The sequence below is a fragment of the Aegilops tauschii genome, chromosome 1 (assembly GCF_002575655.3).
Source record: "Aegilops tauschii subsp. strangulata cultivar AL8/78 chromosome 1, Aet v6.0, whole genome shotgun sequence".
NCBI classification, from domain to species: Eukaryota; Viridiplantae; Streptophyta; class Magnoliopsida; order Poales; family Poaceae; genus Aegilops; species Aegilops tauschii.
The window spans coordinates 339,873,846-339,945,700 of record NC_053035.3 but is presented as its reverse complement, the minus strand read 5'-3'; the positions used below and the strand labels follow the sequence as shown (position 1 = coordinate 339,945,700).

Genomic DNA, 71,855 nt, shown 5'->3' with positions numbered 1-71,855 from the left:
TTTTTTACTAAAATGTAGAAACACCATTTTTTATTAACTTTTTGAACTGCTCCGTTTTTTTTAACTTCTTGGTTTATTCTACGGTACCAGGGAAAGTTACAGGTTTTTAATAAACATTGAAGCAACCTATTTTTTAAATTTGAACGTCAAGGTGTGTTTTAGAAATTGTTAAACTTACAAAACAAAATTATGTTTTTCACCCATTCTACGAACTTACTATGTTATATCTTATGCAGTTTTTTTGTCTCGCAACATTTTTAGGCATTTTTTGCTGTCGATGAAAGGGCCTAAGCACTCCTTTTTTTCATTGATGAATTTCTTCAGTATGTGGTGCACGTGAACTTATGAATTTCTGAAACATGAACTTCACATGCTATTATAATTCAAGAAAATTACACACAACAATACACATACACTTCGTGTGCTACATGCATTTACACAAATACGAATGCACACATCTGAAAGAGCATAAAGTTCTCACGCAGAGTTCAAAAAATAGAGTGAAATTTTTTCCACAAGAAATGTTGGACATTTTGGAAGGCGAACCTGTACATTTTTTCAATTGGTTTGCACGTGAACCACGTCATCGTTAGAAACTGAACTTCTCTTTTCTTTTCTTCTAATAAAAACACAACACTATAAAGGAAATCGAAATTTCTTTTGCAGTCCTTTTGCACGGCGAACCATCCTCACATCAAAGAATGAACATACTGTTTTGCAATGAAGGTATGCATTTTTAAAAACACACATACACACACACACATATACAATACACACTTGATGTCGGGGGAAATCGACACCTATGGAATCACTGGGATCCCTTCTACGGTTGGCGGGCGCGGGGTCGTGCAAAGAGCGGGTCTGGCAGGAAGCACACAGATCGTTTACCCAGGTTCGGGCCGCGGAGATGCGTAATACCCTAGTCCTGCTTTGGTGGATGTATTTGAGTGTTCTTGTGTTCTTGAGCTAGCTACGGGCGTGACTTGCCCAAAAGATCTGAATCCTTCTCCTGGTCGCCTCGGGCCTCCTTTTACAGGAAAAGGGGCTGCCACAGTGGCATAGAGGAGGTGGAAAGGTGTACAGTAGATGAGTCTATCCTCTAGCACCGTCGGACAAATGCATTTAATGCGCTGCCGATGCACCCCTCTCGCTTTATCGGGGACGGCAACGAAGCACGTCCCAGCTGTCGCCGCTTCGTCTGGTTCCGACGCGCGTCCGAGCTGACGAGGTGCTGCTGTGCCACGTTGGCTGGCTGCTGGGCTGGCACGGTGGTGGAGCCTTCACGAAGATATGCATGCCACCACGCAGGTGCTTGCTAGGTCGGTGTACAGGCTGCCCGTCGCCACGCAGGTGCCTGCCCAGCTGGTTGAGCTAGTAGATGCATGGGGACGGCGGTGGCATCTTGGCAGACGTGGGCCTGGCTGCGGCCCCGCTGGTGTCCTCGGCAAGGGTCTTGCCGTGGCGTCGTGGTCGTCCCCGGCAAGGATCTTGCCGGGGGTCTTGTGGATTTCCTCGGCTAGGATCCCGCCGAGGGTTGTCGTCTTCTGGTCCTCATCTGATCTCGTGCGTTTATGATCTTGACAAAGATCTGCATGCCACCACAGAGGTGCCTCCCGAGCCTTGGTTCCAACGTAGTCATTGGCAGCGTTTGGAACTCTTGGGCTCGAGGGTGGCTCGCTCTGCTGGTACTGGGCAAGTTGCCCCGGCAAGGCTCTTGCCGGGGCCGCGGAGGCTGCCCCGGCAAGGGCCTTGCCGGGGGAGTCCACCTCGCCCTCTTGCTCTTTGGTGTTTCTGGTCTTGGCGTTGCCTTGACCGTCTTGTGCTCCGGCTTCCCTCCTGTGCCCTGTTAAGTGTGGTCGCGGGCGCGGCTCCGACTGCCCGTGCACAAGTAAAGGGGTTAAAAGGAGAGCCCCTACTTTTGTACACCGACAGGAGCCCCCGGGCCTGGGCCATACATAAGCGCGACGCGTTGTTGGGCTAGGCCCAGAACGGTGCGCGAGCAGGTGGGGCGGATTTTACCGTAGTAACTTTTTCGGCCACTGCGCTTCCCCATGACCCGCGCGACGTGGAGGGTCGTGTATGACGTGGGGGTCATGCGTGGGGCGGTTGCCGCACGCATGCATCACATCATGGTTAATGGGGAAAGAGGCGGCCCACGCCTTCCCCGTAAAAAGGAATAACCGCGGGCGCGCTGCTCATTTACCCCCTGCGCCTTCTCCAATCTTGGAAACGTCGTCCCCTTCTTCCTCCACCTCAAGCTTTTGCTCCCGCTCGCCGCCAACGCGCCTTCGTCTTCCTCAACCGCCATGGCGCCCAAAACCAGCAAAGGAAGGGGTGTCCAAGGACGCCGGGGAGAAGGAGCCGCCGGAGAGCGAGTTGGTGGTGCGGCGGACGTAGCACGCCTACTTTCCGTCGACGGTCGACGCGATCGAACTCCGGGACTACTTCAAGCACCCGTGGGGGTGCAAGACGGGGAGCGAGACGACGGGGCATCCGGCCACGCGCGTCATCCCCGCCGCCTTCGCCGAAGCCGGCCCGAATCGGTACCCATTTTTCGTCGATTACTTCTCCTACGGGCTCTGTCCCCCTTTCTTCGATTTCTTCAACGATGTCATGCATACCTATGGCTTCCGCCTTCTGGATTTTACTCCGAATGATGTGGCGTGCATGGCCCTTTTCGCTCATCTCTGTGAGGGCTTCGCCGGAGTGCATCCCAACACGGCGCTCTTCCGCCACTACTTCTTCCCTCGCATCCAAAAGGGGGGCACCATTTCCGGTTGTGTCGCCTGGATCCCAAGGACCCAGGAGAAAAAGACATATACGGAAGGTGCTCAGAAGGAGAGGTGGGAGGAGTGGCGGGGCCGGTGGTGCTGGATTGAAGAGAAGGATCCGCGGGACTTTTGCCGGGTCCGCCACGCGCCGCCGATCCGCAGAAACGACTAGAGTGATGTCGACGTCAATGACAAGAAGCTCACGGTCGCCACCACCAGGATCCTTCGTCTCACCGAGGCCGGGCTCACCCTTGAGATGATCGGGGCGGATTTCATCCGCCGCCGAATCGCTCCGCTGCACCACAAGGGGAGGCCGGTCTAGCTCTTCACGAATGCGGTCGACATCATGAGGCTTCACCCCGGCCTCGACCACAACCTCACAGTGATGGGGCATGCCCACTTCTGCCAGCGGCTCTTCCAGCTCGACGTGAACCGCGACGGCAAGGTCGAGCGGTCCGGCAAGGCCGCGAAGGCCGCCGCAAAGGCCGGCAAGGTCGCCAAGGGGCCCTTGTTTGGGTTGCTGGCGGGGGTGGTCCCGCTGAGCAACAACTCGCACCGAAACGACATCATCGCCATGATGCCGGAGTTCAACGCGCATGGCCTCGTCCCAACTTGGGCCGAGCCGCCGGCGGATCAGGTGCAGGAGTTTCTTGACACCTTGGAGGAGAAGTACGTCCGCGCCGAACCGCGGCTCGTCCAGGACACCACCCAGGTGGAGCTGGACTACATCGCCGCTAGGGCGGCGGAGGCGGAGCTCGCCAAGGAGGCCGGCAGCGCCGGCGGCGTGGAGGACAAGGCCGCGGCGGCTGCGGAGGAAAATGAGCTTGCCTAGTGGGCGGAGCCTACTGGGGAGGCCAGCAGCGCCAGCACCGGGGCTCCTCTCATCGAGGATGTGGTCGACGAGTCGTCGGAGGAGGACGCCGAGGCTGTCGATCCCCCAGCCACGGGGAGAGGGCGAGTCCTGCGGCGGGCCAGCTCCGGCGAGCCGGTCCGGCCCGGCAGGGCTGCGCAACCGCAGCAGACCCAGGAGGGGTGCGCACGCCAGACAAGGGCCGCGGCGGCGAGGAAGTTGGTGAAGGCCGCGGTGGCGAAGAAGAAAGCAACTGCCTCTTCTTCGTCCAAGCGTGTTCGGACTCCACCTTCTTCCCCTCCTCCGGCAGACATCGACGCGGAGGTCATTTTCGACTTTGGGTCCCCAGCCCGAGGAGGAAGAGGAAGGCAGCAGAATAGGAGGTGGAGGATGAGTAAGTATCCTGTTTCTTTTTGTCATCTTCGTCTCCTCAATCTGTGTCGCTTATCTTGATCTATTCTTCTTCTTTGCAGGGATGCGGAGACACTGGACCAGAGGGTGAAGAGGGCCAGGGCTTCGGCGAGCGGCCAGCCCCCGGCAGGTACTTCCGGTACACCGCTGGTGGTGTTGAGCAGCCCGGACAGCAGCCCCCGGCACAGCCCCCAGCGTAAGCTCATCACTCACCCCTCGTCGACGTGCGTTGGGGGTACGATCCCTTGGCGCTGACCTTGTCGTGGTTGCAGGAGGTGGACAGCAGCGGGAGGAGCCACTAAGGGCTTCCCCCAACACGCCGCCCCCGTCGACCACGCTGCCCCGAGGGGCGTCCCCGGCAAGGGCGCCAAGCACCGAGCCCATGCACATGAAGGAGGAGGAGGCAAACTCGGGCGCTCGTGACTTCGCCTCGGCGCCAGATGTTGGCGGGGAGGGGGCCTCTGCTTCCCAGCCCAGCACGGGTGAGTCACTCGCCTTCCGTCCTTGCTCTTTTTCTCTTTGAATCTTGGTCTTGGCTTCGTCTCATCCCCTTCTTGATATCCAGACCCTCCCTCGGCGGACCGGGAGGACATAGACACCATCATCGAGGATGTCGCCAAGGATGCTGCGGCGGAGGCCGAGAAGATCGCCACCGAGGAGGACGCCAAGGATGCTGCTGGGGACGCCGCCAAGGGGTCTGCCAGGGAGCCCGGCAAAGCTGCTGCCGAGGAGGCCAGCAAGGGGCCTGCCGGGGAGGCCCGCAAGGCCGCTGCCGAGGAGGAGGTGGTTGACGACCAACCTTCCTCCTCCGCTGCCTCTGGCTCGGGCAGGTACCTGAGGGTGAGCGACGACCTGTTTGTCCACCTCCCAGGGACGGCGAGCACCGGCGCGCCCGTCGAGGGGGGTGTTTGATGAAGAAGTGCTCGCCGCCGCCGGGCTTGAGGTTGTTGATGAGCCAAGCGCCGGTGGCGGCGGTTCCCAGGAAGAGCGTCTCCTCCAGGCCATGGGCGCCAACTTCCAGAAGCTCCGGGCGCTTCACCGCGCTCGCCTAGACAAGGCCAAGTCCAGGATGGCGGTGGTGGACAAGGCGGAGGCGGACCTCGAGGGGCGTGTTGCCGAGGCGCAGGCTTGGTTCCCCCAGGCCCACGAGGACCTGAAGGTCGCCCAGGACGCGATGGCCGAGCGCCAGTTGGAGCTTGTCATGAAGCAGGCCGACATCGAGAAGGCCCAAGAACTGGCGGAGCAGCAGGCCGCCCAGGCCGAGGCCGCTCGGCACCAGCAGCAGGCCACGCTAAACTCCCAGGAGGAGGACCTTGCCGCGTGTGAGGAGAGGCTCGCCGCAACGCTCCGCGGCAAGGACGAGGAGGTGGAGAAGCTCGTCGTGCAGCGGACCCAGGAGCTGGAGCAGAGGCACAAGGAGGCACTCAATGCCCAGGCTCTGGTTCACGCCGGCAAGGTGAAGGAGCTGGAGGTGGAGCGGGACGGGCTGAAGGATCAGGCCCTGAAGCTAGCCAAGGAGATGGATACGCTCAACGGTGCCCTGGTGAAGGCGCAGGGCGCAGTCCTCGGCAAGGCTGAGCAGCTCTCCAAGGCCAACGACTCCATCAAAGACCTGAAGCGGAAGCTGGAGGGTCTTGAGGAGACGCTTTCACAGGCCAAGGCCCGGGAGGAGACCCTGGCCAAGGATCTAGAGGCCGAGAAGCAGCAGCGGAAGAACGAAGCCGCCAACCACAAGGATTTTGTGGAGGACGAGACCCGCTGGATCGGCCGCCTCGAAGACGTCGCCGGCAGGATCACCACACAGCTGGCTACCATGGGGATGCCAAATGTGAGGTACACCCCGGAGCGCAACGTGACCCCCAACGCCAAGCTGACCCTATTCTTCGAGGGTTTTCTTGGAGCCCTGGAGCATCTTCACTCCAACCAGGCGGCCTCTCTGGCCGATGAGGCCCGGAGGCTTTGCCGGGGTGCCATGACCAAGGTCCTCACCAAGGTGGCGCACTGGAATCCCAACCTCGACTTCGACGCCGCGCTGGAGAGCTTGCCGGAGGATGCGAACCTCACGGTGCTCATGGAGCATATCGAGCCCATCATCAGCCGCATCGATGGAATTCAGAGGATAGAGGGCCAGCGTCGGGACTAGGCACCCCGTTTCTCACCGCCGCTGCAGGTTCATGACCAAGACAAAATTTTATCTTTAGTTAGAACCGCAGCAACAATTGATGTAATATAACTCTGCAGCACTTTTAATATTATGCATGTTACTATCCCGTTCAATCCCCCTTTGTATGTTCCCCCTACGTCAATCGGGTGGGCTTGCCGGTGCGTAAATCCAGGCCGTGGCGTCTTGAGGACGGATCCCCAGTGGCCTGCCGGGTGTGCTTGCTACCAGGCGAGCCACCTTACCGCTCTCAACGCGGCCGCTCGAACTGTCGAGCTTGACTCGAGTCAGAATCGAGAGTGTTGCCAATCGCGGAAGGCTATCCTGCCGTTCTCGACGCGGCCGCTTGCGCTGTTGAGCGGACTCGAAACAGAGCAAGGGCGTTGCCAATAGCGAAAGGGCCCCTTTGCGTGCAGGTTTTCCATACATAGGGCAGGACCTTAGAGGACGATAACCTTATATATAAGACGAAACTGTTTAAAGTTTCGCACGACTTAGCTTTCCTGTCGTTGCACGGGCATCCACCGCATCTGCAGATGGTGTCGTCAAGCTTGGTCGTCTTCTTCCTTGGAACGACGGCCATGATGAAGCCGCTGCTCCGACCATACCAGATTTCCACAACTGCGCACCCCTACCTGGCGCGCCAAAGATGTCGGGGGAAATCGACACCTATGGAATCACTGGGATCCCTTCTACGGTTGGCGGGCGCGGGGTCGTCCAAAGAGCGGGTCTGGCAGGAAGCACACAGATCGTTTACCCAGGTTCGGGCCGCGGAGATGTGTAACACCCTAGTCCTGCTTTGGTGGATGTATTTGAGTGTTCTTGTGTTCTTGAGCTAGCTACGGGCGTGACTTGCCCAAAAGATCCGAATCCTTCTCCTGGTCTCCTCGGACCTCCTTTTATAGGAAAGGTGTACAGTAGATGAGTCTATCCTCTGGCACTGTCGGAAAAACGCATTTAATGCGCTGCCGACGCGCCCCTCTCGCTTTATCGGGGATGGCAAGGAAGCACGTCCCAGCTGTCGCCGCTTCGTCTGGTTCCGACGCGCGTCCGAGCTGACGAGGCGCTGCTGCGCCACGTTGGCTGGCTGCTGGGCTGGCGTGGTGGTGGAGCCTTCACGAAGATCTGCATGCCACCACGCAGGTGCTTGCTGGGTCGGTGTAGAGGCTGCCCGTCGCCACGCATGTGCCTGCCCAGCTGGTTGAGCTAGCAGCTGCATGGGGACGGCGGTGCATCTTGGCAGACGTGGGCCTAGTTGCGGCCCGCTGGTGTCCTCGGCAAGGGTCTTGCCGGGGCCCCGGCAAGGGTCTTGCCGTGGCGTCGTGGTCGTCCCCGGCAAGGATCTTGCCGGGGGTCTTGTGGATTTCCTCGGCTAGGATCCCGCCAAGGGTCGTCGTCTTCTGGTCCTCATCTGATCTCGTGTGTTTATGATCTTGACAAAGATCTGCATGCCACCACAGAGGTGCCTCCCGAGCCTTGGTTCCAACGTAGTCGTTGGCGGCGTTTGGAACTCTTGAGCTCGAGGGTGGCTCGCTCTGCTGGTACTGGGCAAGTTGCCCCGGCAAGGGCCTTGCCGGGGGAGTCCACCTCGCCCTCTTGCTCTTTGGTGTTTCTGGTCTTGGCGTTGCCTTGACCGTCTTGTGCTCCGGCTTCTCTCCGGCTTCCCTCCTCTACCCTGTTAAGTGTGGTCGCGGGCGCGGCTCCGACTGCCCGTGCACAAGTAAAGGGGTTAAAAGGAGAGCCCCTACTTTTGTACACCGACACTTGACCTTCTGCAACACAACATCTTGACCTTCGCAAAAACAATTTTTTAAGCCAAATAAATCGCGCATTAGTACAAGCACAAACTGCAGGTCCCAGGGAAGCCGCCAAGCGTGGCTGCCGGAAAGGCTCGGCGGAAGGTCAGAGAGAGGAGCCTGGGAAGGTCGCACGTGGAGAAAGAATAGGGAAGCTTTGTTGTTTTCTAATTTTCCCATAGCCTTACGTTGTGTGCTTGTAGCACTAACAGGCGTAGCACCTCCGTGCGCTAGCGAGCATGACTGCCCGAGACGTTGCTAGATACAACCCCAGGTGTGCAGCAGGTCACGGCGGCGTCGCCTATGTAGCTGCAGAAATCATCACCAAACTAATTCAAAAAAGTAGAGGGACTGCAGCATGGGCACGAGAAGAGAACGACATGCTCGGTAACCTGCAAATGACCATTTGTACGAAAATTTAGTTGAACTTCTTTGTCTTTCTTAGAAAACAAAAAAAAATCTGTTTTTACTAAGCATCCAACTGCTCTGTCGTTTAGTTTGAACTTGTTAGCCTTTTTTCGTGAGCATGTTGGTAGATACCGAATTTTTTTATAGCACTGTCATGTTTTTGTCTAACCAACAGAAGATTAAAGTATGATGCTAGTAGGAAAATTTTCTCAAGCAACTTCAATGTACACAAATAATCAAGGACCTAATTTGATCTCTTCATCTACAAGCATTCAGTTCAACCAAAGAAACACGAGCAGCAGCTATTACTAGTAATTAGCAACTTCTCTAAAAATGTACTAAAACCCCCATCTGATATTTTAATCTTATCTGAACTTCCTGGAAAAAACTATTCAAACTTTCTGCAAAACTTTTGCAGAATCATCTTGGGGGGCAGAACATGCCCGCGAAGCAAGGAGTTTGGTAGCGGAACTCTCCGCTGTCCATTCGATCTTGTGGCGGCAGTTGGATGCCAGGTTGGTACCGGCAACGGAGGAAGTAGCATGGAGGGGATGGATCTGGTACGGCGGAGGAGGCCAACGCTCAGATCCGTGGCAACCCGACGGTGCCTCGATGTAGTAGGTGGCCGAGGGCGACGACATGGGGGCTGGTGGCGATGTGCAGGTGGCGGTGGGGGAAGCATCCGAGGGCATGGAGGAACCTGGCGGTGGGATGCAGCAGTGCGCTGCCGGCCGTACCTTTCGGTGGTGGAAGGAGGCCGCGGCGGCGAGATAAAACAACAGGGAGGGGTCGGATGGCACGACGGCGGGGGCGCACGTCGGTGCGTGGCGGTGACCGGAGGCAGCGGCCGTGGTCCGACGGTCGCCGTCGAAGAGGCGCGCGAAGTCTCATGCTCGACCAGCCATGGCTCCCGCCCGGTGAAGGGCGTGCAGCTCGCCAGGGCCCAGCCGGTTGGGGCCGAGGCGAGGGTGCCGGCAGCGCCGCCGGTTAGGGCGAGGCGGGGGCGGCGGATCGATCGGGGTGGGGGCGGCGGATCGGTCGGGGGAGATGGGTCGTGTGGGGTGTGTGGAGGCCGAGAGCCTCGGGGCTGTTTCAGGATCGGGCCTCTTTTTCTTTTTCAACGAGAGTTCGGGAGGACCCGTCAGCTCCTATATAAGCGAGCCATGATCCATGATCAGAGTAACTATTCTAATCCTCCGATTAGAATAGTGTTACTTTATATATATACACACACATTTATAAGGACATGCATTCATATTTTATTAGTTAAATCCTACTCCTCCGTTCCTAAATATAAGTCTTTTTACATATTCTAATATGGACTACATACGAAGCAAAATGAGTGAATCTACGCTCTAAAATGCGTCTACATTCATTCGTATGTAGTTTATATTCAGATCTTTAAAAAGACTTATATTTAGGAATGGAGGGAGTACTTATAAACCAGGACGGGTATAGGAGGTAATTAAATCGCAAACTTTTTTTGTATTAACCGTATGTGTATGTGTCTTTTTATCCTCCTCTCGCACGTCTTGTCACCCCGCTGCCGCAGACGGCGTACAGCGCAAGCTTGCGCAGCGTGCGGGGGCGTTCTTTTGGCCAAACGGTGGCGCCAATTAATCGTCAGTGAGCCCGTTCCCGCGCAGCCTTGCAAGTTCCCGCGCAAGCTTCCCGTCCGACTCGGTGAAATCCTCCAAAATCCCAATGCTTACTGGCCTGCTATAAAAACTCTCACGGCCGGCGAGTCTTGCGTCGCATTTTCCCCTTCCTCACTGTAGCTTATCTCGTCTGCTTCTCCCATAATTGCCAATGGCATCGGTCCGTCGTCGTCGCTCAGCCACTCCGCCGTCATCAAAGGACAGCTCCAGCTGGGAGGCTACACCGCCGCGGCGGCGTAGTCCCCGGCGTAGTGTAGTGCGCACCACACGCTCCGCCGCCGCTGCCCGTCGGCAGCTGTTGCCGGCCGCCGTTGCCGCCACACCACCGTCGAAAGCCAGGGCCATCTCCTGCTCCGCCGCCGCGGCCCGAAGGCGGGAGGTGGCCGTCGTGGCCGCCACCCCACTGCCTGCCATCGTGGCCATCACCCGCTCCGCCACCGCGGCCAGAAGGCGAGAGGTGGTGGTCGTGGCCGCCACCCCATCGATGGCCTCCGTGGCCGCCAGCCCACCATCGACCACCGGGAAGGGAGGCGGAGGTGGAGGCCCGCACGTGCATCAGCGACCTTGCGCACTACATCGAGTTCCTGCGGGAGAAGGAGGAGCACCTTGTCGAGCACGCAAAGAGCCTTACCACCGTCGTGGCCGCAGCACACGCCGACGCAGAGGCAAGGAATCAGGAGATCTACAAGCAATACGACCATTTCAAGAGGGATCGTCTGGAGCGGCAGTGGGCGTTCGAGCTGGCGAGCGTCGCTGAACGTGCAGCAGCGGCATGCACCGTATTGAATTTCTCCGGCTCGTCGGTAGGCTCCTCCTCCTCCTCTGCCTCTCACTAAGCGCGCTCGGCAGAGGAGAGGCTGCCGAAGTAGCACAAAGCCCCTCCGTGGTAGTAGTAGTACTTAGGGGCTATTTTGTTCAGTTCATCTCACTATAGATGTGTGGTCGAACTGTACAACATACTTAAAATTAACTAGTATATATAGTTGAACTAGCTATTTCAGTACGTGGTTGGCAACAATTGGGGAAAAGTTTGGTCGGTTCAGCTGTCGAGTTGAACTGTTTGTATAAATTAAGAATGACTGCTTAATCTATGAATGAAATATGTGCTTAATTACTGAATTTTAGTTGCAAAAATTAGATATAGTGATTTCTAGCTGCATATTTTGGCAAATCGCAGTGTTACAAGGATTGACAAATGGCAACGTTACTAGATCAAGAAATATAAATCTTTCCAGTTTGATAAATGGCAACATACCCAATATGACAGATGCAAATCTTATCAAATTGTTTCTACGTGGTTGCACACGGGTCATCCAAAACAATCGTTTGCGTTGAAGGGATGCACAAATCCTGCGCTGCTCTCACTTTGCATACGGGTGTTCTATCTAAAATGTTTGCGATCAAGAGCTGCACAAATCCTGCTCGGCACATTTTCCCTTGGCTTCCTGGGGAAGTTGTCGATTTGCATACGGGTGTTCTAACTAAAACGTTTGTGATGGGTGTTTTATATTTAAAAACTGAATTAAACTGCGGCTTGGGCACAATTAATGGAGAGGATGCGAGCAAGGCGGGCAGCCATGGAAGTCAAAGGGCTCGCTTCCCGGTGAGCCTGCGCGGCGTACAGCTCGCACGCTTCCCGTTGAGGCTCTGCATTGGAGTACAGCTCACACGCCTTCCGTTTAGTCAAGCACTCAAGCACCTGTCCGCACGGCACCTCCTAGCCATTAAAAGAGTGAGGCGTGGCGTCACGTGAATGGTTAACAGAACGCACACATTTAAATTATACAAAACATTTGAGATGTTACAGTGGCAGCTATTTGTTTCAAAATGCCTTTGTTGGCTGTTATTCGAGTGCGCCTTCTCTCAAAATGGACACGAAAAATACCACAGCATGTCGGGTGCCATTCCATTATAGCATGCCAAGTTTCATGAATTTCAGACGAGTTTTGGATTTACTAGAATTTAAAAACAAAGTATCTCAACGTTTTGCCGGCAATCAACAGTGCCCTGGTGTTTTAAATTCATTCCCATTTCTTGCATGGGACCTAAGCATGCCCCGAAGGACACAGATTTGATTTTTTAACCAATTTATATGCGTTGGAGCTTGTGCATGTAGTTCAAATTTGAATTATGCACATGAAATGCTTAGAAAACCCAGTTAATGTATAAAAATGTCCAAATGAACCCCGAAAAATTCCAAAAGTAAACACAACACTCCTGTTGTTCTATGTTGACACTAGAAATTTTTGAAAGCAATAAGAGGCAACGGATATCGTTTTGTCCCTCAAAGGTGGCAGGTTCCCTACCGAAACCATCACGCTTGTTGTGAGAAGCTAAGGTTTGTGAGAAGCTTATACCCAAACCTGCCCCAAATGGGACAAAAATTTTACCACGGCATGTTGATGCTACTCCATGATAGCATGCCAAGTTTCATGAATTTCAGACGAGTTTTGGATTTACTAGAATTTACAAGCCATGTATCTCAATGTTTGCGGCCGAGTGACGGTGGCAGGGTGTTTGAAATTCATTCCCATTTCTTGCATGGACCTAAGCATGCAACCAAGGACACATATTTGATTTTTCAACCAGTTTATATGCAATGGAGAATGTGCATGTAGTTCAAATTTGAATTATGCACATAAAATGCCTGGAAAAACCCAGTTAATGTATAAAACTGTCCAAACGAACCCCGAAAAATTCCAAAATTGAACACAACACTCCTGTTGTTCTATGTTGACACTCGATTTTTTTTAAAGCAATAAGAGGCAACGGATATCGTTTCGTCCCCAAAGGTGGCACGTTCCCTACCGAAACCATCATGCTTGTTGTGAGAAGCTCTGGTTTGTGAGAAGCTTATACCCAAACCTGCCCCAAAGGGGACAAAAAATTTACCACGGCATGTTGATGCCGCTCCACGATAGCATGCCAAGTTTCATGAATTTCAGACGAGTTTTGGATTTACTAGAATTTAAAAACCAGGTATCTCAATGTTTGCGGCCGAGTGACGGTGGCAAGGTGTTTGAAATTCATTCCCATTTCTTGCATGGGACCTAAGCATGCAACCAAGGACACATATTTGATTTTTTAACCAATTTATATGCACTGGAGAATCTGCATGTAGTTCAAATTAGAATTATGCGCATAAAATGCCTAGAAACCTAGTTAATGTATAAAAATGTCCAAACGAACCCCGAAAAAAAACCAAAATTTAACACAACACTCATGTTGTTCTATGTTGACACTCAAATTTTTTTGAAAGCAATCAGAGGCAATGGATATCGTTTCGTCCCCAAAGGGGCACGTTCCCTACCGAAACCATCACGCTTGTTGTGAGAAGCTCTGGTTTGTTAGAAGCTTATACCCAAACCTGCCCCAAATAGGACAAAAAATTTACCCTGGCATGTTGATGCCGCTCCATGATAGTGTTGGAAATATGCCCTAGAGGCAATAATAAAATGGTTATTATTATATTTCCTTGTTCATGATAATTGTCTATTGTTCATGCTATAATTGTGTTATCCGGAAATCATAATACATGTGTGAATACATAGACCACAACATGTCCCTAGTGAGCCTCTAGTTGACTAGCTCGTTGATCAACAAATAGTCATGGTTTCCTGACTATGGACATTGGATGTCATTGATAACGGGATCATATCATTAGGAGAATGATGTGATGGACAAGACCCAATCCTAAGCATAGCACAAGATCGTGTAGTTCATTTGCTAGAGCTTTTCCAAATGTCAAGTATCATTTCCTTAGACCATGAGATTGTGCAACTCCCGGATACCATAGGAGTGCTTTGGGTGTGCCAAACGTCACAACGTAACTGGGTGGCTATAAAGGTGCACTACGGGTATCTCCGAAAGTGTCTGTTGGGTTGGCACGAATCGAGACTGGGATTTGTCACTCCGTATGACGGAGAGGTATCTCTGGGCCCACTCGGTAATGCAACATCATAATGAGCTCAATGTGACCAAGTGTTTGGTCACGGGATCATGCATTACGGTACGAGTAAAGTGACTTGCCGATAACGAGATTGAACAAGGTATTGGGATACCGACGATCGAATCTCGGGCAAGTAACGTACCGATTGACAAGGGAATTGTATACGGGATTGATTGAATCCTCGACATCGTGGTTCATCCGATGAGATCATCGTGGAACATGTGGGAGCCAACATGGGTATCCAGATCCCTATTGGTTATTGACCGGAGAGTCGTCTCGGTCATGTCTGCATGTCTCCCGAACCCGTAGGGTCTACACACTTAAGGTTCGGTGACGCTAGGGTTGTAGAGATATTAGTATGCGGAAATCCGAAAGTTGTTCGGAGTCCCGGATGAGATCCCGGACGTCACGAGGAGTTCCGGAGGTGCAGAATTGTATATAGGAAGTCCAGTTTCGGCCACCGGGAAAGTTTCAGGAGTCACCGGTATTGCACCGGGACCACCGGGAGGGTCCCGGGGGTCCATCGGGTGGGGCCACCTATCCCGGAGGGCCCCATGGGCTGAAGTGGGAGGGAACCAGCCCCTGGTGGGCTGGTGCGCCCCCCTTGGGCCTCCCCCTGGGTGGGGGGCGCCCCACTTGGCTTGGGGGGCAAACCACCCCTTTGGCCGCCGCCCCCCTTGGAGATTGGATCTCCTTGGGCCGGTGCCCCCCCCAGGGGCCCTATATAAAGAGGGGGAGGGAGGGCAGCCGCACCCAAGCCCCTGGCGCCTCCCTCTCCCTCCCGTGACACCTCTCCCTCTCGCTGAGCTTGGCGAAGCCCTGCCGATATCCCCGCTGCTTCCACCACCACGCCGTCGTGCTGCTGGATCTCCATCAACCTCTCCCTCCCCTTGCTGGATCAAGAAGGAGGAGACGTCTTCCCAACCGTACGTGTGTTGAACGCGGAGGTGTCGTCCGTTCGACGCTCGGTCATCGGTGATTTGGATCACGACGAGTACGACTCCATCAACCCCATTCACTTGAACGCTTCCGCTCGCGATCTACAAGGGTATGTAGATGCACTCTTTTCCCTCTCGTTGCTAGAAGACTTCATAGATTGTTCTTGATGATGCGTAGAAAATTTTTAATTTCTGCAACGATCTCCAACAGTGGTATCAGAGCTAGGTCTATGCGTAGTTTCTATGCACGAGTAGAACACAAACTTGTTGTGGGCGTAGATGTTGTCAATTTTCTTGACACTACTAGTCTTATCTTGTTTCGGCGGCATCGTGGGATGAAGCGGCCCGGACCGACCTTACACGTACGCTTACGTGAGACAGGTTCCACCGACTGACATGCACTAGTTGCATAAGGTGGCTAGTGGGTGTCTGTCTCTCCCACTTTAGTCGGATCGGATTCGATGAAAAGGGTCCTTATGAAGGGTAAATAGAAATTGGCATATCACGTTGTGGTTTTACGTAGGTAAGAAACGTTCTTGCTAGAAACCTATAGAAGCCACGTAAAAACATGCAACAACAATTAGAGGACGTCTAACTTGTTTTTGCAGCATATGCCTTGTGATGTGATATGGCCAAAAGGATGTGATGAATGAAATATATGTGATGTATGAGATTGATCATGTTCTTGTAATAGGAATCACGACTTGCATGTCGATGAGTATGACAACCGGCAGGAGCCATAGGAGTTGTCTTTATTTTTGTATGACCTGCGTGTCATTGAATAACGCCATGTAAATTACTTTACTTTATTGCTAAACACGTTACCCATAGAAGTAGAAGTAATCATTGGCGTGACAACTTCATGAAGCCACGATGATGGAGATCATGGTGTCATGCCGGTGACGAAGATGATCATGGCGCCCCGAAGATGGAGATCAAAGGAGCAATATGATACTGACCATATCATGTCACTATTTGATTGCATGTGATGTTTATCATATTTTGCTTAGTACGACGGTAGTAAGTAAGATGATCCCTTATAATAATTTCAAGAAAGTGTTCCCCCTAACTGTGCGCCGTTGCGAAAGTCTGTTGTTTCGAAGCACCACGTGATGATCGGGTGTGATAGATTCTAACGTTCACATACAACGGGTGTAAGACAGATTTACACATGCAAAACACTTAGGTTGACTTGACGAGCCTAGCATGTACAGACATGGCCTCGGAACACAAGAGACCGAAAGGTCGAACATGAGTCGTATAGAAGATACGATCAACATGAAGATGTTCACCGATGTTGACTAGTCCGTCTCACGTGATGATCGGACACGGACTAGTTGACTCGGATCATGTTTCACTTAGATGACTAGAGGGATGTCTATCTGAGTGGGAGTTCATTGAATAATTTGATTAGATGAACTTAATTATCATGAACTTAGTCTAAAATCTTTACAATATGTCTTGTAGATCAAATGGCCCACGCTAATGTTGCCCTCAAATTCAACGTGTTCCTAGAGAAAACCAAACTGAAAGATGATGGCAGCAACTATACGGACTGGGTCCGGAACCTAAGGATCATCCTCATAGCTGCCAAGAAAGATTATGTCCTAGAAGCACCGCTAGGTGACGCACCCATCCCAGAGAACCAAGACGTTATGAGCGCTTGGCAGCAGCGTGCTGATGATTACTCCCTCGTTCAGTGCGGCATGCTTTACAGCTTAGAACCGGGGCTCCAAAAGCGTTTTGAGAAACACAGAGCATATGAGATGTTCGAAGAGCTGAAATTGGTTTTCCAAGCTCATGCCCGGGTCGAGAGATATGAAGTCTCCGACAAGTTCTTCAGTTGTAAGATGGAGGAAAATAGTTCTGTCAGTGAGCACATACTCAAAATGTCTAGGTAACACAACCGCTTGACTCGGCTGGGAGTTAATCTCCCGGATGACGCGGTCATTGACAGAATCCTTCAGTCGCTTCCACCGAGCTACAAGAGCTTTGTGATGAACTTCAATATGCAGGGGATGGAAAAGACCATTCCTGAGGTATATTCAATGCTGAAATTAGCGGAGGTGGAGATCAAAAAGGAACATCAAGTGTTGATGGTGAATAAAACCACTAAGTTCAAGAAAGGCAAGGGTAAGAAGAACTTCAAGAAGGAAGGCAAGGGAGTTGCCGCGCCCGGTAAGCCAGTTGCCGGGAAGAAGCCAAAGAATGGACCCAAGCCTGAGACTGAGTGCTTTTATTGCAAGGGAAGTGGTCACTGGAAGCGGAACTGCCCCAAGTACTTGGCGGACAAGAAGGCCGGCAACACCAAAGGTATATGTGATATACATGTTATTGATGTGTACCTTACCAGCACTCTTTAGCTCCTGGGTATTTGATACCGGTGCGGTTGCTCATATTTGTAACTCAAAGCAGGAGCTGCGGAATAAATGGAGACTGGCAAAGGACGAGGTGACGATGCGCGTCGGGAATGGTTCCAAGGTCGATGTGATCGCCGTCAACACGCTACCTCTACATTTACCTACGGGATTAGTTTTAAACCTCAATAATTGTTATTTAGTGCCAGCTTTGAGCATGAACATTGTATCAGGATCTCGTTTAATTCGAGATGGCTACTCATTTAAATCCGAGAATAATGGTTGTTCTATTTATATGAGAGATATGTTTTATGGTCATGCCCCGCTGGTTAATGTTTTATTCTTAATGAATCTCGAACGTAGTGTTACACATATTCATAGTGTGAATACCAAAAGATGTAAGGTTGATAATGATAGTCCCACATACTTGTGGCACTGCCGTCTTGGTCACATTGGTGTCAAACGCATGAAGAAGCTCCATGCAGATGGACTTTTGGAGTCTCTTGATTACGAATCATTTGACACGTGCGAACCATGCCTCATGGGTAAGATGACCAAGACTCCGTTCTTCGGAACAATGGAGCGAGCAACCAACTTATTGGAAATCATACATACTGATGTGTGCGGTCCAATGAGTGTTGAGGCTCGCGGTGGCTATCGTTATGTTCTCACTCTCACTGATGACTTGAGTAGATATGGGTATGTCTACCTAATGAAACACAAGTCTGAGACCTTTGAAAAGTTCAAGGAATTTCAGAGTGAGGTTGAGAATCAACGTGACAGAAAAATAAAGTTCTTACGATCAGATCGTGGAGGGGAATATTTGAGTCACGAATTTGGCACACACTTAAGGAAATGTGGAATAGTTTCACAACTCACGCCGCCTGGAACACCTCAGCGAAATGGTGTGTCCGAACGTCGTAATCGCACTCTATTGGATATGGTGCGATCTATAATGTCTCTTACCGATCTACCGCTCTCATTTTGGGGCCATGCTTTAGAGACTGCCGCATTCACTTTAAATAGGGCTCCGTCGAAATCCGTTGAGACGACACCGTATGAATTATGGTTTGGGAAGAAACCTAAGCTGTCGTTTCTGAAAGTTTGGGGATGCGATGCTTATGTCAAGAAACTTCAACCTGAAAAGCTCGAACCCAAGTCGGAGAAATGCGTCTTCATAGGATACCCTAAGGAAACCATTGGGTATACCTTCTACCTCGGATCCGAAGGCAAGATCTTTGTTGCTAAGACCGGATCCTTTCTGGAGAAAGAGTTTCTCTCGAAAGAAGTAAGTGGGAGGATGGTAGAGCTTGATGAAGTACTGCCTCTTGAAGCGGAAAGTAGCGCAGCTCAGGAAAATGTTCCTGTGGTGCATGCACCGACTAGAGAGGAAGTTAATGATGATGATGATCAAGGTACTTCGGATCAAGCTCCTACTGAACTTCGTAGGTCCACAAGGACACGTTCCGCGCCAGAGTGGTACGGCAACCCTGTCTTGGAAATCATGTTGTTAGACAACGGTGAACCTTCGAACTATGAAGAAGCAATGGCGGGCCCAGATTCCGACAAATGGCTAGAAGCCATGAAATCCGAGATAGGATCCATGTATGAAAACGAAGTATGGACTTTGACTGACTTGCCCGATGATCGGCGAGCCATAGAAAATAAATGGATCTTTAAGAAGAAGACAGACGCGGATGGTAATGTGACCATCTATAAGGCTCGACTTGTCGCTAAGGGTTATCGACAAGTTCAAGGGGTTGACTACGATGAGACTTTCTCACCCGTAGCGAAGCTGAAGTCCGTCCGAATCATGTTAGCAATTGCTGCATTCTATGATTATGAGATATGGCAAATGGACGTCAAAACGGCATTCCTTAACGGCTTTCTTAAGGAAGAGTTGTATATGATGCAGCCGGAAGGTTTTGTCGATCCTAAGAATGCTAACAAGGTATGCAAGCTCCAGCGCTCCATCTATGGGTTGGTGCAAGCATCTCGGAGTTGGAACATTCGATTTGATGAGATGATCAAAGCGTTTGGGTTTACACAGACTTATGGAGAAGCCTGTGTTTACAAGAAAGTGAGTGGGAGCTTTGTAGCATTTCTCATATTATATGTGGATGACATACTGTTAATGGGAAATGATATAGAATTCTTGGGAAGCATAAAGGCCTACTTGAACAAGTGTTTTTCAATGAAGGACCTTGGAGAAGCTGCTTATATATTAGGCATCAAGATCTATAGAGATAGATCAAGACGCCTCATTGGTCTTTCACAAAGTACGTACCTTGACAAGATATTGAAGAAGTTCAATATGGATCAGTCCAAGAAGGGGTTCTTGCCTGTATTGCAAGGTGTGCAATTGAGCACGGCTCAATGCCCGACCACGGCAGAAGATAGAGAAAAGATGAGTGTCGTCCCCTATGCCTCGGCCATAGGGTCTATTATGTATGCCATGCTGTGTACCAGACCTGATGTAAACCTTGCCGTAAGTTTGGTAGGAAGGTACCAAAGTAATCCCGGCATGGAACACTGGACAGCGGTCAAGAATATCCTGAAGTACCTGAAGAGGACTAAGGATATGTTTCTCGTTTATGGAGGTGACGAAGAGCTCGTCGTAAAGGGTTACGTCGATGCTAGTTTCGACACAGATCTGGATGACTCTAAGTCACAAACCTCAATAATTGTTATTTAGTGCCAGCTTTGAGCATGAACATTGTATCTGGATCTCGTTTAATGCGAGATGGCTACTCACTTAAATCCGAGAATAATGGTTGTTCTATTTATATGAGAGATATGTTTTATGGTCATGCCCCGCTGGTCAATGGTTTATTCTTAATGAATCTCGAACGTAGTGTTACACATATTCATAGTGTGAATACCAAAAGATGTAAGGTTGATAATGATAGTCCCACATACTTGTGGCACTGCCGTCTTGGTCACATTGGTGTCAAACGCATGAAGAAGCTCCATGCAGATGGACTTTTGGAGTCTCTTGATTACGAATCATTTGACACGTGCGAACCATGCCTCATGGGTAAGATGACCAAGACTCCGTTCTTCGGAACAATGGAGCGAGCAACCAACTTATTGGAAATCATACATACTGATGTGTGCGGTCCAATGAGTGTTGAGGCTCGCGGTGGCTATCGTTATGTTCTCACTCTCACTGATGACTTGAGTAGATATGGGTATGTCTACCTAATGAAACACAAGTCTGAGACCTTTGAAAAGTTCAAGGAATTTCAGAGTGAGGTTGAGAATCAACGTGACAGAAAAATAAAGTTCTTACGATCAGATCGTGGAGGGGAATATTTGAGTCACGAATTTGGCACACACTTAAGGAAATGTGGAATAGTTTCACAACTCACGCCGCCTGGAACACCCCCGCGAAATGGTGTGTCCGAACGTCGTAATCGCAATCTATTGGATGGTGCGATCTATGATGTCTCTTACCGATCTACCGCTCTCATTTTGGGGCTATGCTTTAGAGACTGCCGCATTCACTTTAAATAGGGCTCCGTCGAAATCCGTTGAGACGACACCGTATGAATTATGGTTTGGGAAGAAACCTAAGCTGTCGTTTCTAAAAGTTTGGGGATGCGATGCTTATGTCAAGAAACTTCAACCTGAAAAGCTCGAACCCAAGTCGGAAAAATGCGTCTTCATAGGATACCCTAAGGAAACCATTGGGTATACCTTCTACCTCAGATCCGAAGGCAAGATCTTCGTTGCCAAGAACGGGTCCTTTCTGGAGAAAGAGTTTCTCTCGAAAGAAGTAAGTGGGAGGAAAGTGGAACTTGATGAAGTACTACCTCTTGAACCGGAAAGTAGCGCAGCTCAGGAAGATGTTCCTGTGGTGCCTGCACTGACTAGAGAGAAGCTAATGATGATGATCAAGGTACTTCGGATCAAGTTACTACTGAACTTCGTAGGTCCACGAGGACACGTTCCACACCAGAGTGGTATGGCAACCCTGTCCTGGAAATCATGTTGTTAGACAACGGTGAACCTTCGAACTATGAAGAAGCAATGGCGGGCCCAGATTCCAACAAATGGCTTGAAGCCATGCAATCCGAGATAGGATCCATGTATGAAAACGAAGTATGGACTTTGACTGACTTGCCCGATGATCGGCGAGCCATAGAAAATAAATGGATCTTTAAGAAGAAGACAGACGCGGATGGTAATGTGACCGTCTATAAGGCTCGACTTGTCGCTAAGGGTTATCGACAAGTTCAAGGGGTTGACTACGATGAGACTTTCTCACTCGTAGCGAAGCTGAAGTCCGTCCGAATCATGTTAGCAATTGCCGTATTCTATGATTATGAGATATGGCAAATGGACGTCAAAACGGCATTCCTTAACGGCTTTCTTAAGGAAGAATTGTATATAATGCAGCCGGAAGGTTTTGTCGATCCTAAGAATGCTAACAAGGTATGCAAGCTCTAGCGCTCCATCTATGGGCTGGTGCAAGCATCTCGGAGTTGGAACATTCGATTTGATGAGAAGATCAAAGCGTTTGGGTTTACACAGACTTATGGAGAAGCCTGTGTTTACAAGAAAGTGAGTGGGAGCTCTGTAGCATTTCTCATATTATATGTGGATGACATACTGTTGATGGGAAATGATATAGAATTCTTGGGAAACATAAAGGCCTACTTGAACAAGTGTTTTTCAATGAAGGACCTTGGAGAAGCTGCTTATATATTAGGCATCAAGATCTATAGAGATAGATCAAGACGCCTCATTGGTCTTTCACAAAGTACGTACCTTGATAAGATATTGAAGAAGTTCAATATGGATCAGTCCAAGAAGGGGTTCTTGCCTGTATTGCAAGGTGTGCAATTGAGCACGGCTCAATGCCCGACCACGGCAGAAGATAGAGAAAAGATGAGTGTCGTCCCCTATGCCTCGGCCATAGGGTCTATCATGTATGCCATGCTGTGTACCAGACCTGATGTAAACCTTGCCGTAAGTTTGGTAGGAAGGTACCAAAGTAATCCCGGCATGGAACACTGGACAGCGGTCAAGAATATCCTGAAGTACCTGAAGAGGACTAAGGATATGTTTCTCGTTTATGGAGGTGACGAAGAGCTCGTCGTAAAGGGTTACGTCGATGCTAGCTTCGACACAGATCTGGATGACTCTAAGTCACAAACCGGATACGCACTAGTAGAAAAGGGGGCTTTTGTCCTGGTTGGTAAGGGCCTTTAGTCCCGGTTTTTGAACCGGGACTAAAGGGTCGTTACTAATGCCTCCCCCCTTTAGTCCCGGTTTTACACGAACCGGGACTAAAGGCCGTCCACGTGGACGCAGCCTGGAGCTCCACCTTTAGTCCCGGTTGGTGACTAAAGGAAATTTTATGATATTTTTTTTTGAAAAAAAATTTTGCGAATTTTTTTAATTGTTTTTTTATCTTCAAATTTCTGAATTATTTTAACCTCTAATCTCTAATCACCACCCCTCATCACTGCTCAATTTATCCTCTAATCTCTAATCACCCCTCATCATTCCAAATCATCTAACTTCTCGGACGGTCACCCATCCTCTCACTACTCCAGCCTGAGCACGCTTAACTTCCGGGTTCTATTCTCCCTCGTTTCCAAGTCTGCACTTGTTGTTTTCCTGACAATAGTAAGATGTCAATTCTATTAACCCTCAGGAATTTAGCTTGAGCATGAAGTGACACATTTCACTGTTTGAGTTTGAAACTATTGTTTTAAAAAACAATAATTATTTATTAACACTAATATTTCTGGAATAATTAGTTTGACCATTGTTTGACCACTGTTTGACCACTGTTTGACCACAGTTTGACCAGATTTGACCAAAATTCAAAAAAACTGAAATAATTATTTAGTAACACTAATATTCTAGAATAATTAGTTTGACCATTGTTTGACCACAGTTTGACCACAATTTGAAATGTTTTGAATTTTTTTGCCTCTCCAGATCTTAAAAGCCTCGTATCTTTTTTCTGTTCGGTTTTTGAGGATTTTGAAAATGTTTAACAGGGTTCCCCCGATTAAATTCGGATGTAACTTTTCAAATAGATGATTTTTCATATAAAAAACTTTTTCATCCGAGTTCGTATGCAAAAGTTATGCCCATTTTAAGAAATTCTAGAGAGATTTTGCAAATAAAGTCGAAATTCATATTTGTTAATTTTCCCAACAACTAGACCACATATCACATGGGAAACTTATTTTATTTTATTTTTTTGACATTTCCATCATTTTCTTTTGTTTTTTCTAAAACTGAAAAAGGCGGTCCACGGGGGGGGGGGGGGGGGGGAGTTTGATGGGCCCTTTAGTACCGGTTCCTGACATGAACCGGTACTAATGCCTCAAAGGTTCCAGCCCTTTAGTCCCGGTTCGTGGCACCAACCGGGACTAAAGGGCCCAGGTGAACCGAGACTAATGCCTTAGCCGCACGAACCGGGACTAATGCCACCAGTCATGAACCGGGACTAATGTGAATATTGCCCTGTGACGAAAGCCCTGCTTTGTACTAGTGACGTGTATATTTTGAATGGTGGGGCAGTAAGCTGGTGCAGTTGCAAGCAAAGCGTTGTGGCGGGATCTACATGTGAAGCGGAATACATGGCGGCCTCAGAGGCAGCACAAGAAGCAATCTGGGTGAAGGAGTTCATTACCGACCTATGAGTTATTCCCAATGCGTCGGGCCCGATGACTCTCTTCTATGACAACACTGGAGCTATTGCCCTTGCCAAGGAGCCCAGGTTTCACAGGAAGACCAGGCATATCAAGCGTCGCTTCAACTCCATTCGTGAAAGTGTTCAAAATGGAGACATAGATATTTGTAAAGTACATACGGACCTGAATGTAGCAGATCCATTGACTAAACCTCTCCCTAGAGCAAAACATGATCAACACCAGAACTCTATGGGCGTTCGATTCATCACAATGTAACTAGATTATTGACTCTAGTGCAAGTGGGAGACTGTTGGAAATAAGCCCTATAGGCAATAATAAAATGGTTATTATTATATTTCCTTGTTCATGATAATTGTCTATTGTTCATGCTATAATTGTGTTATCCGGAAATCGTAATACATGTGTGAATACATAGACCACAACATGTCCCTAGTGAGCCTCTAGTTGACTAGCTCGTTGATCAACAGATAGTCATGGTTTCCTGACTATGGACATTGGATGTCATTGATGACGGGATCACATCATTAGGAGAATGATGTGATGGACAAGACCCAATCCTAAGCATAGCACAAGATCATGTAGTTCGTTTGCTAGAGCTTTTCCAAATGTCAAGTATCATTTCCTTAGACCATGAGATTGTGCAACTCCCGGATACCATAGGAGTGCTTTGGGTGTGCCAAACGTCACAACGTAACTGGGTGGCTATAAAGGTGCACTACGGGTATCTCCGAAAGTGTCTGTTGGGTTGGCACGAATCGAGACTAGGATTTGTCACTCCATATGACGGAGAGGTATCTCTGGGCCCACTCGGTAATGCATCATCATAATGAGCTCAATGTGACCAAGTGTTTGGTCACGGGATCATGCATTACGGTACGAGTAAAGTGACTTGCCGGTAACGAGATTGAACAAGGTATTGGGATACCGACGATCGAATCTCGGGCAAGTAACGTACCGATTGACAAAGGGAATTGTATACGGGATTGATTGAATCCTCGACATCGTGGTTCATCCGATGAGATCATCGTGGAACATGTGGGAGCCAACATGGGTATCCAGATCCCGCTGTTGGTTATTGACCGGAGAGTCGTCTCGGTCATGTCTGCATGTCTCCCGAACCCGTAGGGTCTACACACTTAAGGTTCGGTGACGCTAGGGTTGTAGAGATACTAGTATGCGGTAACCCGAAAGTTGTTCAGGGTCCCGGATGAGATCCCGGACGTCACGAGGAGTTCCGAAATGGTCCGGAGGTGAAGAATTATATATAGGAAGTCCAGTTTCGGCCACCGGGAAAGTTTCGGGGGTCACCGGTATTGTACCGGGACCACCGGAAGGGTCCAGGGGGTCCACCGGGTGGGGCCACCTATCCCGGAGGGCCCCATGGGCTGAAGTGGGGAAGGGAACCAGCCCCTGGTGGGCTGGTGCGCCCCCCTTGGGCCTCCCCTGCGCCTAGGGTTGGAAACCCTAGGGGTGGGGCGCCCCACTTGACTTGGGGAGCAAGTCCCCCCCTTGGCCGCCGCCCCCCTTGGAGATGGGATCTCCTAGGGCCGGCGCCCCCCTGGACCCCTATATAAAGAGGGGGGAGGGAGGGCAGCCGCACCCAAGCCTCTGGCGCCTCCCTCTCCCTCCCGTGACACATTCCCTCCTCCCGCAGCGCTTGGCGAAGCCCTGTTGGAATCCCGCTACTTCCACCACCACGCCGTCGTGCTGCTGGATCTCCATCAACCTCCCCCCCCCCTTGCTGGATCAAGAAGGAGGAGACGTCTTCCCAACCGTACGTGTGTTGAACGCGGAGGTGCCGTCCGTTCAGCGCTCGGTCATCGGTGATTTGGATCACGACGAGTACGACTCCATCAACCCCGTTCACTTCAACGCTTCCGCTCGCGATCTACAAGGTTATGTAGATGCACTCTTTTCCCTCTCGTTGCTAGAAGACTCCATAGATTGTTCTTGGTGATGCGTAGAAATTTTTTAATTTCTGCAATGATCTCCAACAGATAGCATGCCAAGTTTCATGAATTTCAGACGAGTTTTGGATCTACTAGAATTTAAAAGACATGTATCTCAATGTTTGCGGCCGAGTGACGGTGGCAGGGCGTTTGAAATTCATTCCCATTTCTTGCATGGGACCTAAGCATGCATCGAAGGACACATATTTGATTTTTCAACCAATTTATATGCACTGGAGCATGTGCATGTACTTCAAATTTTAATTATGCACATAAATGCATTGAAAATTCACTTAATGCATAAAAATGTCCAAACGAACCCCAAAAAATCACAAAAAATAACACAACACTCCTGTTGTTCTATGTTGACACGAGAAATATTTTGGAAGCAATAAGAGGCAACATATATCGTTTCGTCCCCAAAGGTGGGGCGTTCCCTACCGAAACCATCATGCTTGTTGTGAGAAGCTCTCGTTTGTGAGAAGCTTATACCCAAACCTGCCCCAAATGGGACAAAAATTTTACCATGACATGTTGATGCCGCTCCTTGATAGCATGCCAAGTTTCATGAATTTCAGACGAGTTTTAGATTTACTAGAATTTAAAAACCAAGTATCTCAATGTTTGCGGCCAAGTGACGGTGGCTGGGTGTGTGACATTCATTCCCATTTCTTGCATGGGACCTAAGCATGCAACCAAGGACATAGATTTGATTTTTCAACCAGTTTATATGCACTAGAGCATGTGCATGTAGTTCAAATTTGAATTATGCACCTGAAATGCCTACAAAACCAAGTTAATGTATAAAAACGTTGAAACGAACCCTGAATAATTCCAATTTTTTTACGACACACATATAGTTGCATGTTCACTCCAGATAAAAGGTCTAGTAATTCAAACACCGTCCATTGCCGCTGTGACCCCATTATGTAATTCAAATCAAGATGAAAAATCAAGTAGATCGCACACAGTTTATTATCAGCAACCGTGTGAGATGCAGCACAAAATATCCTGGAGCACCGTCGGTGTATAGTACGCCTATGGCTTACGCGAGAAGGTGTGTCGGCTGCAGTCCACAGCCGGCGTCTCAAGCACACTAGCTCACTCCCCAAATATCATTTCACTGTTCAATCATCGCCAGTGAAAGATGGGGACGTGGACCCGCGTCATGAGGGAAACTTCGGCGGCCCACTCCGGTGAGAGCACGGCCGCAGCCGCCAGGCGCGTGCTAACAAGCTTCGTGAGGGCGACCACAATCTGCGTCCGGGCGGCCAAGGCAGCCCAAACGGCCGCGGTTGCTTCTCAGGCGGCGACAGCATCATCTACCTTGGGGATAGCAACTGGCGAGAGCGGCACAACAGCTGTCCGTTCCGCAGTGGCGGCCTTAGCCCTGATGGAGGCCGCCCGCCACCATGTCGAGGTTGTCCACGCCCAGCTCATGGTGCTCATCGCACAAATCAAAGGAAGCTTCTCCGACAACGGTCGGCAACCCACCGCCGAAGAGGTGGCAATCGCCGAGAGAGTTCGAGCAGCCATCCATTCCTGCGCGACATACCTTGCCACGAAGGAGCCCGCCAAAGGCCAGATCGCGGCCGCCCACACCCTGCTCGTGGCGGCCTATTCCAAAGATATGGCGGACACGGATGGCGAGATGCTTGCCGAGTATGGTGTGATGAATGCCATGGAGCCCCTTCCCCAGGAGACCGTCGGGCGCGAGCTAGACATGGAGGCGGCGGTGGAGATCGACGAGCACCAGCCGTAGTAGTACTCTTTGTTTTGTTTAATTAAGAGCGGCGGTCTTTAATTTGTTAGAGTAATGTTTAGGTCAGCTAGCTCCGTTTAATTGCTGAACTTGCTTGATTAAGAAGTGTGGGTGTGCTGTAGTCTCCTTTGTGTACCCAAATTATGCAATGACGTGGATGACCACTGTAACGATGGAAATTCGAACCAAAACTTTTGACGTTCAAACTCATCACACACGGGTTAAGCTATCTGAATCGTTTTTGATGTCCACATATCGTACACAGTTCTGAATAAGGGACCGTGTCTGATGACACTTTGCGCGCCAGTTTTTTGGCTGAAGCGATTCCAAATTTTCGGCTTCCGCGGAAATATCTACCTCCCCACCCCTCCCCCTTACCAAAAGCCACATTTCCCCCTCTTTCCGCCTTCCTTTCCAAGTTGAAACCTTCACTCCTTGCTTGCAGCGCCGCCTCCTTGTTGGCGACCCACCTTCACGCAGCTCGTCCTCGTCTATCTAGGCAGGTAATTCACACCCGACCCCCATCCTCCTCCTTCTTCCACATCCCACATGCCCCGACCGCCGGCGCGAGCGCGACACCTTCCACCCAAATCACCGACCCCTCCACCAAATAAGCGCCGGCCTAAGCCATGGTGCACGCAGTATAGCCAGGATCTCGAGGAGCATTTGGCAGCGGATCGCAATGGCTGCCATTCGTGCCGACCCCCAGATCTTGGAGGAGCACCTCGCCGTCGAGGCCACCGTTGACGCCGCGCGCGCTGACGCCGCGACGCGGTTGGCTGCTTTAAACGACAGTTCGTGGCGTTTTCTCGAGGCCATCGTTTGCTAGCTATTGCCTTTCCTTAACAAATTCTAGTGAATTGTGTTATCTACTTTACCATGCAATCTTCTGCTATAGTGTATATGTTCTATATGTCGTGCAATGTGGTGTTCAGTTAACTGCTTGGTTCAATTCTGCAAATGTGATGTTCAATTCTTCAGGGTGCAATATTTCCTAGTTGTTAAGCATGCTTGGTTTGGTTAACTGTCTGATCTTCTATACGAGTATGTTATATTGTGTAATGTGGTGCTCAGTTAACGTTTGGTTCATTTGTTGTGGTGTTTAGTTAACTGCTTGGTTCAATTCTGCAATGCGATGTTCAATTGTTGTGGCTGCATTCTGTTATTGTATACCATGTGAGAAATAAATCGAATTTGGCTATACTAAATACATGAGAAACAAATACAATTGCTATATTTCCAAGTTGTTAAGCATGCTTGGTTTGGTTAACTGTCTGATCTTCTATTAGGAGTATGTTATTTTGTGCAATGTGGTGCTCAGTTAATGTTTGGTTCATTTGTTGTGGTGTTTAGCTAACTGCTTGGTTCAATTCTACACTGCGATGTTCAATTGTCGTGGGTAGAATTTTGTATTGTTGTGCATGTGAGGAATAAATCAAATTTGGTTGCACTTAATACATGAGAAACATATACAAGTGCTATATTTCCTAGTTCTTAATCATGCTTGGTTTGGATAAATGGGTTTTCCATGTGGCTTGAATTAATCTGATGAATCTGCAATGTGCTTATTTTTTATCAACATATTTTACTGATAGCATGCGAACCCTTACTTAACCTAATGACTAACTACCTTATATGTGTTGCAAGGAAACAATGGGAAGCACCGAGGTTTACAATCGAGGTTAGCACGTGCATGGTCCGTTGTCTAATAGCACATTATTGTGCAATTGCAGGAACCATTCTAATATTTTTGTTTTTAACAATTTGGTCTTGCACATGTAGGTCCTGCTGTCAGAGGTTTTGACCCACTGTTCGACCCTTTTTGCATATGGGGAAATGAGTTGTCCATGAATATCAGTCAAGTCAAGAAACTCAGAAAGATTGTTAGGATAAAGAAATTAGCAACAAAAAACAACAAGATCTTTGTCTGCACAATGAAGAAGACATCAGTTCACTACAGGATGGTACTAACTATTATACCTTGCCTTTTTTTATTCCTTTGCCCCATTTCCAATATAGAGAAGATATTTATGCACATCCTTGTTTTTAGGCCTTTCCAAAGCAGTTCACTGATGATTACCTCTCAAACCACCTGTATGGTCAGAAGGCGAGGAAGTTATTCATACAACACCCACGGTTCGATATTGAAGTGTTCCTGAAGAGGACGAAGGATGGACGGTCAGTCATCCACAGGCACTGGCCTAAAGTTACAAAGACCTTCAACATCAATGAAGGCTCAATATTCGCCTTCTGCTTTAGCAGTTTTCCAGATGAAATACATCTGTCTATGTACCGTCTATGATGCTAATTTCGAAAGGTTATAGATGTTGCATGTGAAACTTGGTCCTGATGTAGTTGTGTAATGGGGTAGCTGAGTGCTGAAGCTATATGATGTTGTACTCTGATGTATTTCAATTATGAAAATGTAATATATTGTGTGCTTAATATGAAATGTTAATTAGATTAATAAATGAATTATGAATAATCGGATAATTAGCCTACTAATTGGGTTTTCTATTGCAAACGGTTATTGAGAAAACACCGTTTGCGATGCATTCAATAACGCACACAGTTTCTAGGAGTAAACCATGTTAGATTAACGAACAATCACACACGATATCCTCTTGAAAACTGTTTGTGTTAGGCCACCTGGCGCAAACGTTTACCACATAAAAACTGTGTGTGATGGACATCCCTTGACACACAGTTTCTTCTAGGCACCGTGTGTGATGAATTCAATAACGCAAAAGATAAAATTGTTAATACCGTGTGCAATGGAAACGCTATCACAAACGATTTAACTGGGAAAATTGTGTGTGATGTACCTATGAACGGAAACGTTTTCCTTGGAGCGGCTGTTTGGGATGTACATATGAACGAAAACGTTTAGCGGGGACTGACTGTGTGGGATGTACTTGCGACTGGAAACAATTTCGTCGTATAATTGTATTTTTTAGCTCTACTGTACGTATTTCCGTATTTAAACGCTCGCCGGTCGCACACGACCTCATTTTTCCTAGCGTGTGTGCCAGGAGGGCATATCCCCGACGGTTTCTGAGTCGTGTGAGAAGGACCCCCTATGGCCCACACTCACTTCGCGACGGTTCCAAAGGCCGTCGCGGAAAGGGGTTAAAAACCGTTTGTTTAGGATCTCGTTGTACTAGTGGTAGTAACTTAGCAGAAATAATATAAGATAAATTCATAAGCATTGGATCGGTAATTTGTTGGATGATATTCATCATGTGACAGTCATAACCTAGGGCGATACGGCACTAGCTCCAGTTCATAAATATAATGTAGGAATGTATTCTATAAATAGTCATACATGCTTATGGAAAGAACTTGCATGACATCTTTTGTCCTACCCTCCCGTGGCAGCGGGGTCCAATTGGAAACTAAGGGATATTAAGGCCTCCTTTTAATAGAGAACCGGAACAAAGCATTAACACACAGTGAATACATGAACTCCTCAAACTACTGTCATCACCGGGAGTGGTCCCGACTATTGTCACTCCGGGGTTGCCGGATCATAACATGTAGTAGGTGACTATAACTTGCAAGATCGGATCTAGAACATGGATATAATGGTGATAACATAAATGATTTAGATCTGAAATCATGGCACCCGGGCCCAAAGTGGCAAGCATTAAGCATAGCAAACTCATAGCAACATCAATCACAGAACATAGTGGATACTAGGGAACAAGCCTAACAAAACTAACTCGATTACATGATGAATCTCATCCAATTCCTCACTGACCAGCGAGCCTACGAAGGAATTACTCACTTCCGGTGGGGAGCATCATGGAATTGGCGATGGAGAAGGGTCGGTGATTACGAAGAGCGAATATCCCCCTCTCCGGAGCCCCAAACGGACTCCAGATCTGGCCTCCCGATGAAGAACAGGAGGTGACAGCAGCTCCATCTCGTGGAACGCGATAATTCTTTCTCCCTTTTTTTAAATAGGATTTTATAGCATCGGTTTTAGGGTCTGCGGGGTCACCAGGTGGGGACAACCCACCTGGGCGCGCCTGGGGGGCAGGTGCGCCCTGGTGGGTTGTGCCCACCCCAGGTGCCCCCTCAGGTGGCTCTTGGCTCCAGAAATTCTCTTTTATTGGGTAAAAATTCCTCGCAAAGTTTCGTTCCATTCCGAGAACTCTTATTTCTGCACAAAAACAACACCATGGTAGTTCTGCTGAAAACAGCGTCAGTCCGGGGTTAGTTTCATTCAAATCATGCAAATTAGAGTCCAAAACAAGAGGAGAAGCGTTAGGAAAAATAGATACGTTGGAACGTATCATGTACCTGCACATTTCTCAAGGATCAATCATAGTTGTTCTTGAACAAAGCATTCTTGGAATTTCATTTGCAGTTTCAAGTATTAAACAAAAGGCTGGATGTAAAGAAATAGGATTGTGCTTCTCAGGCATGCAATGTAAAGAAAATAGGTGATAATGTTGAATTGCTTCCTTCCATAGTTGGATCTACCAAGATTATTTATGTTCCATTGGGTTAAGCATGAGATTATCTGTTGATAGTTTTTTTCACTTGAGTAGTTGACAAAATGAGGTGAGATGACAGATAAATCAGAACTAGTGGAGAATAATGCATAGAAAAGGTAACTATGGAACAACGAAAGAATGGTGGAGATAAATCATCTTGGAATCTCAAAGACATTTCATAACAGTATTGGGTGAAAAGAATTATACCTCCAGGATGGGATAAAACCAGGACAACATCCATGTTGATTCTTTCTCTATTCGTTCTTTTTTGATACCACGCTTTTTTCTGAAAATTGTAGAATTGAGTAAATAACTTCCACTATATTTAAAAACTATATGTTTGGAAGAACTAAGACACAAGTAAAATAATGCAACAGGTTACTTTAAGCATTTCAAAATGCATAGGAAAACCACCTTTTGAAGACTTTTTTGTTTCATGAGCACATAGGCAACACATATTATTCACAGCAATCATATCATCGGCAGATAATCCGGCCAACCGGGAAAAAAACCCTTACTGAACTAGTTATGAAACAACAAATTAACAACTGACTGATTGAAGAATAGAAGCTACAAGCCTCTGTTCTGCATTCCCATTCTTACGAGTTCTTGCCTTCATCCTTGAGGTGAGGTGTCATTCCCGTATTTTCCTATTATTCGATGAAATGCCCATCTCATAACGAGCACCTTTTCTTCCGGTTCATCTTGTTGTTGCTGCTAGAAACTGGTCGGTTCGTTCTTGCTGCTGCTAGGAATTGGTGCTCTTGTTGATCTTGCCTGCTTTTCTTGTCAGTGTTACCTTTGAAGTTAAGGTAAGTGGCATTGCTTATAGCTACAGATATGTGTTTTTCTTGAATCCAATATAACTCGTGTCTGGACCAGTATTAATGGTTGTTTTCGGCACAAGGTTTTGTTAGAAAGGCTATAAAAGTAGTTAACTCACTCAATCTCTCGTTTAAAATTACAAACCGCTCGTCGGTCCAGTATTTTGTGAAAGGTGGATTTTGTGTAAGTGGTTGCTTGAATCCAATATCGCTCGTCCTGTCCAGTTTTAATTGTCCTTTTTGTCACAAAGTTCTGTAAAAAAAACTATACAAGTAGTTAGCACTGGAACCTACAGATCCATAGGTGAATTTTGTGAAGGTGGTCTCCAAATAATCCTAAAATGCTCATCCTATGGATTAAGGAGGCCACTCTGTCAGGCATCTACAAAGATGGACTTAATGCCTCATAAGAAACCAAACTCATGTTCTGACCATCAACTAGAGTGCTCAGTGCACGATAGATGGCTTTTGGTCATCATCATAATACTACGTTTTGAAGTCTTTAATAGACTAATATGCTAAATGCAAAGCATCTAAGTAGTTATCATGGTTCTTAGTCCTAATAAGTTCTTCTACTTTATTTTGCAGGGCGTATATCTTTGAGGTTGCTGCTTCTTTGTACCGGATCAAGGTTTCTTATTTGCCTTTCTAGCTGCCTCTCTTGTATTTGTTTTATATCCTATATAAATATGTGATTTGATGATCCTTGTTTCACTGGTCGTGTTGATTTTATCCTGGCATAAACATGCTGTCATAGTGTCAACATAATAACAAAAAAAACCTTTTCAAAATTCAACATGAGAGAATATAAAGGTAGACAAAGTTATCTCCTTGAAATGATCACTTCCCTATCCTCGCCATAGTAGCTGTTTGTAAGTTCAAATCTCATGTTGAACTCACGGTTCTCAACTTTTCTTCTCCTTTTTCTTAGAAACTTAAACAATGATACTCTTTGTTGTAATTTTAAAAGGTAGAAAATTTCTGTTTTGAGGAATGGCAACAACAAACTCTGAGTGGTACTATTTGTTGTATGCTTACAATTAAATATTGTATCATATTTATGTTTTTTCTGGAGCTACTGACATGTAGTGGAAGCTGCATTTGATTTGTTGGTGTGTTAGGTATATAAATAGTTGGTTTTGCCTTTTTCTCAAACCAAGCTGAGGCACATAACTGACTTTAGTGTATCCCTCAATGCACATGGGTCACTCTCTATCCTTTGTAGTGCAGATAAGTATAGGAACAATGTTTGAGGTTGTGGCTCCGCTGCAAATATGTCCATTGCCATTGAGCCTTTCTATCTATACGCTTCTAGGGAGTATTTGATTTTTGTACTATACGTTTGACGAAATGATTTCCTTATAAGTTGGGATAAGGCGTCTGTACTTGGTATTTGTATTACAAGCTCAATAATTTGTTGGTTCATCTCGTCTCGGTTATTTTTCTAGTTCTTGTACTTCTGTAGCATATCTATACCTACTAATAAAGCAAATAGGTATTCTTGATCCGTCGTGGCGTTTTGCAGAACCCCCATGAGTTTTTTGGTAATAAACCCGCGTTTCTGGTTTAGGGGGTCAAGTGATAAAAAAATAAGCGATCCGGATGGGAGTCAAACCCACAACCTCTATGCAGAGGCCTCGAGCGAACAACCGCCAGTGCACCATACACTTTCTGCTCAAAAGATAGAATTTTCTATAATTTAAATGGTCGCCCTTCGTCCACTTAAAAAATGTGGTCCAGTGATAGAATAAAACGCGGGCGGGGGGTGAGAGTCGAACACAATACCTTTGCGCAGAAGTCTCGACCGAACAACCACCCGTACGAGTTGCTTCTCTGTTGGTTGTAGGCCCCTTATGGGAATTTTAGATTTGCAGCTAAGGAAAGCGCGTGTAATTTCATTGGAAGGAAACCAGTAGGGTCCGCACTACAAGTAAATAACGGGTAGAGTTAGAGCTGTTGCACTACAAGTTCACCTGGCCCCACATAAATAATCTGATAGATGAAAGAGGACAGGTTATTCCTACACAAAGTGTGGATTTTGTGCAATCATTAAATCTTAACTAAGTAGGGTTTTGAATTTAGGTCCCATTTGACAAAACATGACTTAGAATGTTGAACAGTCTTGCTAAATCTTAGTCGACTGAGAGTTGGTTACGTCTCAGTTGATACTATATTTGCAAGATCTTACATCGAGATTTGTGCAAAATTTTCTTTTCAGTTTTTTCTTCTCTTTTGTACATGTTATGTCACTTGACCGAGACTGAAGTCTCAGTCGACTAAGACCTAGCCACACCCAATGTTGGATTATTTACCTTCCTATTTATTCTTTAGCTACTTTCAAGTTTTCATAGTCAATGATTTCCATTATATAGTTTAGCTGGTAGATAAAGATATGAATTATTAGCAATTCATCGTGGCAACTATTGTTTTGTGGTGAAGCAGGGGTGTTGTGTCATCTGAATCATAGCCGTTGATGTTTGTTCCATAGCAAAGCACGAGTGTTGACACAAACCAAACAATGCATATATTTCTTGGTTGTCTTTCAAAGAATATGGTAAGCTGAAAGCACATTTTTCCAGACTTATTATAGGCTAGGCGAGTGCAATGATTTTTTCTCCCGTTGCAACGTACGGACATATTGGCTAGTTATTATTATTAGCATATAAAAACTCTTATGTTTCTTGTTTCTAATGATTATTCTTTGGCATGGAAGACTCTATGATCACGTATCCAGGCCATATTGTACGATTAATCTGTAGCTGGAAATTTAATCATGGTTACGACTTCTGCATAGTCCATCTCAGCAATAATAGAATGAATTGTACGCTCTAAAATCAATGCAATTCTCTCACACCAAGCAGCTAATTCAGTTTGGAGCGCACTATCGCATGTAAGAGACCCTTTGCATGTTGTGAAAATAATGGCTTTTGTAGTCTCTCCCAGCACCATTTCGGCTTTGCCGATCTGTCTGTTGCCACAAACAAACCGTCCGGGTTCAATTTTGTTCAACCTTCAGGTGGTCCGGTCCAGCTCCAGTCATCACCTACCGTACTAGTGTGCCGCTATGCCGATGTTGAAGCATTTATCTATCTTGTAATGTGCAATGACATTTTTTTTCATTGATAATGTCACTATGTGGATATTTCTAGATGCACAACAGAGAGTTGATGTACTCCTATAAGAATCTGCAAGAAGCTTCAGCCGGGGCGGGTCCTTGGCGTGGGTTATCATCATGAGAGTCATCCTTTACTTCTCCGGCATAAGCTCAAGCACACCGTGGTTGTGGGGATTAACTGAACGGCTAAGTAATTGTGATGACAACTACTAACGCTCGTATATTAGGGCATGGCCAACGCTCCAACTTGGAGTGCTGCCCCATAGAAAAAGTTGCTGATGTGGAGGAAGAAGGAAAAAGGCTAGTGCCTAGAGAGATGAACGACCTCTTGCAGAGCAGACATGTGTTTCGTCCAAAAGTGAAAGAAAGGAAGAGAAAAGAACCAGTTCGCTGCATGTGTAGAGGGAAAAGCAAAGGAGGTACGACACATGTGTGGTCCGGTCAAGTTATGCATGCATTGGACAGAAAAAACTTATACAATGGTCTCAGCTACATGGCACATGCTACATGATGTTGTCCCTATTGTATATGCCCTTATTGGACGGAGGGAGTAGTTGAATAAAATCTACTTTCATCCTGCAAAAAAGATATCTGCTTTCATAATGTGAAAAATGTTCCCTCTGTCAATACAGCGTGACAGTGAATAAAAAAAAGCGCTGACATTCATGTTAAAAATCGAAATTTAGTGGAAAAAGGTATTTTTCGTGAAATTATCCAATTTTCTCAACCGACCAAATGACGCCTAGTGAGGAGTGAGTCTTCCGGATCTCTCCTACCCCCAGATCCACCACCCGCCCCGGCGACGGCCACCGCCATGGCCGCCCCAGCCACGCCGCGCCTCCTGCTCTCGCCGACGTCCAAGGACCTCATCACCGGAAGCTCCTTCGCCTCGCCTCCTTCCCCCACCTCCTCCTCCCCCGACCCCGCCTCCCCGCTCGACGCCTTCGCCTCCGATCCCGTTCTCTCCGCCTTCCTCTCCCCGTCCTTCTCCCCCTCCGACTTCTCCTCCGCCGCGCTCTCCTCCGGCCTTGCCGCCTCCCGCGCCGAGCAGCTGCAGGACGCCATCCGCCTCCTCCGTCGCCACCTCCGCGCCGAGGTGCTGCGCCGACATCCGCTCCTCCTCTCGCACCTCCTCTCCCTCCGCTCCGCCTCCGCCTCCCTCTCCAGTCTCCCCTCCAACCTCCGCCTCCTCTTCTCCCACCTCTCCCTACTCTCATCTCACCTCTCGGCGCCGCGCGCCCACCTCGCGCTCTCCTCCTCCTCCCTCTCCAGCCTCCTCGCCACCGCCGACCTCCTCCTCCACTCCCACCGTCTCGTCCGCCTCTCCTCACGCCTCCTCGCCTCCTCCCCTGCCCCCGACCTCGCCCGCCAGGCTGAGCTCCATCGCGAGATCCGCCTCCTATACGAGGAGAAGAACCTCTCCGGCATCAATGCCGTTGATGAGGAAATGCGCAAGGTTGATGCTGCCGCCTCCAAGCTCCGATCGGAGGCCAGTGCTGTGATCGACCGTGGCATCACCGAGTCCAACCAGAACGACATCTGGTGCGGTCTGCAGGTGTACTACAATCTTGGAGAACTGAAGCCGGCGGTTGAGGGGCTCGTGGGGAAGTGCAAGGCAGCAGGGGCGAAGAGCGTGACCGTGGCACTGGACATGAAGGCGATATCGATGGCTGGTGGTGGAGGCGGCCCTGGAGGCGTGCAGAGAAGCGGCACGCCACAGCTTGGTGGCAGTAAGAGGGCAGCGGATGCACTCTGGGAAAGGATGAGGCAGTGCATGGAGGAGCTGCATCGGGCAGTCACCGCTGCATGGCAGCTGCAGACTGTGCTCACCAAGAAGCGTGTGCCGTTCACACAAATGCTGTTCCTTGAGGAGGTTTGGCAGGTGAGCCACGATCTTTGAATTAATGATGAGGATTTCAAATTGATGGAAATGACAATTTAGAACTATGTTGCAGTGAACTTGGTGCGAAAAACATACTCTATATCATGATTTTTTGGCAGTATGATTGTCACTTGAGAATTATGAGATATGTAGGCAGTCAAAGAGATACGAAATGACATATGCACACAGAAAATGAATATATCAGTATATGTTTAGGTTTCACTGTTTTTTCAATTCTTATGTTGACTAGACTTTAGTTTTGCTGGTGGGGATTTATGGTATATCGAAGAGCAATGTTATTGATTACACAAATAGTCCTATTTTTCCTCCCGTAGGGGCCTCTGGTCTTTTGATTAGAGTAGATGTCGCGAGAGAGCAGAGCATACCGCGCTGCCATAGTCGTGAGGATCTTAATAGTCGGTCGCTACTGTTGTCATAGTCAACGATGGTTGAAACTTCCAGGAAAAAGCTTCGAATTGGGAGGGCAATCCTCTCCCCACTCAGTCCACCAATAACTCCCATCTCCCAACATCTCATTACCACCCCGTCGTCGAGAGCAGACAGCCCTTCTGTTGATGGAAACTGATGATTGCCTCCCCCCCACCTGAATATCCAGCCTTCAAATGGTATCCAGCCCCTCAAATGTAGACTAGACTGATACATTGGTAAATGTATAGCCTCTTCTAGCTTCCATAATCACAGCTTTCTGTTCTTCAGAGTTAAAAGTGGAGTGTTCCATGTTTTATCTGCAATCAGATTCTAAATTTTTCTATGTCACTGTTCCTAGTTCCTATATTGCCTCAAAATTGTTTACATTTGCAACGATAGTTTAATATGTTTGGTATGTTCGCTTGTTTCCAAAGTATGGCGTTAACACTTAACAGGCACATCCTGTGTCTTGATCCCTTCTTTATTCTTTCTTAAATAATTATTTGTTATATGTGCTTGAACTTATACTGACAGAAATTCTTTTGCAGGAGGGTGAGCCTCTGTTGACAGAGAGAGTATGGGATGCAATTGTTAAGGCCTTTGCAAGCCAGCTGAAATCTGTCTTTACTGCGTCAAGCTTTGTCAAGGAAATATTTACTCTTGGATATCCAAGACTGTTCTCAATGATTGAGAACCTTCTTGAGAGGATTTCAAGAGATACTGATGTAAAGGGTACCCTTCCAGCACTTACTCCCGAAGGAAAAGATCACATGGTTGCAGCCATTGAGATATTCCAGACCGCCTTTTTGGCTCTTAGTCAGAGTCGTCTTTCTGATTACATCAATAGCATATTTCCTATGTCAAACCGTGGAAGTATACCATCAAAGGATCAAATATCAAGGCTAATATCTCGCATCCAAGAGGAAATTGAAGTTGTGCGAACTCATGGGCATTTGCTGCTTCTTGTTCTACGTGAAATTGGAAAGATCTTGCTTCTTTTAGCACAAAGAGCTGAATATCAGGTACACACTATTTTCTACTAATTATTTTTATAAGTCTGTAGGTATTTTCTGCTTTCTAAGTTTATTCATCAAATTTTAGCAAATGCTCCTCATGTCAGGTTGCATTGAATACAAGTTCCCAGTAATGTGTGTGAAACTTGTCTATACTTGTTTTTGCTGTCGTTTTAGCTCTTCCACATTGTTGAAATTTCTCCAAGCTTGGCTTGGCACATGTGTCGATTGGCTTGAGCAGTTGAGCTCCAGCTTTAAAGATGCTTTGATCTTAATCCCTTCCAACTAGGGAGAAGCATTTTCCCTTGGCTTCTGCCGTATGCATGGTGTCCGCATGCCCGAGAAGCAGGAAATCAGTGTTGTCTCCTTAGGCGGCTATAGTTGTCTGCGAGCTCATTGTCTTGAACCGGTTGGTTTTTCATTCCTGAGTTGAGTGGGAACCTAATCAGTCACCTCCCGTCCCGACCTTTATTACTAGATGCCGCTCATCGTTTGATTCTTCTCATCTTCTGGACTTCAAAACTCCTGCTCACACTTGTCAGAAAGTCAAGCTTACCCATTGAGACCAATAAATATGCAGGTTTTAGTCAGGTCTGTGATTGTTTGGGTTAGCTTTCCCCTAGGTTGTGGTAGCTGTGGTTGCATCCATAAAAGTAATGCTTTCTTGTTGTTTTCGTTGGCTAAACTTTTTGTTCTGTTACAGCCGTATTGAATGTTGCAAGTAATGGAAGAAAATAAATAGAGTACATCAAACAGGAGAAATCATGAGAAAATGCTGTCCTGTAGCACACTGCTTAATGTGTCCCTGTCTTCATGTGCATTCCGATTCAGCAGTGTCAGCTGTCCCTCAATCTTTTCCTACAGAAAGGCTGGATTGCCTTTTCAGGGAAGTAAAAGGGGCATGCATCATCTGAGCCTATAACTGCAATGGCTATACCTGTTGGTGCTGCTACATGACAGTCTTCTTTTTCGTTGTCTTATTTATAGTCTCACTGCCTGTCTATCCTTCATATGCATTTGATAATGCCTCCCTTCTTTCCTCGTATGTGCTGCCTTGTATATGTGCATACACTTGTGCAGTTATTGGCATCACTTCCATTATTGCGCGCATTTGCTGACATATATTTTGCTTCAAATGTAGATCTCTACTGGCCCTGAAGCCCGTCAAGTTACTGGCACAGTGACTCCAGCTCAATTAAAAAACTTTGCTCTGTGTCTACATCTCCACGAGGTTCACACACGTATTTCAAGCATCCTGTCAACACTCCCAAATGTTGCTTCTGAAGTCCTTTCCCCATCTCTTGGGGTCATATATGGGGTTGCTTGTGATTCGGTGACCTCCCTATTCCAAGCAATGCTCGATCGTCTGGAATCATGCATTCTGCAAATGCACGAGCAGGACTTTGGAGCTGATGGAATGGATGGAGCGATGGACAATAATGCATCAGCCTACATGGAGGAGCTTCAGAAGTGTGCCGTCCACTTCCGCAGTGAGTTCTTGTCAAAGCTTCTGCCATCATCAGCCTCCCGCTCGGAGACCATATGTACCATAATGGTTAGAAGGATGGCTTCAAGGATCCTTATATTCTTCATAAGACACGCTTCTCTTGTCAGGCCACTCTCTGAAGCAGGGAAGTTGAGAATGGCTAGGGACATGGCCGAGCTGGAGCTAGCTGTCGGTCAGAATCTGTTTCCTGTGGAGCAGCTGGGCTCTCCATACCGGGCATTGCGTGCGTTCCGCCCCGTCCTATTCCTGGAAACATGTCAGCTTGACAAGTCTCCACTCCTTCAGGACTTACCACCCAGCGTGATCCTCCACCACCTATATTCGCGAGGGCCGGATGAGCTACACTCGCCCTTACAGCGAAACAAGCTGACACCGCTGCAGTACTCTCTGTGGCTTGATTCACAAGGCGAGGATCAGATCTGGAAGGGCGTGAAGGCAACCCTGGACGACTATGAGATGAAGGTCAGGTCCCGTGGAGACAAGGAGTTCAGTCCAGTGTACCCTCTCATGTGTCAGATTGGATCTGCATTGTCACAGGCCACACCTTGACATGCGTTCAGTTCGGCTGTGCAGCGTACATTTGTATCACCATCCTGTAGGCATTGTTCTTGAGAGATCGCTTGAGCCCCGGCATAGATTTTATACCCATGAAATAGCACCTATATTTCTCTTTGATCACAAAAATGTTGAAAGTACAGAGCTTGTGTTTCTGGTGGGAATTGCCATGTTCTGAATTCTGATATGTTTGATCATTGTACATCGCTGGAGAATCATGTGAACTGAATCTGCAAACCTCGTTAAGATGCGTTATGAAATTTAAAGTTCTTTCATTAAAAAAAGAGAGTTCTGAAAGGCTTGGAACGAATTTGCATTTTATTTTTATTTTCTGAGAATCATTTCTATTCATCTCACCAAGGTACATGTTTTTTGTGTGTACTCCCTCCGTGAAGAAATACAAGAGGGATAGTAGGTGCTGCAACATTTGTGGTGCAACCGGTCATGTTCAATGGGATTGCATTGCACGTCGTGGGTCTTCATCGAAAATTGTTGCGTGGGTCCGGAAGGACCAGGTTGTTGACCGTTCTGTTGGGGCTCGGGTCTCACATAAGGAACAAAAGATTTGGCGCAGAAAATCTCGGAATCTGGTTCAACAGAATAAGGATAAAAAGCAAATTTGGATTATCAAACGGAATAGGAGGGATCTGGTACAATCTGTTGCCCGCTATACCAAAAATACCCCGGACGTTTCGCCTCCTCACCAACCTATCACCACTGTTCAGATTCCCGAGACCATGGTGCCGCCCCTGTTTTCCCCATCACCTTGCGCCCCTGTGCTCTCCTCTACCCCTAACCTCGAGCTCTCCTCCACTCCAATCCTTGCGCCGCCAATGGCTAACCTACCAGTGCTTCCCTACCAGTTTGTGCTGGGGGAGATGGACATCCAGCACGGTCCGGAGGGGAGGCTGCAGCGGAACATGGTGATCGTGGATGATCCCCCTCTGGATCACTCGCAGCATGCATTGGTCATGGTGGTGCTGGCAGAGGTCAGAAGGGTTCTTCGTGATGATCATGCTGCTCCTACGGTTGAGGGTGAGATCTATCCTTTCTGTGTTGGTTTAATCAGATTCAGCGGCAGTCTTGTTCGAGATACGATGATTAGCATAGGAGAGCAACCTTTAGATGAGAACTCTAGCTTCTATTTGTTGCGCCATGATGAAGGTCCCAATATGCGTAGGCCTGTGATTGAGAGGGATGCTTGGGTTATGTTGCTTGGTTTTCCCCTGAATTACCAAACTGAGCATTACATCATCAAGGCGATGTCCTGTTTTGGGAGATGTATGTATTGGCACCGCCCAGGTCATAGAAAATCGCGTGTGCTTGTGCGTGTGCTCATTAACGAACTTGCTCTGGTGCCCTATAGTCTGGTTGTTAAGAGATTCACTGATATCAGCGGTCTTGGCACCTCGTGGATTGTCCCTGTTTATGTGCTTAACGGAAGAAATCCTAGCCAGGGTCTGGTGGGTGATGAAGAGGCGCCTCCTCCATTGGGTGCTTCTCCACACCCTGAGCATCTACCTTTTCTGAATGCAATGCAACAGGCACAACACAATGCGCAGGTCTGGCAACTTCAAAATGCTGCCAATGCTTGGGAAGCAGCTCCACCGCCTCCTCCGCCACAGCAAGGCTGGGGTGAGTGGCCAATTCTTCCCCCTGTTCCACCTGTGTATCAAGGCTTTAGCTATAGAAGATTCACTGGTTATGAAGGTCCTTCTATGATGGATGGAATTCAGACTGCAGACTCTGGTTTTGATGATGGCTTGCGCATTTGGAACGAACATGTGGCAATGATCGAAGATGTGGCAGAAAGATTTATTCAGGGCAGTCCTAATGGAGATCTTGCTTTCCAGCAGGTGAACTCACATGAAGTGGTTGTTGAAATACCAGAGGAGGAGAACTGGCTTTCATTCATGATCTGTTTTTACTGCACGGTGTACACCCCGAGGCTTTGTTGGAGTTCTGAAGATGATAGCAGGACTAGTCTCTGGATAAAATTTGCCAATGGGCTGCAGAACACTCTGGTGGATCTGGTAGGAAGTGCATGCTTCACATCCTTCCCTTTTTCACCATTTGAACCGGGTACTAATGTCATTTGCTTGCCTGAAGATGCTTGGTCTTTTTGCTGTGATTTTGTGGCTGATCAACTTAACAAACTTCTGCATCTGGATAGTTGTGAGTCAATGACTGTGGAAGTCAACTCACAGTTGGAGAACGTACCTCATCTTGAACAGCAGCATGATATGATGGAGCTTGATATGGTCAGACGAAGTGTGAGGGCTAGTAGGTACCAGGGTTTCAAGCCACCATCTCCGGCGGACAACAAACGTAGGCCCTCATATGTTAAGCCGAGAAGGACTCCTGATATCCTGGAGATGCAGCAAGGAAATGGAGCTGAGGAAACTTCTGCTGCAACTCACGTCCCCCCTCCCACTACGATTGAAACTCTGCAATATCTTGGCACAACCCAGTGTGTTATTCCTCAGGAGGAGCTCACTAGTGAGAAGCTGCTTGCTCCTCTCAAGGGCAAGGAGAAGAACGAGGCCTAGGCCCTTATTTAGATTCCTTGTTCCATCTGCTCTGTTGCGTTTTATCAGCGTATTTCTGAACTCTTTTATACGCTTTATCTAGCTTGTTTCAAGACTTTAGTGGCCTCGGTTATGTGGAATATTTTGTCCTGGAATATCCGTGGTTTGAATGCTACTACCAAATGTGATGCCCTTCATAATAAGATTGATGAATCAAACTGCTCGATCGTTTGCTTGCAAGAAACTAAGAAACCTGATTTTGATCATTCTTTTATTAGAAAATGTTGTCCAAGGAGATTTGATAAATTTGAGTTCATTCCGTCTGATGGCGCTTCAGGTGGTCTAGTTATTATTTGGTGTAGCAGTCAGTTTGTGGGCCAGATCATCCATCAGTTTTCCTTTGCGATCACAATTAAAATGACCTTGGTTCAAACAAATGAGAGTTGGCTTCTATCAAATATTTATGGACCATGTGATGGGCCTGAAAGATTAGTTTTCACAGATTGGATGGATAATTTAAACATTGAAGCACAGGATCTGTGGCTTTTCATGGGTTCAACTTCATACGATCTTTGGATAACAGAAACTTACCTGGTGGAAATGTGGATGATGTGCTCAAATTTAATGAGATCATTAGTCACCTCGGATTGCTTGAAATTCCAATCAAAGGAAGGAAGTACACTTGGAGTAACATGCAAGAAAACCCCTTACTTGAACAACTAGATTGGTTCTTTTCTTCTCCAGAATGGATTCTCAAATTCCCAAATACCTTGGCAAAACCTCTGGCTCGACCAATCTCTGATCATGTTCCTTGAATTCTTTCAGTGGAAACAAAAATCCCAAGATCTAAGCTTTTCAGGTTTGAAAAATTTTGGCCCTCTCATCCTGGATTTTTGGATGTAGTGAAAACATCTTGGTTAGCACCAATTAAGGCCTCTTCCAGTGCCACCAGAATCTCAGCAAAATTAAAGAGATTAAGATATGCTTTAAAAAAATGGAGTAAGTCCATCTCTAAGTTAAAGCTCTTAATTGAGAATTGTAATAAAATTCTGCTCCAGATTGATAACCTTGAGGAATTGAGACAGCTCTCCACCCCAGAAGCTAATTTCAGAAACATTCTTAAAGCACATGTGCTAAGATTGCTTAAATACCAAAGTGAATATTGGAAAAAACGGTGCACTTTTCGATGGGCAATCCAAGGTGAGGAAAATACCAAATACTTTCAAGCACGTGCAATGGAAAGGTTAAAGAGAAATGCCATCACAAATCTGCTCATGACTGACCGTCGTTTGATTGAGAACCATGATGAAAAGGCTGCGGCTTTTTATGACTGCTTTAAAAGAAGAATGGGGGTCTCTAACCAACTTGAGTTTGATTTTCAACTCTCTGAGCTCATTCAAAAATGCCAAGGTCTAGAAGAACTTTCGGTACCGTTCACGAAAGAGGAAATAGATAATGTAATTAAGATCATTCCAGCTGATCGTGCACCAGGACCAGATGGCTTCAATGGACTTTTCCTTAAGGTATGTTGGGAGATAATCAAAGAGGATTTCTATGCTCTCTGTGAAGACTTCTGGAATGGTACAATAAATCTTTAGTGTTTAAACACATCTTTAATCACGTTGATCCCAAAAAAATTGACTCCTGAAACAGTCAATGATTATAGACCGATCTCCTTGCTAAATTGCGTTCTCAAGGTTATCACAAATTTTTTGTCTGAGAGGCTTCAACGCTGGATTTGAAAGGTAGTACATCGTAACCAATATGGGTTCATTAAGACTAGGACAATTCAAGATTGCCTCGGATGGGCATTTGAGTATTTGCACCAATGCAAACACTCGGGCAGGGAGATTGTGATTCTAAAATTAGATTTCGAAAATGCCTTCGACACGATGGAACATTCTTTCATTCTGAAAAATGCTAGAATGCAAGGGTTTTGACGAAAGATGGTGTATGTGGATTAAAATGTTGTTACAATCAGGATCTTCCTCGATTCTTCTAAACGGTATACCTGGCACATAATTTAAATGCAAACGGGGAGTGAGACAAGGTGACCCGATATCCCCCTTGTTATTTGTGCTCGCGACAGATTTATTGCAGTCCTTAATTAATAAAGCATGGTTAGATGGTTTAATTAACCTACCAATCAATCAGCCTGCTTCAGAAGATTACCCGGTTGTGCAATACGCCGACGATACATTAATCATTCTCCCAGCAAATCAACATGAGCTCCAAACAATTAAGGGGATTCTTGACTCATATGCAAGGGCAACGGGTCTGAAAATCAACTACGCAAAATCACAATTAATGCCAATTAATGTGAATGCTCAAAAAGCTATTGATCTGGCCAGTGTGCTAGGCTGTCAGGTAGGAGATATGCCGTTTACTTATTTGGGACCGCCCCTCGGTACTACAAGGCCAACTGTTAGAGACTTGATGCCATTGGTCGACAGAATTGAAAGGAGATTGACTGGAACGTCTATCTGGTTATCCTATGGAGAACGAGTTCAACTGATCAACTCTGCACTTTCGTCACTTCTATCTTTTGCCATGTGTGTTCTTAAAATTCCACTAAAGTTGATCGACAGTTTTGACCGTGCGAGGAGACACTGTCTGTGGAGGAAAGAAGTAGACATAGATGCCAAAACTCACTCCTTAGCAGCTTGGGATATGATCTGTCGCCCAAAGAAAAAAAGGGGGTCTTGGAATCTTAAACTTGCAAATTCAAAACAAAGCATTACTACTCAAATACCTCCATAAGTTTATTCACAAAAAAGACGTGCCATGGGTAATGCTAGTCTGGAATGCTCATTATGATGAGTCACCCCCCGCGCAAAACCAAGTTGCGGTTCTTTTTGGTGGCGTGATGTTTTCTCTCTGATGGATATCTATCGCGGGATCACCACCTGTATGCCTGCTGCCGGAGATATGATTTTACTCTGGAAAGATGTTTGGTTGGATGAAAGACCGTTGATGGACACACATGAACACCTTTTCTCTTATACCAAAAACGAAGATATTTCATTGGCACAATACTACAAAAACATTGGTCATGAGGATAATTTCCTCTTACCTCTATCAATGGAAGCCAGAGCTGAGCTGGACAACCTGCAAGAGATAATGGAAGGAATAACCTTGGAACCGATGGGGACAGACGAATGGATTTTATGCCGGGGAGATACAGATTTTAAACCTAAGAAGTTCTATAACATCATGTTCAGAAATATAGTGGCGCCACAATGCATCGCCTCCATTTGGAAAACAAAATGTATCATGAGACATAAAGTGTTTGCATGGTTAATGTTGAATGACAGGGTCAATACAAGGGACATGCTACTTAGAAGACATTTCAACATTGGGGATGATCACAACTGTCCGGTGTGTGACATGGAGGTTTCGGAAACAAACACCCATCTATTCTACGACTGTCCATTTGCTACAAAGTGTTGGGAAACGGTGGGAATTCATTGGGATAATCAACTGGACATGCAGCACAAATATGAAAGAGCTAGAACAAGCTGGCAGGGTCCTCTCTTCAAGGAGATTACCATATTGACACTATGGAACATTTGGAAGCAACGAAATAGAGTGGTGTTTGATGGGGAGGTGGCCACCCACTTTGAATGGCTGAGGAAGATCAAGGAAGATTTTGTGATTTTGGGTTTCAGGATCAACCCTCAAAACCTATCCTTTTTGGAGGGTTTTAGCAACTCTCTTACAGTTTAAACCTTCTTCTTTGTAGTCTAGCTTATTTCTTCTTTTACTTCCTTTTGGATACTGCCCTTGATTGGCATATCTTTTTTGTGTATAACCATGTAAAACTTTCTTGTACCCCCACCCCTGTTAACCATAGGTTAACATTTGATTAATAAAAAGTAACAGTAGGAGTCTCTCCTGCTGTTTTCATTGGTCAAAAAAAGAAATATAAGAGGGATTAGATCACTATTTTAGATCACATGTATAGAACGGGTTGGTCTTTCATTCTTTCGTTTGTTTTCGTCTCTGGGAAGGCCTGGGGGTGATTGAAGAAGGATCTTTATCTTTTTCTGTTACCGTGGGAAATTAACTGAACTATTCAAGTATAGTTCTTGCGAAACATAGTCCAAAATAACATAAACAAATAGGATATCAAGTGATATGAATTGTTACAGAACCTCAAACATAGGGAATTTTGAAGTGGTGTGATGTCTTTGAATGGCTCACAGAAAATAACATCCAAATTTTAGAGAAACGAAAAGAAGATGGACAAAAGTCGGACTTATAAAAAGTATACAATAGGTTCTGAGATCATGTAGGCTGTCAGGTACAATTGAGTGTAAAAAGGGAGAACTCTAATCCTATGATATAGCCGTTCTTGGCACATTTACTAAAGAATAAATTTCCAAATTTCATAGAAAAATACTCGAAAGGAATTCTCCAGGGAGGGCATTGTCTCATTTCGCAACAATTTTACTTTGAAATTTGAACACAACTCCCCACTCGAGCTCAAGCAGGCAAAAGAATGCTAAAATAAATCAAACACCATTTTTTTAATAATGTGTCTCATCATTTTTTAAATCAAGTCTAGGTTATATTAGATAATGACATCATCGAGTCTAATAATGGGGGTAACTGAACCACATACACAAAAACAACCATAAACAAATGTGTGACTACAACCACGAACGCGTGCCTCAAGAATTCCGTCAAAACTGCATCCTAACTTATCATCGTTGGTCACCATAGTTCTGCTGGTGATAGACTTTTTTTTGTCAAATTGAGATTGCTTTTACCACGCTTACCGCGTGGTCTCGCTGGTGATAGATAACATCAAGAAATTCAACCATTGAAATACTTGCAAAAACCTATAGAGGATCAAATCTTCGTTGAGTCATGTGTATAACAAGATTGACAATCGCACATTATACTATGGGGACACCACCCTGATTTAGATTGACAGTCGACAAGTAGCACCAGTCAAGGGTGATGACCTTGCTCACAAAGGCTTGAAAGAAGGAGTTAATGAAGGTGACGAGGATATCGCGGATAATACCCATGGACCCACATTGACAAAGAACATGGCGGGAATAAGAACATCTAAATTCCTCAACAACGCCTCGTCAAGGGCCGCAGAGATTGAAAGTTGAGTTGAGGACTTTGAAGGAACACCGCCATCACCGCTGGAGCAATGTCACCACGACACCAAAGCCGAACAAAAAAGATCTTACTACACAACAAAAGAGGGACAATAATCCCAGCGTTCGAGCCGAAGGGGAGATTGATCTGGAATATAAGACTATAAACAACAAATAAGTATTTCCTCTGTAAACTAAAACTAAAACGTCTTATATTAGTTTATTTATAGGTAGTACGATGATGAAATTAATTTTATGCCACATAAAGTAGATACACTAATGGAGTAAGTGATAGTCAAAGATTTATCCTAGTGAAACCTAAGGTTCAAAGTATTTTATATGGGAGGAAGTATTTTTAATGGAAAAAGAAATAGAGGAAGGGGGAATGAACTCAGTCCCCAACTCCCCATCTCCTCCAAGCAGGAATCGTCTTGACGCTGAGGAAGGGGAAGTAAGAGTGAGAGCAGCATAATGGGGCGGTGGTGTTCGCCGGCGTCGGCGGAGCCGCGGTCGGTGCAGCTGCTCCTGCTGGGCGTCGCCCTCGTCGCCGCCTCCTTCTACGCCGGCACCCTCTTCCAGTCCTCCGCCTCCCCCGCGCTCATATTGCCCCCTTCCGTCTCCCGGTCGCCCGGTTCCCCCAATCCCCAAGGTACCTATCTACTCTCCGCTCCCGGGCCTCAGTGCACGCCTCCCCTGTCGATCCGCCGCTGGATCGCAATTATTTGTTCAGTTCTGTCCAATACCTGCCGCGGCTTTAAGCTTCCTATTCAGGTTATCTCAGATGCTCCTACGTTGTCACTAGAGGCGTAATGCTTGAGAAATTCACTCTCCGAAATTGCTGCACTTGTCTCCGACAAGATGTAAATCTACTGGGCCTTGACATAGTTTGTTTCAGTTCATACGCAAAGTTATACTGTCAGTTTGGTCTTGACAGTTTGCCCTGGTTCTAGATTTGTTTTTCTCTTTCTCTGAGTTGCAGCTTACGCTAGAAATGTGCCATATCGCGCATCTATCCTGAACTCCTAGTGTACCATGAGAACGTTTCCATGCCAAAGAGGTTAAACCTGTTTGATTTCCACTTGCAGATGCTTCAGAGTTCACGAAGAAAGTTGGTGTTAGTTACCGAACGGCGTCAATCTCAGTTCCTGATTATGGACTTGATGTGTGCCCTTTGGAATACAACGAGCATATTCCCTGTCATGATGCCGCCTATATAAGAAGCTTAAGGAACCTGGATAGATCTAGACATGAGGATCTTGAAGCTAAATGCCCTCCACGAGAGGACAGCTTGTTCTGTTTGGTGCCCCCACCAAATGACTACAAGATACCGATAAGATGGCCAACAAGTCGGGACTATGTATGGCGTAGTAATGTGAACCATTCACACCTTTCTGAGGTAAAAGGAGGACAGAATTGGGTGCATGAGAATGGTAAGCTTTGGTGGTTTCCGGGTGGTGGCACTCACTTCAAGCGTGGTGCATCAGAATACATAGAGAGGTAACCTTGGATTGCTTGCCTAATTTCCTGGTGTGTAGTTTAATATTTAGGCTGTATAATGGTCTGATCCTTGTAATATCTTGTATATCAATATTTGGATGTGACGCCTAGTAGCAAAATTCTGAGCATTGTCAACTTTGATCTGATATTACTCCCCTTTAGCAAACATCCTACTTGAAGCATAAACACCAAATAATAGCAGTCTCATGTTGCTGCCCTCTTGTATCTCGTACAAAAGATCTTGCGGTGAGATAATTTCTGTAAATGGATCAATGCAGGCTAGGAAATATGACAACCAATAGTACTGGTGATCTCCGCTCCGCAGGAGTTGTTCAAGTTTTGGATGTTGGATGCGGTGTTGCCAGCTTCTCTGCTTATCTTCTTCCCCTAGATATTCATACTATGTCATTCGCACCAAAAGATGGCCATGAGAATCAAATCCAGTTTGCTTTAGAGCGTGGGATTGGTGCAATGATCTCTGTGTTGGCCACAAAGCAATTACCGTATCCTGGAAATTCATTTGAAATGGTTCATTGCTCCCGATGTCGTGTTGACTGGCATGAAAATGGTAAGATTCACATACTGTTAGTGTTTATGCTAAGCTGCTGAGCACATTTCAAAATTTAAGATGTGGCAGTGTTTTTATGTGGGATCTTGTTAGTTATATTCTGTTTTCAGTTTATTGTAACAAGCCCTTAAAAGTAAGTTGGTTCGCATAAAAATGTGTCCTCTTTCATCATTGATATTTTTGTTCTACTAAAAGTTCCTTCTGATGATGATCCTTTGTTTATGAATTCTACTTTAGAAACGCACCATTCAACCAGTAGCTCTTTCCTTTTTTGCAGATGGAATATTGCTCAAAGAGGTCGATCGTCTTTTGCGACCTAATGGATATTTTGTATATTCTGCTCCACCAGCTTATAGAAAAGATAAAGATTTCCCTATTATTTGGGAGAAGCTAATTAATATCACATCAGCAATGTGTTGGAAGCTTATTGCTAAGCATGTTCAGACTGCTATATGGATCAAACCTGAAGATGAATCTTGCCGACAGAAAAATTCTGATACGGGGATCCTGAATATCTGTGACCCCAGTGACACTTCTTCATGGCAATCTCCATTAATGAACTGTGTTCGGTTGAACACGGACCAATCAAAAATTCAGAAACTGCCTTCCAGACCTGAACGCCTGTTATTTTATTCGAGGAGTTTGGAAATAATAGGTCAGTCCATTTCCATTGCCTACAAAAGAGAAAGAACGAGCTAGTTTTGGTTCTGCATGTTTGGGCCATGTTCCATTCTGGAGCTCAAAATTTTGAAGTGAAACTTATTCCTCTATGTTTAACATATGTTTGAAAATCGGAAAAAAAGCGAGTATGCTTATTGGCTGTGGTACCTGCAACTAGCTGACTGTCAGCGGCTTACTGGAGTTTTTCTGAGTGTAGGCCTGTTGTTTAAAGCTTTTTTTTTTGTCCCTTCAAATATTAAGGTTTTTAAAGAGCTGACCATTTTTGGAGCACTGAACATCAACCTTTCCTTAGTGTTAGCAAGCCAATCCTAAGGGAAGGGTAACCCCAGCACTTAGACCCCGGAAGGGAATTGGGTTAAGAATTTCCCAGGTTGGGATGTGGCGGTTGACAACGACGTTAGGAAGTCCGGAGACACCGGTGGGGGCCTCGAGAAGAGTTATCTTTTCTGCCTAATGGCCTGTCAACCCTGGAAGTCATTCTTGTGGCAGAGTCCTATTTGACATTCCTTGACCTTACTATTGAAATGTTGATATTACTGCTCACATAAGGCTTTAATTGAGCAAGACAATAATTTTGAGTAATAGGAAAACAGTTTGGGTGTGGCATTTCACAAATATGACATGTTACTTCTTGAAGCATACAAATATTTCTGTAAATTGCAGATATACCATCTGTGATTTAAATTGTACTAATATTTTTTTAGGTAAATCTAGTTTGATCTTTGGCTCGATCATGTAGCACATATGTATAAGTATAAACTATTTTCTGGAATATGTTTTCTAGGAGTTACTCCAGAGAAGTTTGACAATAATAACCAGTTCTGGCGGGACCAGGTTCGCAAGTACTGGTCATTTCTTGGTGTTGGAAAGACTAGCATACGGAATATCATGGACATGAATGCTAATTATGGTGGATTTGCTATGGCACTAAGCACTGATCCTGTCTGGATTATGAATATAGTACCCTATACAACCATCAACACACTGCCTGTTATCTATGACCGGGGGTTAATTGGTTCCTACCATGACTGGTTAGTATTTCTTCTGAACATATAAACCTCTATTTCCCTTGTTATGACGAAACAAAAACCATTATGCTGCAGGTGTCAGCCATTCTCAACATATCCTAGGTCATATGATTTGCTGCATGCTTTCCACCTCTTTTCACACTATCAAGGTCATGTAGGAGGTTGCTTATTGGAAGATATCATGCTAGAAATAGATCGCATCATTCGTCCACAGGTAATATTGATATATACTCCCTCCTTTTTATATACACAACTACCTTGTATTTTGTGTCATCTTTGACCGTTGTTTTGACCAACAAAATATGAGTTATATGCCACAAAAAGTATATAATTGGATTCATATTTGAAAAAAGTTTCAAATGGTATATTTTTTAGTACATATAGGTATATAACATATGTTTTAAGGGCCAAATCGACGGTCAAAGTTAGACTCGAAATATGTGGCCTTGATTCAAATATGTATTTACACATTGCATATCATATCTAGGTTGCCAATGTTTGTAAGAACAGTATTTTTCTTCTTCCTTCTACCAACGGTTTTAATTTTTGAAAGAGTGATTCATGTTCATTGAAAGAGTGATTCATGTTCATTGAAAGAGTGATTCATGTTCATCTCACAATAGAGTGCCTAAGCACAGTCTTGTTGCTTTAAATATCTAATATTTTAGGTATATCTATTTGTTGTATCTTCACAGATAAATAGAATGGAAATGTCTTCTCTTGTCATTGGATCTATTTTCTTAAAGTACTCCCTCCGTTCACTATTATAAGATGTTCTAACTTTTTTCTGAATCGGATATATATAGGCGCATTTTAGTGTGTTTGTTCACTCGTTTCAATCCTTATGTAGTCAATACTGAAATATGCAAAACGTCTTATAATAGTGAACGGAGGGAGCGCATCATTTTTCTAGTGAAAACTGCTCCTTCGATGTTTGAACATGCCATCGGTCAGGTTTTTATTTAATCACTTTACTAGATTTGTTAAGGACTAATTTTCAATTTGATTTTAAATTTCCCCAAATGGTGTGGAACATGCCTTATGACGGTTTTGTGCAGGGCCGCTTAAATACTGATTGAAATATCATAAATGGTCATGTGCAAGAAATGATTTCTCCAGGGAAATACGATAGTATGTGGTCTGATCAGCCTGTTTCTCAATGTATAACAATTGGCCATGTGCAAGAAATGATTTGTACCTAATGCAGTATAAATTGCAAGCAACCTTTCTCGCCACTTAGAAATATTTTTGTGTCAGCATGAGCTTCTATGTTTCTCTTTCTCGAATACCATAGATCAAATATGATAATATAGTGATGGAAATTAAATTCATAGACAATAATCCATTCTGCATCACAATAATTTTGGACATGCAGGGTTTTATCATTATCAGAGATGAGAATACCACTCTCTCAAGAATCAGTGATCTCGCACCAAAGTTCCTATGGGATGTCACCACTCACACGTTGGAAAATGAGGAAAACAGGCCGGAGCAGGTGTTGATTTGTAGGAAGAAATTCTGGGCTATAGTTTGACTGGTGCTTGTGCCTGAAGATTTTATCTTATGTCCTATCTTACCATCCTGTATCTTGCTGACACAACATAAGGAAGATTTTCGGGTGTACAAAAAAGATTTCAAGATGTTCCTCCAGTATGCACAAGACATTTTGTCGCGGATTCTTTCCAGCTGAGGTCACCGCATCACAGAAAAAAAGCAGAGGACATGACTGGGATTTCCTTCAGGAAATCTTCAGCCTGCTTTTCAGTGCTTGTGATTTAATGCCAACTTCTTATCTCAGAATGACGAATCGGCAGGTGTAGGACAAGATAACCAATGACTGTTCTAGATTTTCATGTAATTTGCTAATTTTGTAAACTAGTTTAGTTTAGTTTTTTCCTCTTCTTCTGGAGAACCTTGGTTACGACATACAGTTATGCAGCAAATGATGAGGCATAGTTTTTTCGTTATATCTGTTGTTACTGTTGCGGATCCAGTAAGTGTGAATCAGGCACTCGTGCTTTAACACGTACTGCCCAGGCTTGGATAGTGTGGAGAGAAATGGTAAAATCTTCGATTTGGTGAAACTAAGAGCCTGTTCACAATTCCGGCAGCTCCGCGAAATCCCGGGAGCTGCGGAGCCGGGAAACAGCAGCTTCACGATTTTTAACAGTACCTCCACCCGCTCTGGGAGTGGAGTTATGGTCCACCCGCTCTGGGAGTGGAGTTATGGAGCGGAGGTCCTCCAAACAGGTTCTAACTTGCGGTTGGTAAGCTTGAAATCTGGAAACAAACATCACGAGTCGGTACGTCCTGAACCCATGGGCATATTTTTTGTTGTTGAAAAATGCACCCACTTTCTGAAAAATGCATTTTAAACACATTTTAAAATGTCAAAAAATTCAAAAGAAAATTCCATGCATATATGTTTGCAAATGTGTGTGCGCGGTATAAAGTTTTGTGAAAAAATGAATTTTCATTTTGTCTCCGCAAAAAAGACAAATTTTGGTGCTTCTAAATAACGTTTTATGACATAGTTTTTTGTCTTTTTTGCACGGGCCATAAAAAAGTTATTTTTTCACGAAACTTTATGCACGCACATAAAACATGAAGACGTATCCGTGAAATCTTTTTCAGATTTTTTTTAGCATTTAGAAATGTGTTTTTCAAAATGGGTTCGTATGTACCCGGATTCATCGATGCACTTCCTCAAAAATCAAGTCCTATACATGAGCAGGACCTTTTCAAAGAAAAATTGAATAAATGTTTTTTTTAGAGAATGGATCATGTGATCCTGATATCTGAGACCCATCAAGGACTTTTGGGCGGCCTCCACGGTGGAAGTCGTGGAGCAGCGAAAACAAGCGAGTAATCCGCAAAGTAGGAATATGCTTTATGAAATATAACGGCAAGGCATAGACATGTCTGTGTCTAGATGTTTGTTTTTGTAGTCGGACCCAGCGACTTCAGCAGTCGCGACTGAAAGTGCTAGTTATCGACTAGAGGGGGGGTGAATAGGCGATTTTTATGAAAGTCTTCAAAACATGAGAGTTTCGAAGACAAACAATAGAAATGAACCTATTGATATGCAGCCGAAGGTAAACTATACTAAGCAACCCATAGTCAAGTATGCAATAAAGTGAAAGCACGAAGACTAATAGCAGCTAGGTAGTAAGGATCAGGATGGAAGATGGTATGAAGCCAAACAACGATAGTAGTCACACAGTGAAGACAAATAGGTAAAGCAAATAGGCAATGACTTCATGAAGACGAACTGTAAGTAAGGAGAGGGAGAGGATAGAACCAGTCACTTGTTGAGGACACAGGATTTGTTGGACCAGTTCCAGTTGCTGTGACAACTGTACGTCTGGTTAGGGAGGCTGAGATTCAACTCAGAAGACCGCGTCTTCACCTTATTCCCCTTGAGCTAAGTACACCCAGTCCTCGCCCAATCACTCTGGTAAGTCTTCAAGGTAGACTTCCAAACCTTCACAGACTTCGTTCACCGGCGATCCATAATGACTTTTGGATGCTCAGAACGCGACGCCTAACCGGCTGGAGAATTCACAGTCCTCAAGTGTAACAAGTCTTCAGGTCACGCGGACAGAAAGACTTCAGTGATGCCTAACACTCTTTGGCTCTGGGTGTTTGGGCTTTGTCCTCGCAAGGATTTCTCTCTCTCAAAAGCTTCGGAGGTGGGTTGCTCTCAAACGACAAAAGCCGTGCACTAACTCTGAGCAGCCACCAATTTATGGTGTAGGGGGTGGGCTATTTATAGCCACTAGGCAACCCGACCTGATTTGTCCGAAATGACCCTGGGTCACTAAGGAACTGACACGTGTTCCAACTGTCAGATTTCAAACACACGCAGCAACTTTGCTTGGGCTACAAGTAAAGTTGACTCATCCAGCTCTGGATAAGATTTGCTCTCATTGTCTTCGCTCGAAGACATAGGATTTTGGTTGAGCATCACTTCAGTCACTCTGACTTTGTTCACTGGGACCCCACTTAACAGTACGGTGGTTCCTACGACTCAACAAAGAAGAAAAGGAAACAACGAAACAACTAAGTCTTCGCGCTCCATAGTCTTCACGCAATGCCTTCTCTTGTCATAGTCTTCAATGTGAATATCTTCACATACCACCATTGTCTTCAATGTCTTCATACATTTTTAGGGGTCATCTCCGGTAGGTAAACCGACTCAATGAGGGACTACTACCTCTGTTATCCTGCAATTCTCACAAACACATTAGTTCCTCAACCAGGTTTGTCGTCAATACTCCAAAACCAACTAGGGGTGGCACTAGATGCACTTACAATCTCCCCCTTTTTGGTGATTGATGACAAACTGGTTGAAGTTTTCAACGGGGATAAAAACATGTGCAATTGTCTTCATAAGTAGCAAAAGGCTCCCCCTGAAGATGTGCATATAAGTAATTTGCTTTTGGAATGCAAATGCACATGGCAGGTTGTACTTGTGGAGATCCTCTTCAACTTATGAAGATAATTCATCATGCCTGATTTGATATAACAAAGATAATGACATGCACAATGAAAAATAGACGTCTGCAAAAATGACTAAGTGCGGAATTTATCCTCGCACATGCGGAATTTATCATCGCATCACACAATAGCAGAAAACGTAGCAGACGACCATCAAGTTTAAGTGTTACAACTCAAAGAACCAAATGTATCAAAAGCGAGAGTTGTAAACACTAGGCAAAATATAAAACAACCGCCCATATGGACCCGCTTGAAGACTATCAACTCATATGCTTCTCCCCTTTTGTCAGTAAGGACCAAAAAGGTTTGAAGACATAGAGCCTCTACTCGTTCCCCGAAGGAGTAGGAGAGGATGTAGGGTCAGCGTCGGGGTTCGGCGGTGCAGACGAACTTGGTGCAGTGTCGATACGTGCTGAAGTTGGAGGAGGTGAAGTAGCATCATCTTGATCATCGATCACTCTTGCATTCACCGTTGCAACGAAGGAGGAATAATCAGAGTCTTCAAGAGACGGAGTTCGACGCAAGACATCATTCCTTGGAGGAGTGGAGTCAAACTTGAATCGTTCAGTGAAGCCATCGTCTTGAAGATCTGCTTCAGCACTCAGCAATGTCAAACTCTTCCATGACCTCCGACAGGTTTCATGAGTACCAAAGGCATTCTTGGTGGCAAGATTGCGAATACGATTGACGTCCACCAAGAGGCTTTGCATCTGACGCTTCAGCCAGAAGTGATGCTTATCCTATTTCTGATGCAAGGCGACGAGAAGTTCTCGGTCATTGAGAACACGAGATCGCTTCCGAGGCCTTTGAGCAATAGTGTTTTCAGTGGCTTCAGTTTGAGCACGGTGAGGTAAGCGTGTATTTCCGGCCAAAGGATAAACACGAGTGACGGCCTGGACTCCTTCAATGGGTTGCGTGAAGCTTTGGTGATCAGCATTGTGAAGACAAACAGGCTCCTTGGCAGGCTCTGGGTATATGGATTCAACTGACATATCAACCTCTGGCAGAAAGATCAGATGGTTGCGAGCAGAGGGCTGATAGTTAACAGCTGAGTGTAGCTTGATGAGGCGCATGACCCACAGAGCGTAGAACTTCAGTCCAAAGAGATCAGAGCCTGATGCAGCCAACTGCCTGATAAAGAAGTCTTGAGCATTGAAGCTGATGCCGTTGAAGATATAAAAGACCAAAGTCTTCATTGCTCCTTCAAGTTTTGCTGCTGAAGAATGTCCTTTGACAGGCCATAGAGTTCGCCTGATGATGTGATAAATAGTGCGGGGTAGATACTCTAGGTCTTCGACAAAGAACTCCTTTGGGTAATCAGCGTCATGTGGCAGAGGCTTCATCATGCTCAGCATTTGGCTCATGTTGGGCTCTGGCTTATGGAAGATACTCTCCAAAGCATTGCGGTGAAGCTGACAACCAGGTTCATATAATTCTCCTAGAGTGGGCAGGCCGGTTAGCTCAATGATGTCAAAAGCTTTGGCTTCATGATGGACATTGCCGGTCATCCACTCAAGGACCCAAGTCTTCGGATCCCTGTTGTAGCCGCGAATGTGGAGGGTGGCATAGAATTGAAGCAGAAGTTCTTCATTCCAATGCTCCTTATCAGTCACAAAGTTTAGCAAGCCAGCATCACGGAAGCAGTCAAGGGTTTTTTTAAAGGCATGGCAATCCAGCAATGGCTTCGCAGTCAAGACGCATATGAGGAAAGATGCGCCCTTGATCGTAAAGAACACATGAATAATAATTGCGCTTCTGATAGCTCCAGAACCGATCTGATGAAATCCTTGGCTTGGAATAGGGGTTCTTGGCGCTATCAAAGAAAGTGTTGTGCGCAATGAAGCCATTAGCATTGAAGGACCCTGGTAAAGTGGCAGTACCTGGAAACCTGGGCAGTCTTGGCTTTGGCTTCTGGACCTGTGGCCTGTGCGCGACATGATAGTCAAATTGCGGACCAGCAGCAGGAGGAGGAACCAGAATAGGCCATCTGACAGTGACCAGCTGACCATAGTTGTATGCTTGCTCAATAGTATGTGGCCTGGGAGGCGGTACATGAGCAGTGGCAGTGACTTCAGGCTGCAGATTGGCATCAGGTGCAGCATTGACTTCAGGTGCTATCACTTCAGGGACCTCATTGACTTCAGGCGCCACATTAGCTTCAGCCATGACAACGTCATTGGCTTCAGTGTTGGTGTTGGTGGCCGCCTCAATGTTGTTAACCTCCACTTGAGTAGCTGGAGGGTCAGACATGTTCTCCTCGAGAACAACTTGGTTGGTAGGGGGTGTAGCAACACGTTCTTCTTCTTCTCTTGGTTCTTCTTGGTCATCGGCTGATGCAGCCGGAATATCTTCAGCCATATTGGCTTCAGTCTCGGGGTTGTTCAAAGTTGGAGAGGCTTCAGGAAAGACTTGGCGTGAAACAGATTGGCGCTCTTCTCCTTCTGGAACACTTGACATAGTGACTTGTGGCCTTGGTCCTTTGCGAAGCCTGCGAAACGCTGGCGACGCTTGTGAAGATGGAGTTGGTTGGGCCACAAAGTCTTCATCTTCAATCACCAGAGTGGTGACTTGAGTTGGGGGAGTAACTGGTGTTTCTTCTTGACGGGGGGATTCTTGTGGGTGATCAGCCCATGAGTCATCCTGAGCAATTGCGTCAATGGACGACCAATGCTGATGAGTTCGCTGTTCGTAAGAACAGGCGATGATACCACGTTGTGCTCGATCTGAGGAAGGACTTCATCATCTTCAACATTGTCTTGATGACCAATGTCTTCAGCTGCGGTGGGGTCAACAGCTGGAATGTCTTCAGCCTCAGGAGCCTCTGTGGAAGCAGGCTCATGAACTATCATTCGACGTTCTTGTTGTGCAGATTCAGGACGAGCAACAGAAATTGGCTCGACTACAAGGGGCTCTGTGGGAGCAGCCCGATCTCTCTTCTTGGTCTTGCGCTTCTTGGTGGGTGGAGCATCATCAGTGGTGTTCTTGGTCTTGCGCTTTCTGGCCTTGGCTTCAGCTGCCCTTGTCTTCTGAAGCTCTGAAGTCACTGTGGGGACCTTAGGCTTCACGCCTGTCATACTGGCTGGGAAGACAATGCGAGGTTCTTCCCGCCTAGATGGTTCAGTTTGGTCCATAGATGGCTTCTTCTTCTGCTTGGCAGCCATCTTGGGGTCGATGCCAGGACGCCCAAGTGCCTTGCGCTTCTCAGCTTCATTGTAAGCTTGAACACACTTGGCAGCAAGAATCTTCATGCGCTCACGAGAACCTTTGGCTTCATCACGTTTCTTGTGAAATGCTTCCTTGAGCTCATGCAGCATGACCTTGAAGTTTTGGACGTCTGCCACGCTGAGCTTGGCCATGTGCTTCTTGAACTGAGCCTTTTCACAATCGATCTTGTGCTTCAGCTCAACAATTTTCTGGGCAAGAGCCAACTCAGGAGCAATGGCGCCATGAAAGGAGTCGCTTAGGCCAATGGGAAGTTGTAGATCGTCAAAGCTGAGATTGGGGGTGTCAAACCACTCATCAATGAAGTTGTTCAATACTTCCACGTCAAAGAGAGGCAAATCATTGAAGATTTCTGCCTCTTGCTTGCTCTTTATCAGCTGCTCAAGAGCGTCATCAGCAAGATCGTCGTCACTTGACAGATCAATGGCGTCATTCTCGTTCCTCAGAATAGCAGCAGGGGTCAGAACTGGACCCGTGGTGTGCATAGGCTTCTTGTTCTTCTTCTCAGACTTGGAGATGCGTGAGAGATCTTCAGACTGCACACTTGGTGCAGGAGGAGCAGTGGCCAGAGGCTTCACTCGTGAAGCTGTTGGTGCAGGGGAAGGCTTTGAAGCTTTAGGTTTCTTCAGCTTCTTTGGCTTCGGTGGTGCAGGCGCTTCGTCAGAATCAGCGTCGTCTGCAGGCTCATCCACGGTTGTCCCTTGAACCATAATATGTATGATGAGACCCTCTAGGTTGTAGAAGGGCCCAACAAGATTGGGTTCAGCTTCGCGTGTGCCATCGGCACGAGGAGGGCCTGGATTGAAGTCTAATCCCCGCGACTTCTTGCTTTCTTTGGCAGAGTTCTTGGCAAACTGGAAGTCGCGCTTGAACAGATTGTCGTCACGACACCATAGCAATGAAGATGGGTCGGCATCTTCAGGCTGTGGTCCACGGACCATGCAAGGGTAGAAGCCTTGTTCAATGGCTTTAGCTCTGGACCTGGGTGGAAGATTTTTGTACAAAATGTCTCCCCATGGTCGCTTGATGGCATTCTTCTCAGCATATTCCTGGGTCACGAACCTGTACTTGTACCATTGTTCTGCCCAATATCTTCGAATCCATTGGATTCGGGTTTTTCGCTGATTGTAGTCCTCCTCTAGATCTGTCTTGTACAGCTCATAGAGGTCAGGAGGCAAATCTCTTGAGGTGTTCCCATGGTGCTGTCTGCCACCCTTCCTTGCAGACTTCTCTGTTGCCATGAAGTTCAGACTTAATGGCTTCAACACTGTCAAGGGCTTCCGTCTGCTGGTCAGACAGGAACTGGCTTTGGGAGAGTTGATGTGATGCTGTAAGAATTCTGCAAATGAATGCAGACTATGAGAACCAAGGGATTCTCCCACGGACATGTACCTGTGACAGCACTAGAGATGCGAGGGAAGGGGAAGAGGTCATATGCATTCTCAGAAGATTTTGAAGATAAATCAGTTTAGAAGACATTGACCTCATAGCGCGAAGACATTCACTTATATGTTGAGAGTTGGTTCCAGATTTGTACGAATCCAAGAATAAGTACAAGTGAGGAATCTAACTATGTGTGAAGCATAAGTGAATATACTAGGCATTATATGAGATGCAGACAGGATAGATCCAAATTTGTGGAGGCAGAAACCACTTTTGGTAGAAAGGATGAATCTATAGGATCAAAAAGACGGTAAAAAGAGGGTTTTAATTTACCACACGATGAACTGCTAGACGGAGTAGAAGATGAGGCCGAGCAGTTCGATCTTCCGTGCCCTAACTTGGCGACGGAGGACACCTACGGCGGCGGCGGAGAAGACGATGTCCGCGGCCGGCGTGAAGACGGCGTCGGAGAGGTCGCGGCAGCTAAGCGCTTCGTCGCCGGCGTCGTCGAGAGCTGGCGGTGGCGCTAGGGTTTGTCGAGGTGGAAGAAGGATTTTGACCGCGATTGGACAGGTATTTATAGGGAAAGGGGACGGCACAGCGCAATTACGCAGGTGCCCCTGGCAGTTCACATCTGAGGGACACGTGGCAAACATGCAACACATTTAGAGTTGTCCCACGTTCCCACGCCCGCCTGGATGGTCGGATGGTTGTTCCGGCTTCTCCGGGTTTCAGGCAATAAGAGTTGAACATTTAAAACAGATTTAATGTTTGTCTCTGTATCTTCTGCTGACAAGGACGCAGTGAAGACATTCGACAGTTTCAACAGAATGCATATGATTTGGATAGACAGAGTTTGAGGTAGGAAGCATAGAGAGGTTATGGTCCGATCACATTCACTTAGTTCAAAGATTCAAACAAGAAGATATAGCTATAAGTGAATGCTGTAGAGGACAGAACACCAATATATGTATATATCAGAATGCAACCAAATCAACATAGTGAAGATAATCATGAAGACAAGTTGAAATTGAAGACAAACCAAATGCGAAGACATAGCAAATGTAACGCCATGAGAAAAACACTTCAAACAAAAGAATTTGGTGGTGGCGTTACCCACCGTATAGGAAGTATTAGACCCAAACACGGCGCACAATTATCGTGGCGCTCCGAAGTCAAATTCCGCGTTAATGTATTCACACTTAGAATGTAAGTCTTCATTGATTGAAGATATACTTTACTTCGTGTGTTGCACATCTAAGTCATCATCATGCATAAGCGTTAGGATGTGTGCCTGATCACAGGACATTTGAGGATTCCAAGATATTTAGCTCACACCGTAACTTGCAAAACCTTTTCTCATCCAAGGGCTTTGTGAAGATATCTGCCAGTTGCTCTTGTTGATGTGTATGATATCAATATCTTCCTTCATGAAATGATCTCTGAGAAAGTGATGACGAATTTCAATGTGCTTTGTCTTCGAGTGCTGAACTGGGTTGTTGGCAATCTTGATGGCGCTTTCGTTGTCGCAGTAGAGTGGTACTTGTTTCAGATGGATGCCATAGTCCTTGATTGTTTGCTTCATCTATAGAAGCTGAGCGCAGCAAGATCCAGCAGCAATTTATTCAGATTCAGCAGTGGAGAGTGATACACAGTTCTGCTTCTTTGAAGACCAACAGACAAGTGATCGTCCCAGAAAGTGACATGTGCCTGATGTAGACTTGCGATCCACCTTGTCACCAGCATAATCAGCATCCGAGAATCCAACTAGATCAAACTCTGAGCCCTTTGGATACCATAATCCTAATGTTGGGGTGTAAGCCAAATATCGAAGAATTCGCTTCACAGCTAAGTGATGCGATTCCTTTGGTGCCGCTTGGAATCGAGCACACATGCAAACACTAAGCATAATATCTGGCCTAGATGCACATAAATAAAGTAAAGAACCAATCATGGAGTGGTATACCTTTTGATCGAACTCTTTACCATTGGCGTCAGGACCCAGATGACTCTTGGTTGGCATTGGCGTCGTGTAACCTTTGCAGTCTTGCATTCCAAACTTCTTCACACAATCTTTGAGGTATTTCTCTTGAGATATGAATATGCCATTTCTTTGTTGACGGATTTGAAGACCAAGGAAAAACTTTAGCTCACCCATCATTGACATTTGATATTGCTCTTGCATCATGTGTCCAAATTCATCACTGTATTTCTGGTTGGTGCAGCCGAAGATAATGTCATCCACGTATATTTGGCATACAAACAGTTCACCATCATATGTCTTCGTGAAGAGTGTGGGATCCAGGGAACCAGGTTTGAAGCCTTTTCTCTTCAGGAAGTCTTTGAGCATGTCATACCAAGCGCGAGGGGCTTGTTTGAGGCCATACAGTGCCTTGTTTAGCTTGTACACCATATCAGGATGTTTTGGATCTTCAAAGCCAGGAGGTTGTGCAACATACACTTCTTCTTCAATCTTGTCTTTGAGAAATGCACTCTTCACATCCATTTGATACAGCAAGATGTTGTGATGGTTAGCATAGGCTAGCAGTATGCGAATAGCTTCAAGCCTAGCCACAGGAGCAAATGTTTCATCGAAGTCAATCCCTTCAATTTGAGTGTATCCTTGAGCAACGAGACGAGCCTTGTTTCTGACAACTTGACTATGCTCATCTTGTTTGTTGCGATATATCCATTTTGTGCCTATTATGTTGTGCTTGCGGGGGTCAGGACGCTTGACAAGTTCCTAGACATTGTTCAGCTTGAACTGTTGAAGCTCTTCTTGCATAGCTTGAATCCATTCAGGTTTCATGAAGGCTTCAGCAACTTTCTTGGGTTCAGATATTGAGACAAATGCAAAGTGCCCACAGAAATTTGCTAGGTGTGTTGCTCTTGAACGAGTGAGTGGACCAGGCGCATTGATGCTGTCAATTATCTTCTCAATCTGTACTTCATTTGCAACTCGAGGTGAACCGGACGAAGATTTTGCTCTTGCTGATCATTGTCATCATTAGGAGGATTGTCTTTAGGTTGAGCATTGTCTTCAGGTTGATTAGGTGCGGAAATGATAAGTTCCTCTTCAGGCTGTGCATCAGTCGGTATGATTTCTCCAGTTCCCATTAGCTTGATGGATTCACTAGGTGGAACTTCATCTAGCACATTTGGCTGGTGCTCTCTTTGCGAGCCGTTAGTCTCATCGAACTGCACACCCACAGTTTCAACCACTTTATAGTGAAAGAGGTTGAAGACTCTGTAGGAGTGCGAATCCTTTCCGTAACCAAGCATAAAACCTTCATGTGCTTTTGGTGCAAATTTTGAAGTGTGATGTGGATCCTTGATCCAGCGCCTAGCACCAAATACTCTGAAGTAACTGACATTTGGCTTCTTACCAGTGAGGAGTTCATAGGATGTTTTCTTCAGAAGCTTGTGAAGATAAACACAGTTGATGACATGGCATGCAGTATCAATAGCTTCAAGCCAGAACTTTCTTGGTGTCTTGTATTCATCGAGCATCGCCCGAGCCATCTCAATGAGTGTTCTGTTCTTGCGCTCCACGATGCCATTTTGCTGAGGTGTGTACGGAGCGGAGAACTCATGAGTGATTCCCAATGTATCCAAGTAAAGGTCGAGGCCGGTGTTCTTGAACTCTGTGCCGTTTTCACTCCTGATATGCTTGATCTTGACGCCATAGTTGTTCATGGCACGGTTGGCGAAGCGTCTGAAGACATCCTACACTTCAGTCTTGTAGAGAATTATGTGCACCCATGTATATCTTGAATAATCATCAACAATGACGAAGCCATAGAGACAAGCAGTAGTAGTGAGAGTAGAGCCAAATAAGTCCATGTGTAGCAGCTCAAAGGGTTGAGATGTCGTCATGATTGTCTTCGAGGGATGCTTGGCCCTAGTCATCTTTCCAGCTTCGCAGGCACCGCACAAGTGATCCTTCTTGAACTTGACGCCCTCGATGCCTATGACATGCTTCTTCTTTGCGAGAGTGTGTAAGTTCCTCATGCCAGCATGCCCTAGCCTCCGATGCCAGAGCCAGCACTCTGAAGCTTTTGCAAGAAGGCATATGGCAAGCTGTGGCCCTGCTGAGAAATCTACCATGTACAGATCATCTTTCCGGTACCCTTCGAAGACTAGAGACTTGTCAGATTCCATTAGTACAAGGCAACGATATTTTCCAAATATCACAATCATGTTCAAGTCACAAAGCATTGAGACAGACATTAAGTTGAAACCAAGGGATTCAACAAGCATCACTTTATCCATGTGTTGATCCTTTGAGATTGCAACTCTACCTAGACCCAATACCTTGGTTTTACCAGTGTCAGCAAATGTGATGTGACTCTTGTCAGATGGACATAAGGTTGAGTCCATGAGAAGACTTTGATCACCGGTCATATGATTAGTGCATCCGCTGTCCATAATCCATTCTGAAGCATGAGGTGTCATACCCTACAGTACAGTTAGGGGGATAGGCTTCACCAAGAGTATTGTGAAGCATAAACATTTGACGGGCAAGAGGATTATCAAAGCTCAGATCAAGATTAGGACTGATAGGATGATTGGCAAACGATTCAGGAACAAAATACATAGTGAGACCATTTGGGCATTTGATCTTGCGCCCTACAAGATGTTTTAGGTCCCCAGCTATAGCATCAGACGCCTTTGATTTCCGGCTAGAGACCTTTCCCTGCAAAAGAAAGTTAATTCTTCTTAACCACCCACATCTTCAGGGGTGGCTTAGAAGCAATGAGTCTAAGTGCAGCATCTGAGAACTTTGGCTTTGGAGCCCTAGCAAATAGCCTAGCAGGAGAAGAATGATACTCATATGAATAAGCAGAAAAGTTCTTAGTTTTATGAACATAGCGGTTTGAAGACACACGCTCATATTCATAAGTATGAGTATGGTTTCCTTGCAAAACATTGGCGTTAGGGTGACTCAGTTGAGTCATGTATCTGTATGAAGCCTTTGGACCATATGAAGCCTTTGGTCTGGGATTTGTCTTCTTCCCAGGTGGTGTCATGTTGACATTCACGGGAAGATTCTCAAGACAACTTTTGGGAACCCAGATCTTCTTCATAGGTGGCCCATTCCTGCAGTTAGTACCAATATATCTGGCAAACACTTCACCATTCTGATTCTTAAACAGTTTATAGTTTGCATCAAAGGATTCATCAATGATAATAGGGTTAGCACAGGTGAAGCCAGATAAGGTGGATGGATCCACCGAAGGTCCCTTTGCAGCAACCCATGTGGTTTTGGGGTACTGCTCAGGCTTCCAGTAGGAGCCATCAACATTCATTTTCCTCTCGAACCCAACACCCTCTTTCCTAGGGTTTCGGTTCAGAATCTGCTTTTTGAGGACATCGCACAGTGTCTGATGCCCTTTGAGACTTTTGTACGTCCCTGTTTCAAGCAATGTCTTCAACCTAGCATTTTCATCAGCAATAGTAGTGGTATCCTCAGCAGAGGGGTTAATTACCACATCAGCAGTTGAAGATATTGCAACAGTAGCAGCAGTAGAATATTTAGCAACAGAAGTAGCGTTATCACGCTCAAGGCATTTTAGACATGGTGGTTCAAATCCTTCCTGAGCGGAACTGATCTGTTGAGCGCGAAGTGACTCATTCTCTTTTTGAAGATCTTCATGAGTCGCTTTCAATTTCTCAAGCTCTTGCTTCCTTTGAACATAATCATAGGAGAGCTTTTCATGAGTTGTTGAGAGCGTTTCATGACGACTTTCAAGTTCCTGGTACTTAACATGAAGATTTTTTATGTCTTCAATTAAGGACTGAGAACGGGTCATTTCAGCGTCCAACAGGTCATCGCTTTTATCTAACAGTTTTTGAGTATGTTCCATAGCTTTCTGTTGTTCAGTTGCAATTTTAGCAAGTGTTTTGTAGCTGGGTTTGGATTCACAATCAGAGTCATCTTCACTAGATGTTTGAAAGTAAGCATCACGTGATTTTACCTTGGCACCACGTGCCATGAAGCAGTAGGTGGGAGCAGAGTCGTCCTTGTCATTAGCTTCAGCGTTGGTGACGGAGCCATTGTCTTCAGTGTTGAAGATGGACTTGGCAACGTAGGCTGTAGCTAGAGCCAGACTTGCAACGCCAAGGTCGGACACCTCCTCAGACTCCACCTCCGCCTCCTCAGAAGCAGACTCCTCCTCTGAATCCATCTCCTTGCCGACAAAAGAACGAGCCTTGCCAGATGAGCTCTTCTTATGAGATGAAGACTTGGATGAGGACTTGGAAGAAGACTTTGAGGATTTCTTCTTCTTCTTGTCATCTGAATCATATTCCTTGCTCTTCTTCTTCTTCTTCTTCTTCTTCTTCTTCTTCTTGTTCTCATTGTCCCACTATGGACACTCAGAGATGTAGTGTTCAGGTTTCTTGCACTTGTGACATGTTCTCTTCTTGTAGTCATGAGTGGAAGCTTCATCATTTCTTGAGCTGGATCGTGAAGACTTTCTGAAGCCCTTCTTCTTAGTGAACTTCTGGAACTTCTTCACAAGCATATCAAGTTCCTTTCCAATGTCTTCAGGATCATCAGAACTGTAGTCAGATTCTTCTTCAGATGAGGAAACAACTTTTGCCTTCAAAGCACGAGTTCGTCCGTAGTTGGGATCATAGATATCTCTTTTCTCAGATAGCTGGAACTCATGTGTGTTGAGCCTCTCAAGTATATCAGACGGATCGAGTGTCTTGAAGTCAGGGCGTTCTTGTATCATGAGGGCAAGGGTGTGGAACGAGCTGTCAAGTGATCTCAGTAGTGTCTTGACGATTTCATGCTTGGTGATCTCAGTGGCGCCGAGAGCACGAAGCTCATTTGTGATGTCAGTGAGCCGATCAAACGTGAGCTGGACATTCTCATTGTCGTTTCTCTTGAAGCGGTTGAAGAGGTTGCGAAGAACACTGATCCTTTGATCTCTCTGGGTTGAGACGCCTTCATTGACCTTGGAGAGCCAGTCCCAGACTAGCTTCGACGTTTCCAGAGCACTCACACGGCCATACTGTCCTTTGGTCAGATGACCACAGATGATGTTCTTGGCAGTAGAATCCAGTTGAATAAACTTCTTGACATCAGCAGGGGTGACACCTTCACCAGTCTTGGGAACACCATTCTTGACGACATACCAGAGGTCGACATCAATGGCTCAAGATGCATGCGCATCTTATTCTTCCAGTAGGGATATTCAGTTCCATCGAAGACGGGGCAAGCAACGGAGACTTTGATTATCCCTGCAGTCGTCATAGCTAAAACTCCAGGTGGTTAAACCGAATCACACAAAACAAGGGAGTACCTTGCTCTGATACCAATTGAAGGTGCTAGTTATCGACTAGAGGGGGGGGGTGAATAGGCGATTTTTATGGAAGTCTTCAAAACATGAGAGTTTCGAAGACAAACAATAGAAATGAACCTATTGATATGCAGCGGAAGGTAAACTACACTAAGCAACCCATAGTCAAGTATGCAATGAAGTGAAAGCACGAAGACTAATAGCAGCTAGGTAGAGATGAAAGATGCTATGAAGCCAAACGACGATAGTAGTCACACAGTGACAAATAGGTAAAGCAAATAGGCAATGACTTCACGAAGACGAACTGTAAGTAAGGAGAGGGAGAGGATAGAACCAGTCACTTGTTGAGGACACAGGATTTGTTGGACCAGTTCCAGTTGCTGTGACAACTGTACGTCTGGTTAGGGAGGCTGAGATTCAACTCAGAAGACCGCGTCTTCACCTTATTCCCCTTGAGCTAAGGACACCCAATCCTCGCCCAATCACTCTGGTAAGTCTTCAAGGTAGACTTCCAAACCTTCACAGACTTCGTTCACCGGCGATCCACAATGACTCTTGGATGCTCAGAACGCGACGCCTAACCGGCTGGAGGATTCACAGTCCTCAAGTGTAACAAGTCTTCAGGTCACGCGGACAGAAAGACTTCAGTGATGCCTAACACTCTTTGGCTCTGGGTGTTTGGGCTTTGTCCTCGCAAGGATTTCTCTCTCTCAAAAGCTTCGGAGGTGGGTTGCTCTCAAACGACAAAAGCCGTGCACTAACTCTGAGCAGCCACCAATTTATGATGTAGGGGGTGGGCTATTTATAGCCACTAGGCAACCCGACCTGATTTGTCCGAAATGACCCTGGGTCACTAAGGAACTGACACGTGTTCCAACTGTCAGATTTCAAACACACGCGGCAACTTTGCTTGGGCTACAAGTAAAGCTGACTCATCCAGCTCTGGATAAGATTTGCTCTCATTGTCTTCGCTCGAAGACATAGGATTTTGGTTGAGCATCACTTCAGTCATTCTGACTTTGTTCACTAGGACCCCACTTAACAGTACGGTGGTTCCTACGACTCAACAAAGAAGAAAAGGAAACAACGAAACAACTAAGTCTTCGCGCTCCATAGTCTTCACGCAATGCCTTCTCTTGTCATAGTCTTCAATGTGAATATCTTCACATACCACCATTGTCTTCAATGTCTTCATACATTTTTAGGGGTCATCTCCGGTAGGTAAACCGACTCAATGAGGGACTACTACCTGTGTTATCCTGCAATTCTCACAAACACATTAGTCCCTCAACCAGGTTTGTCTTCAATACTCCAAAACCAACTAGGGGTGGCACTAGATGCACTTACAGCGACGACCAACCTCTACCCTACCGGTGAATAGTCTCGAGCGGAGGTGCCTTCGCCTTCGCCTGGAGTGTCGCGGTGGTCCTCACAAAGGAACCAAACTAGAAGAAGGGGAAGGGCGTTGCGGGTGCCTTTGCCCCTCCTTGCTTCCTCTGGCAACTGGCTAAACAAGGGCGGCTTCCCAATCGTGCGTTGGATCAACAACGACCATGAGGTAAAAAACATTCTTTGTCGTGTATTAGGGTTTTGTTTGATTGAATGAGAGGTCACCGTGCAAAATTGTTGGCAAATGAGCAATGTTTGTGATTTAGTAGTGACATCCTCAATTTGGGAGAATTGACCCTCAACAATGATGATTTTCTCAATATAATGATTGGTGAACTCGGTACAAACGATGTTGATTTCGAGGGCGCATCGTTGTCGCTTTCCTATCATGATTCCGTCCAAGATATGGAATTTGATCATTTCGATGCCACCGACTCATCAAAGAAGAAGGCAATTCGGAGAAATAACTTTAAGCCCGATGAGGATGTTGCGTTTATCTGGGCATGACAAGATATCTCCTTGATGTGATTGTCGGGAATAATCAGTCGGCATGAAAGTATCAGAAGTGCATTGAGGAGCGTTTCACATTTTATCTTGGGCGGAGAACAAAACATACGCTCAAGTCTCTCACAAAACGATGGGGTACGTCCAAGCGATGTGCATCCGTTCGGCGGGTTGCAAGGAGCAAGTGAAGCACGCTCCTCCTAGCGGTTCAACCATTGCTCAATATGTAAGCAATTTTGTTGTTGTTTTATTGCCATATTTCCAATACTCTGAACATTCTCATCACTTTATGCATTCGTATGTTTTAGGACGAGATAGCTCAAGAGAGGTACAAACAAATGGTCATGAAGGGCAAACCATTTTGCCTCCTACATTGCTCGGATTTGTCGGAAGAGCATGAGAAGTGGAAGATGAGGTATGAGGACGACAATCCATAATCTGTGAAGGGCGTCAATTCATCTTTGAAGATGGATGACGACGGAGATGATGTTGATGAAGAGGAAATGAGAAATGTGCCTAGAAGTACCATTCCGGCGGCTAGTACTAGTCGCTCGTACCGAGGGGATGAAGAGAGGAAAAGGAAGCAATAAAAGCTTGAGTTGGAGGAGAAGAAT

The 71,855-nt window shown here is 46.1% G+C and overlaps 2 protein-coding genes across 3 annotated transcripts; both read left to right on the top strand.

The window, feature by feature from the left end:
• The first annotated feature begins 36,837 nt into the window (after positions 1–36,837).
• Positions 36,838–41,873, top strand: LOC109753065 (conserved oligomeric Golgi complex subunit 5). The gene is made up of 3 exons (XM_020311998.4): positions 36,838–38,013; positions 38,991–39,464; positions 40,597–41,873. Exons 1-3 carry the CDS (start codon positions 36,946–36,948, stop codon positions 41,509–41,511), a joined length of 2,457 nt encoding a protein of 818 aa, XP_020167587.3. The 5' UTR covers positions 36,838–36,945; the 3' UTR covers positions 41,512–41,873.
• Positions 41,874–49,500: 7,627 nt separating this feature from the next.
• LOC109737402 (probable methyltransferase PMT7) lies at positions 49,501–54,900 on the top strand. 2 transcript variants are annotated; one of them, XR_006662104.2, is made up of 8 exons: positions 49,501–49,808; positions 50,245–50,656; positions 50,935–51,224; positions 51,502–51,879; positions 52,690–52,936; positions 53,009–53,147; positions 53,992–54,064; positions 54,309–54,900. XR_006662104.2 is itself a non-coding variant. In XM_040386201.3 (7 exons), the coding sequence occupies exons 1-7, from the start codon at positions 49,631–49,633 to the stop codon at positions 54,465–54,467; spliced, it is 1,803 nt and encodes a 600-aa protein (XP_040242135.1). In that variant the 5' UTR covers positions 49,501–49,630; the 3' UTR covers positions 54,468–54,900. The 2 variants fall into 2 exon arrangements, 1 of the variants encoding a protein (XP_040242135.1); XM_040386201.3 differs by lacking the exon at positions 53,992–54,064.
• Positions 54,901–71,855: the final 16,955 nt, after the last annotated feature.

Bases quoted from the DNA above. Each gene is read 5' to 3' on its own strand.
- LOC109753065 (XM_020311998.4), top strand. From the start codon at position 36,946: ATGGCCGCCCCAGCCACGCCGCGCCTCCTGCTCTCGCCGACGTCCAAG. The intron at 38,014-38,990 runs GTGAGCCACGAT...ATTCTTTTGCAG, and splicing joins TCCTTGAGGAGGTTTGGCAG to GAGGGTGAGCCTCTGTTGAC. The intron at 39,465-40,596 runs GTACACACTATT...CTTCAAATGTAG, and splicing joins CACAAAGAGCTGAATATCAG to ATCTCTACTGGCCCTGAAGC.
- LOC109737402 (XM_040386201.3), top strand. From the start codon at position 49,631: ATGGGGCGGTGGTGTTCGCCGGCGTCGGCGGAGCCGCGGTCGGTGCAG. The intron at 50,657-50,934 runs GTAACCTTGGAT...GGATCAATGCAG, and splicing joins GCATCAGAATACATAGAGAG to GCTAGGAAATATGACAACCA. The intron at 52,937-53,008 runs GTTAGTATTTCT...ATTATGCTGCAG, and splicing joins ATTGGTTCCTACCATGACTG to GTGTCAGCCATTCTCAACAT.